Here is a 60,948-nt window from a genome sequence, read left to right as displayed (position 1 = left end):
TCTAATATTTCCCTAAAAAATGGATGAAGAGGAAACCTAAGTCCTAATTCGAAAGAAGGAAAATATACTGCTATACAGTGTGGGGGAGGAAACCTAACGGTGTCATAATTCCCCGGGGTAATAATGTTGATATCATCTTTCAAACCCCATTTTTGAGAGATGGCTTCCCGATGCTTGTCTAAGTCTCTTTTGGTTTGTAAATCTATGAAGTAGTTAAGGGGCCCGCCGCTTGGGATGTAAAATGGAGGAGGAACCGGCGCTGCGCTCTCCCTTCCTGAGGACTCAAATGATCCTTCGATGTTTTCCATATCTACATACAATAACCCTTCCAAGTCAGGATTTATTCGCAGCAAGTAATTGGGGAAGAAAGCAACGCTCACTTCCCAAGGAGCAGTTTTCATTATCTCCGGAGGGTATATAGGGGATACAGATAACTCATCCCCGGCCTTTATTGATTCATAATGAGGGGTGATTTTCACCGAACTACTATCGTCCGAATCATTCATTAGCAACCCCTCTTTATTAAAACGTCTACATGCTACCAAAGGAATTTCCGTCGGGTTAGCAGAGTTAATGTCCAAGTTAGCTATTGTCTCATGAGTAGCCGCGACATCCATATTAACGATAGTCATAAAATACTAGGCGAAACTTGTAAAGGATAATGGCTAATTTCATAAAACAAATTCAAAACTTTAAACATTCAAGAACATGAAGAACATATTGAAGAACAGTTTGAAGAACAATTTGAAGAAATTCAAGAATTTGAGGAAAGATTTGAATACCTTGAAGAAATTTTGAAGATCTGTCAGAAAATTGATGAAGATTTGTCAGAGGCCTTGAAGATCTTTGAGAATTTTGTCAGAAGTTTGAAGGATGGTTGAAGATTGTCAGAGCGTTTCTCTCTACTCTCTTTCTAGTGATTTGAAGAAATAAGGGAGTTAATGAAGGTTAGGTGAGAGGGAACAGTTCCAACAACCCTATTTATTGCAGCAATAAATGCTCAACATCGAACCTAAACATCCCTTGAACGAAAAGTGGAATCCCAAACTAAAACCGGGAAGTCGACAAGTCGGACCCCCAATGAGGGGGCAAACGTCGAAGATTTGTCTAAGTGTTCTTGTGTACGTCCGTGAAGTCGACTAGTCGGACCCTCAATGAGGGGGAAATATGAAAAATTTTTCTAAGTACCAGCTCTTGATTACAGCCGCAGAGTCGATAAGTCGGACACCCAAGGTGGGAGAAAATGTCAACAGATTCTCTAAGTTATCAAATTCTCCTGAAGCCGTAGGGTCGATAAGTCGGACCCTGAATTACACCCCAAAATAAACAGAAATTATTCCAAGTATGAGGGATGTCCGTATGATCGATAAGTCGGACTCCCAGGTGCCCCCAGTTATGGTGTAAAAATTCTAAGTGTGGGAGAATTCTCCCATTTTTCCGTATAATCGAAGACACGGACCTATGTGATCATTCCGCGTCCTAGAAGAACAAGGGGCATATTAGAACAAGGAAAATGGTTCCAAGTCTTTTTGTCTTTCCGCAACATTGATAAGTCGGACTCCCCTAAGTCCCTCAGTGAAGAATAAAAAAATCTAAGTATAAATCTAAGCCGCGTCCTCAACACACGTGATTTATTGTCCGGCGAGTCAACTCATTCATGCCGCAGTATGGTACCTTCTCAAGATTCCACGGCTTATAACAGGACAACAAGAAGGAAGATAGAACAACAAAACCAGCATCTTGTCCGTGAGGTCTACAAGTCGGACCCGCTTTGATGGTGATCTCGTTCAAAAATATTCCAAGCCCCTAAAGTCCCGCGACTTCAGATTAAAATAATAAAAATTAATTATGGTAATTTCATCTGTGTGGTAGACAAGTCGGACCCCCCTTGGGGGCTCCCTTGTTCCAAAATATTCTAAGTATTGAGGCTTCCGCGGCATTAAACAAGCATAAACCAGGATCCAGCCTCCGCAACTATATATCTGCTGCTAAAAGATATAGATGGATAGGGATATTCCGCGGCATGCTTCAAGCCGCGGCTCGATTGACACTATTCATTTCTCTTTAACTTGGAGCGTCACATACGGTTATTTTAAAAAGGTCATAACTTTTTCGTTACAACTCAGAATTCGGCATGTGAACAGTCGATTCGAAGCTTACGAGCCCAATTTTCGGAATCCATCTAAAGATCTGCCAAATGACGCTTACCGTTTCCGCACAAAGAAAGATATTTCAAGTTGTTGGGGCTCCCTTTTCATATCCTCCTTCACGCGTGGGGCTAAATGTCATGGTATCACTTACCTAATTTATTTATTTATTTAAATTATTAATGTCATATTACCTTAATACCCTTTGACCTTTCGTATTGACCTTGACTTTTAGTCAATGGGCGTTTTCTGAATACTCCAAACTCCTTAGTTGGCCCATAAGCAAGTGACCCACAAAATACCCTAACCTCTCCCAGGTAAGTAACCTCCAGATTGACCCAACTTTCCATCCATCCCACATTGCATGGTTCTCCTTCTTCCAAGGCTGATAACTGCCCATTACCCCCATGATAATCCACCTCTTCTCAGAAATAACTTCCTTCTTCACCACTATAAATGGAGGCCAACATCAGAAAGGAAGGGATCATCTGAAAATAATCCTCTTAGTATCCTTACTCACACTCCATTTCATTAGCCCACCAAAACATAAGCAATATCAACCTCGATATCTTAATTCTTGCATTCAGTTTATAATCGTCTATTCAATCATCTCATATCATCATTCTAACTTGAGCGTCGGAGGGGTTTTCCGGGAGATCACCCCCGAACAAGGCTAATGTGTTGTGTTGCGGGAATTCGGGTCACTTCCTTTCACGAATCGTCGCTCCTGATAACGCTTTCGCTTACGGTATTTCAAGTGTTTTCCACTTCCTCGTTTCATTACAGAAACAGTACTAAACCTTCATAATCTCATCAATTCATCATTTATAGAAACATTATCATTCACCCAAAAAAAAAAAGTTTATCGGACATAAAAAATAAAGGAAAATGATATATACCACCCTTAAGCCCTTAGGACAGTATGTAAGATAGAATCTTGTATTTTATTTATGTAATTTAATATAATTTTTATTTAGAAACATAAAAACTTAATTATACTTATTACTTTAGCATTTATTCTTACTTGAAAAGTAAAAATAATTAAATAAAATATTAATTATGTTAATTTTTATGTACAACCCTAAGGACTGCATATATCGTAACCCAAAAATGAAATATAGCTTAATTGTCACTTGGAGCTTCTATATAGAGAGATAGTAGTGGAGAATAAAACTCCAATTAACACACATCATTAATCACAAACTTGTCATATAATCTGTATGCTGCTAACTCAAAACTTACAAGATGATCAAATATTGTCTTCAGATAGCCAAGACAAAAATTGTACACAACGCATCAAATGTTGTCAAGAACTAGTGAGATAATTTCCATTCACATCATTGAGAATTCTGACCAACCAGGATAATTCATACAACACGAAGCATCACAACGGAGAGGTGAAGCATTTCAAATGTATACAATTCTTTAAAACAGGCCACAGCTGCAGCACAGAAACGCTGGCAGGCCTACTAAAATCAACAAAATAGTATCGTCTGAGGCTACTATGATATAGAACTATATAAGTGCGTCAAGGAGAGGAGAAGGTCCAAAGGCTGTAAATCTGCTATCAGCTACAGTTACCAAATCTCTCAAGCCTTCATTCTTCCGTGAAATCCACGATCTGTGGCCTTTTTCCCTGTCCGCGGCATCTGAGCTGCATGATTCCCAACTACACCAGAGTTGTCCTCTGCACGCTGTGTTGAAGGAAGTGCCCAGCCTCCCCCTCTGCTTGTCTTCCTAGAGCTACCAGGTTCAGAGTTGCCTACAGGACCAAGGACAAAATGAAGTACAACTAAGGAAAGAAGCGACTCAGTAATAACAAAATTTACAGGGTGAAATGGTCATGCAGTTATTACTAAATCCAAAGGTTGTTATTAGGAAGAGAAAAGCAGAGTAACAATGATAAGTTGGAAAAGAAGTCATTATCTATAAGCTATATACATGGAATTGGGTACTTGTCTTCGACATGAGCACGCATTTAAGACTCGTAACTGCCCGAGTCTCGTATATTATAAAGTATTTTTCAATATTTTGGCCCAAATGAAGTGTCCAAGTGTTTGACAAGGGCAATAGAGGTAAAGCAACGCCATAACATAACCCAGAGGACACTGACGCGGTATGTCCGACATTTCCAATAGTATAGATTTCACCACAACAGAAAAAATAAAGATTAAAGTATATAGACTACACCCCAAGTATAGCCCACAAGAACTAACAGTCCACATAGATGACACAGTATATTTCTGCACTATAAAATTTTTAAAGTACTCTAGCTTTGAGGCTTTAAGCATATTCATATTGCCTCCTCCCTAAGCATGCACATATTAGCTTTAAGATTTCTACTACCCTACATGAGAGTTGCAAACTTTTCCTTTCTGAAATGTATCTTAGATGGCATAATTGTGTAACCATTTTGTTATTGCACAAGCTATGAGCACAAAAACTTCACACTTACAGACATAAGATATAAAGGCTCTTACCTTCATCTAACTTCAGTCTCCCGCCAGTAAAATGCCTTCCAGAACTTCCCTCCCAAGCATTTTCAAAGCCAGAAAGCTCGTCTGTAGCCAATACACATCAATGACAAGATCATAAGTCACCATGAAGTACAATGAATAATCTCATCCTTTAATAAAAGTAAAACATACCTTCATTGAGGTTATGCAATATCTGTTTGGTATCCACTTTACCATCAGAATTAAGCTTCCTTGCAAGAGTATGGCCCTACAAAATTTAAATGCGATAGATTCAAATGAACTAATGATTTCCACCCACAATTCATCAAAACCAACAACGGAATACCCAAACAACGAATTATACCTTATTGTGGAGTCCCCTTGAAATCCTGTGGTTTGCTAGACCAGTAGTTCCATCAGCTTCTTTAAATTCCTCAAATACCACCTGAAGAAATCAGCATAAGATAAATACACCGAGAATACAAGGAGTTGCAAACGCATCCATTCACAAGCAACATATAACTCACTCCATCACTCCCTGCCCTTCTCGTCATTGATTTAGTATAATATGCTCCATTAGCACCACCATATGATACACTAGAGCTCTGGAAGGTGTAGCAACTAGACTGAGATGGAGCCTGTACATTGCTCATCTTGTTGTGGAACTCATTTCTGTGTTGGATTTGGTTATTTTTCCCTTCTGCGACTCAAAAAGATAACATCAAGAGATCATTATTACAGCATAATTTAAAAATGCAGATCAGCATCAATCTAACATACCTTCTGCGTCATCATCAGGGATCTCAATATAAGGCTCTTTGGATAGCCTAGAATGCTTCCTTGGATTCTCATTCATCTTCATAGCCCCTCCATCATCTGCATGCTCATCATCTGAATCCAGCTCCTGAATCACGGGTCCCCTTCGTTTATTTGGCTGGGGCTCTTGTTGCTCAATAAAACCAGATGGATGTGCACCAACGAAAGGATTACCGTTACCACCAAATAGGCCAGGCTCAAACATGCTCCCAAATGGGCTTCCCAATGGGTTTCCAAATGGGCGAGTGAAGAAAGGATCATCAAAAGGATCCCTTCCTCCAAATACACTTGAAATCAAACTTTGATGACCCCCCATACCACCAAATCCACCCATACTACCAAATCCACTGAACCCTGCAAAAGGGTCAAAGAAATTACCCTGGCCTCTCCCTCCCTGCATTGTCCTTTTGCTAATGATACCTGGAATGAGAGAACGAAGATCTTCACATGAATTCTCTTTTAGATAATTAAGATACAGCTCATGAAGTTATCCATATTTAGAAAAAAAAAAAAGAATAAAGAGATCAAGGAGCAAAAGAGCCCAAAACATAGGAACTGTTTCATTTTCATAGTACTCTGCAATACATTAGGATAGAAGTATCTACAAACTATTTTATTAAAAGCCAAAATCTTAATATATTTATTTGAGTGTTCACTAGTTACTAGTAGGAAGCAATGATCTAACATTTTAATAGGTATTGGCAAAATAGCTACCATAGATACAATCTACAACAAAAATCAGTGTTTTACTTTTTACCACAACAGTTGAGAAGCCCAACCACATGCAATGACTGCTTCCAACGTAGGATGAATCAATGAGAAATTACACACTCTAATTTAAGAGCTGCACAGTTGTTCCTGCCTAAAAAAGAACATGTCTATTTGAAGTACAAATTTCATGTAAATTAAGAAACGTTTTACACTGAGACATACAATTTTTATAAAAGTTCAATTTCTTTTTCCAATATTTAGATCTCAACATATATGTATCCAAATGAAATTAAAAAAAGATTCTTTTCTTTGTGACAAAAATTCCTATAGAAGTTCTTAGTCCATTTTCTCGGAGATGCAAATTTGCCATATATATTCCTCAAAGAGGATTCGAGAATGTGACAAACACGAATTATTAATGCTAACAAGAATCTTTTGATTGTAATTCTTGAACAACTACTTTATTGAAACAAAAAAGAGAAATTAAGTACTACCACTTCTAATTGATATATTAGATGCCTCACAATTTTATACACTCAAATTCTTAATAACTATATGTACTATGTAGCATTAAAGTATACTAATAACTTGGTAAAAAAGTTCCATAAATTACTCATATCAACTATGAGCTCAAATAAATTTCTTCCATACAACATTTCATTACTCACCTGACGAGGGTGTAGTATGTATAAGATCAAAAGTACCCAACCTTACCCTAATAGTCCCTTTGTCTCAAAAGGTTTATTACAAACCCTTGTGGGACAGAGGGAGTAGTAATCAAGAGTTAGTTTTAAATTGACCTTATATAGCAAACATTATTCGAAACTACGTATATATAAGAAGCGCACATGATTTAATAAGTCTTTTTTTGTACTCCATAATATTCTGAAATCATGCATCTTGGCTTTATTAAGAATGAAAATAAGTTATCTTGCAGTGTTTACACAAACTACCATACCCTTGCTAATTAAAACTACATATGTCCCAAATTAGTAGCAATGTAAGGCTTTACGCAACTTTTTAAAAATGTTAGATATAGAAAGAAAAAACTAAGGATAAGGTAATTAAATGTACTAAAAACAAACATATTGAGTTAAATGTATCGCGTAAATGCATTAAAGTAGCATTAGGTGGATTATATTAGGTTAAATTTTAAGGTTTAATAGGCAAAAGTTATAAATGACCCCAAAAAAAACTAAACAACTAATTCGGAATGAAAAGAGTACTAAAATTTCCAAAAGCTAACCCACATTTATGAACTAGGGTTATGCAGGAGAGGAAATGCAACAAAACTTTATAACATCATTAGTCCTAAATAATAATACCACCAACTAAAAAGACATCTAATACAATTGGCTCATGTCAATTATTCAAAATTCAAATTAGTGGACTCTTCTATTACCACAAGTAGCACTACTATTAGAACACTAGTCAAGCATTTAGAATGACACTCAACTCTAGTAGAATATAGATGAAGGACAAAAGTTTTCGGCAGCCATTTCACTTTGTTATCATTCTAACCAATGTGCAGTAATCCTAATACTTTCCACATCTGTAGTACAACCCTAGCAAAAACTTTGACAACTCCATTGGTAAAACCACAAGATCTAATTATTATTGATCAAGCCATTGAAACAATCTACATGATCTCTCATGATTAGCATATAGTGACCTTTCATCATGTATTTTGAGTGACCTTTCCTCATGTTTCCATTAAATGAAATTTCCAAGTCATGAAATGTTCTAAAAACATTCATCATTTCACCCTATATTACCTGGAAACCTTGACATAGATATCCTACACATGTTCGAGAGTCGTGAAAGGCTAAGAGTTTATGACACTGGGCATTGTACTGAATTTGAACATGAATACGAACACAACTACTACAATGAAACTTGATAGGAACAAAAATAGAAAAAGCTAGTATTGTTACTAATATAAGAATAAAAAAATATACAGAGAGGGTCTCGTGTTCGTATTTGTGTCAATTAGTGTCGACAATGGTACAAGGGCCACATGTGTTATATTTGGGTAACATAATACCATACGATGCAAAACCCGATCATCCCTATTGAGGCCCCACCACTTAGAAAAGGTAAGCATCTATGACAAATTTTATAATTAGGAATAATACATCATCAAATGCAATAAGGAATAGAACAACTATAAGTTTAAATTTAATCTCAATATGAAGGATGGCATTATACATGATTAAAGGGATAAAGGTATTTTGGTAGGTGATCATATGGTTCATATGGTGGCTAACCCCAATTTGGAGTTAAGGCTTGGGTTGGCATTCTTTTCATTGTTGTTCAGGTTTATCGATTGATTTGTTTATTTCTCCTCTACAGTAATTAGAATACTAATTAACACACAATCATTCCATCAAGTAGATTTATGTAAAACAACCAACACCTATCACACATAACAACAAAGTGGGTTTATCTATGAGTTTTGCTCTGCACAATAACAATTGTTAAATTTTGAGGAGTTAGCACTATAATAAAACCGAACCCATTGAAGAGCAAACAAAATAACATCTAATAACCTCCACGAACTAAAAGCAACGAGTATAAGAAGCAAATTAACAATCAAATCAACACCTGGATCTCACAATTCAGACAGCTTTATTCTCAGAAACAAAACGTCAGTTTCTATATATAGAGCTCAAAAAAAAGCGTATTGCTTCACAACAAATCAAAGCAAGCAACAAATTCTTATCGTTCATATACATGCTATGAAAATTGAAGATAAATAATCACGACTAAATTATAAGAGACATTTGTTTCTACAAAGATCGAATCCATGAACCCAGAAAATCACCCATAAATGTTTTAATAAATGATCAGACAAAGAAATTTCTGATTAAAACCGGCTTTAATTACAATCAACACGAACAATAATACCAAATTGAGATGAAATCATGAAATAAAAGCATTATGTTGTAAGATTAAAACAGAAAACGCACCTGGGAATCGAAATATTAAACAAAAGGATTGGGGGAATTGAGAAATTAAAAGGAAAAAAAAACCCTAAGCAGCAGAGAGAAAGATGAACAAAACTATTGGGGAGAAAACTAAAATAAAGGAGAAGATACGTCGTGAAACTTGATTTGTCTGGTTTAAGGTTAATGGCGAAAATGTTTATATAGTTGGGTTCAAAATTTCAAGCTAAAGGCACCCCTTTCTTGAACCGCTCATGTAAACACACAAATGGAAACTTCTAGCACAAATGCTTTTTTGAATTTTTTTAGTTTTATATTTTATTTTTAATATATTTGGGGGAAACATTATTTTGAAAAATTTTCAAATAAAAAATGTAGAAAATAATTATATTTTAATATGTTACGGGAGATTATGAGGAAAAAGTGTAGTAGAGAATTTAATATCGTATTGTGATAATGGTGTTATTCACTCGCAATAACGATGTAGGAGACTTGCATTTACAAAGCAATATTTATTGTTCATTACTATTACTACTAATTACTATTTCTACACTATTCTTTCCTCTTTTCAAGGCATTCGCTATTGCTTTCTATTTATTTTGTTTGATTGGATGGAAAATTTGTTGATAAGTTACTTAAAAATAAAATTAGAAAATCTAACTCGAATAAAAATAAGTGCTTTGTTTTCAAATCAGATTAAACTAGGTTTTTAATAAACATTGTACTGATGTACAAATGTGAAGGCTTTAAGAACTATCCCAATGGAGGAGATTTTTTGTTTAGTGAAATTTTTTGGGTGAAAGTGTATCCCAATGGTGAAAATCTATAAAAGATTCTCTCAAATGTTTCTATAAAGAACTACTTGCGTGGGAAATTTAGGGGGTTCATTACCACCTCGCAAAACTATTAAATTGTATAAATTGCTGATTGGGCACTTTAGCATATGCGTTAGGAGTGTGACATGTGTCCAACCATGCAACCAATTAAAATTCAAATAATATCTTAGGAAATTATTTTTAAACCATAATTTTTGAATTATTAAGACTTAGAAAACATGTACTAAAATTCATAAAAAAATCTCTATAACTCTTTTTCCTATTTTTTGACACAATTCAAAATTCCTCTTTTGTCTCCAATTTCATAAAAATAGTTTCAATAGGTTTATTGTTTACATTATTAGTTTATATTGTTAATTTTAATTTATTAGTGGTATTATTTTGAAAAAAATTAGCTTTGTTAAAATTTACTTGAACCAATGTATCCCAATAACCCCAAATTTTCACAATATTTTAGTGATTTGGATTCTTCCTTAATTTGTATATTTCATCATTTGAATTAAATAAACTAACTATAAATATTTATTAACCACATAAATTATTTCTTAATTAATATTTTTTTGTCATAATAATGTTTTACGAACTATTAATAAAACAATGTGATTGTTAATATGTATATGAAAAAAAAATATGTAAGAAATTAGAAAATAGGGAGGAGAAAGAAAATAAGATGAGATAAAATATAAAGTAGGAGAGAAAGTGGTAAGGAAACCTTTTTTTTTCTTCTCATGAATGGAACAAACTTGAAATAACAAAAATTTCCACTCAAAACAATAATGTGGATGAAAAGATAACTCTAGAGAGAAATTGAAGAGGACATTTTTCTTTTATACACCATTGAGAGTGCTCTAATAACGAACAAAAAACTTAAAGCATTCGAATTGCAAAACCAAGATTAAGGGTTTAAGTTTAAATTGACCAATTATGCTACTCTATTTTTGATTTAGAATTTTAGTTTGCTAATTTTGTTTCAAGCTAAATTTATTTTATTGTGCATTTTGACTAAATATGGTTTGACTTAGATTGCGAAATAAAAAACTTCAAATTTTAATTTGGATTGAATAAATAAAAATCAAATTCACTTTGGTGTGGTTATTTTATAAAAAGAAGTGCAAATCAAACTTGTTATTGTAATGATGTAGGGAAATATCATGAATTGACTTGCCGAGAGAAAATATAAGGTTTTGGCGCTAAATATCTGTAAACATTAAAAAATGACACAAAAACAAAAGAACACTTAGATCTTTTAATTTAAAGAAAACTGTGAAAATATTTCCATTAAAAGAAATGTTATTTATTAACAGTTTTATAAACTATGTACTAGGTGCATAGGTTTAGATAATAATATTCGTAAGTATTTGAAATTTTATTTAGAATATTTTCTAAATTATTACATATTAGGAGTACCTATTTTGAAAGATATTTTCTATTACATTTAAAAAATGAGAATAAAATAAAAGTGATGGGTCCATTTTCAAAAATTGATGTATTCATACCACTAACGGCTCTTTTTCTCTCATTGAGTTCTACACTAGCCTCCCCTTTTTTGGTTCTTTCTTGTCTATTTGCAAGTAGGATCTGGCGTAATCACCACCACCATATGACTTTGCCTCCCTCCTCAATCGTCTGCCGGTACCATCATCACTACCAAGGAGTAGCAAGTAGCAAACCACTTTGAATTCAGCGCCACAGCACCAACTTAATACATCGAATAAAAAACCACAGGAAAACAACCAGCCGATCGACTAGCACCACAACTAGATATAGACTCGCCGCCGACAGCACCACTGCAGTCAGGCGCCAGCTGCTGCCACTACCCAGGTTAATTCCATTTCTCCATTTTTCTTTCTTGTTAACCCTAAAATTGAAGATTTTTATTAGGATATATTTTAGTGAGATCCATCCTCTCTTGATCCTAAGTATTCTAGTGGTTTTGTTTTTTATTTACTTTCTTTTTATTTTGCTTATCAGTGTTTGTTTTTTATTTTGAATTTGATGTATTAAGTGATTAAGTGATACTTGTTTATTTGGTTTACATTAAATTGTTCCTTGTTTGTGTTGATCGTTATATTGTAATTTTTGTTTGTGTTTGAAAGTTAATAGGAGGTAGAATACTCTCTAGAGGGGGGGGTGAATAGAGAGTTTGGACTTTTAAAATTTTCTGGCAGTTTGTCTCAAGAGTTTGAGGAGTCTGTCAAAACTTGTCTGCTGGAACAGTTTTGAGCCAATTCGTAAACTATAACGTATGTGCGGAAAAATAAACTTTAAAGTATAACACACGATATGTTAACGAGGTTCGGTTCTAACCAACCTACTCCCCGCCTATGGGTTCTCTTTCAACCCGTAGGATTTCAACGCCTTTTATTAATCCGACTTTAATACAACCAAGAAGATCTCACTATCTCCTCTCACCACGTTCTTCCCCTTGAAGAACCGTATTACAAGTCCCTTTAATAAAAGCAAAATCCCAAATCTCACAATAGAGATTCACAAGTTGAACACTTTAAAAAGTATTCTTGATTAGGCGTATTAAACTTAATCTAACTCTTTTTGAACTCTTAAGCCTATTACAAATGTAAGAGCTAGATGAACTAAGAATTACAACTCTTTAAACACTTAGAGAAATCTTAAATCAAGATAGAAAGTTGTAAGAAAAGGTGTATCAAGATGTTGTCTTAGTTCTGGACGGAAGCCTCATATATATAGTGTACGCCTCAACACATCTTCAAAAACAAGAAGGCTCCTATCCGTTATTTTCTGTTGACCTGGTCTTTCAGCGCCTGACTTCAAGATCTTGAGGTTATCTTCAAACTGACGTGTACTGACAGCTTAATAATAATTTCGTCATTGTGTTTGTAATTGTCCAATGCTATGCTGCCATGTTAGTACTTAAACAAGATATTGAATAATAAGCATAAACCAGATTTATCAACATTTAAATAACCATTTAAATTAATTCCTATTTTTTAGGATCGCTATTTACTATTTTTAGCATAAATTCAAATTTCATCCAAATAATAGTAAATCTAGATCTTGCTTAAATATAGCCGTGTACAATTAATAATAAAACATGTGTACCTTGTACTATATTTAATCACCAAATAATTTTAATCACATATTTTAAATCTAAGTTTAAATATGAAATATTTAAACGTTAAGCAACAATGTATAACAAAATATTTAAACTTTATTCAAATAAATCCAATGTTAATTTTAATGAACCTTGACCTATTAAAATATTTCAAATATAATTTCAAGGAACATTGACCTATTAAAATATTTCAAATATAATTACGAAACTAACCTGATTAAGAACGTAATTATCTTCAAGACTTTGAAACACATTTCAGAACTTATAAAATCACTTTAAAATAAACTTAAGTTCTTTAAGCACATTCCATCGACTTCTTTCTTAAAAATATAAATCAAATGTGTATCAAATATGATTTTAAACTTACTTAAACAATTAAATGTAATTACTTAATTTATTTGTTTAAACAATATGTGTTTTGAATTATCATCATCCAAGAGAATTAAGTCTTTAATCTTTCCTTATTATTTAAGAGAGTTGAGTCTTCAATCTCCCCCTTGATGAAAGTCAAAACCATATTTACCTAAATCATATTTCTAAGTTATAATGAAATGAAAGCACGAATAATAATAATATATAAAAACATTTTCGAGACTTTATCATTTTTCAGAAACATTCTTCAAGATTTTAAGATCAGTTTCAAAACAGAACTATGTTATATCACATCATTACAATCATTGTTTATGTAAACAAATATCCAATCATAATATATGCAAATATGATAGTCATCAATATCATTTCAAAAACTTTATTATTAAAGACATGATTATCAAGTTATGATTATGAATAATAATCTATAATCATCAATCAAATATCAAGTTATGCAACTAAATTTTCATATCTCCCTTAAACATATACATTATGTCTCCCTTAAGCATGAATGTTAAGCATACAGAACAATTTATCAGAGCAAAACATTTAAACAAAACATTTAACAATTTTTCAGAACATAATATTTCAGAACATGTATAAGCAAGCAATCATGCGCAATCATGCAAAACATTATCAAAATATAAAGCAAGTAGAGCAAGTGAGTATAGCATGCATACATACACAAGTGAGTATAGCATGCATACATACATAATATACATTCTCCCCCTTTTTGACTTTCATCAAAAAGTAAACAAGGAGTTATAAAATGTTGGGATTATCAAAAGAAAGTATTGTTTGCCGAAAAGAAAATATTGTTCATCAAAGCCATAACATGCATAATCAACAAAAATTACTTCCTAGACCTTCTCTTCCTTTTCTTGGAAGGTTTGGATTGTCCAGGGGTAATTGTTTCATCAACAGTTGGATTAATTGTTTGGATTGGAGTGGTCTCAGCAATATTCACATCAATAGTTTGACCCTCACCAGTAACTTCATCATCTCCATTCTTTTCACCTTCTTTATCCTTCTCCTTAGCCTTAGCCTCTTGAGGTTCAGCAGCATCACCATCATTGACCTCTTCTTCCACTACCACATCTTCTACTATCATTCCCTTCATTTCTTTCATAAAAGAGTCTAACATAAAAGTAAGAGTAGACACTTTATCATGTAATGCCAGTAGGGAAGATTTCATTTCACCAACCTCCAAATCTAGAGACTGAAGTCGGGAAAGAGTGGTGTGTTCCTTGATATGAGGTTCAAGACGTGTAAGCCGCTTACCATGAATCTTTTGAAGATCCTCTTTATGAGTTGAAGACAAATTTGAGTACAACTCATATTTGCCATCCACTTTGAAAATACCAAGAGGCAGAAGAATTTCAGTAGATAATGAAATTGGACCAGAACAATCCACTTCCTCTAAATCAGAGAGTAGATTAAAATGATCAAAGATCAATGTTAAAAGATTGGCATAAGGAAGAGAGCAATTGCGAGAATGTGAGCAACAAAATCGCATTGTGGAGAAAATAATAGAAGAAAAATCAACATTTTTCAGAGAAGCAATCTTCCACATCAGTATAAGATGAGCATCAGTAACCAATTCACAAGAAGTGTTGCGAGAGAAAACGGTTCTTACAAGAATGTAGTGTAACAATTTACCATTTAAATTCAAAGCATTATGTGTTAACTGTTTAGTAGAAGAGAAATCAGAATAAGATTCAAGTATGAACATATCCCTAGCATTTTGTAACGCCAAAATATTAGGAGTTTGATCATCAGATTTATGAGAAAATTTGAAAATGTCATTCATTAGGGTTTTTGAAATCACAATCTCTTGACCCTTAACAAAACTTCTTAAAGCATGTTCTCCTTCAATCATAACAAAAGATAAGTTTGAATAGAAAACTTTCACAAGAGTTGGATAGGTAGTAGAACCAGGACTTAATAACATACCAGGAGTAGATTGAATAAAAACAGAGATTATTTCAAAGTCTTCAAACAGAAAGAAATTATAATCAAGTATATCAACAAAGGAAAGTAATCTTTGTCGAAAAATATCAACCCATCTCCCATAAGCAGTATGATTTTCGAACCATTGTTTAGGAACATCAAAAGTGTGTAATGGTGAAACAACAGGGGTTATAGGTTCAGCCATTTGTGATTTAGATGATTCTCCTTTTTCGGATTTTGAAGAGGATCTACTCATCCTTCTTTTAGGTGCCATTGAAGTAGAGTATGAAAAGCTTGAAAGGGAAAGTGAAAGAGACGGTTTTGAGAGAAAATCAGAAAAAGATTTTGTGAGTAAATGAATGAGTAAAGCGTTTTACTCTCTTTTAAGGAGTATAGTACATGCATTTGTACTTTCATTAAATTGATTGATTTGACAACACAAGAGAATGCAAAGGGTGTGTGTGTGTGTGAAGCTTGACCGGTTTGTGCATCATGGTGAACAAGCATTTAATTTTGGTTTTCAACCGTGAATCAGTGGAAATACAATTATGAGATTAATTGAATTTATTAACCAAAATAATGAACACAATTTTAACGCATTGATGATGTTCACAACTAATCGAAACAAACAATTTTGTTTTAAAATAATTAAATATCCTTTATTAATTAAAGGTATTCAATTATAAATCCCATATTTATAAAACAAATAATAATAATTTTTTAAGAAATTGAAATCAAATTTTCAATTCTCAAAAATATGCATAAACACATATATGATCACAACAATACGTAATGCTCCCCCTTAATGCATACTTGGTATTTAAGTAATTATCGTTTCAATCCTTTTACTCATATGCCATTATTCTTTGATAATACTCCCCCTTAATTCATGCAACGTCATTTAGCATGCCAAGTTCCATACGTATATAAGCAAAACGATCAGCACTTAAAGGTTTTGTAAATATATCCGCTAATTGATTTTCAGTAGATATAAAAGATAAAGAAATATTACCTTTTTCAACATGATCCCTTATAAAATGGTGACGTACCTCAATGTGTTTTGTACGAGAATGTTGCACAGGATTCTTTGTAATACAAATTGCACTTGTATTATCACATCTTATTGGTATGCCTTTGAAATCAATTCCAAGGTCTCTAAGTTGTTGAGCAATCCATAAAATTTGAGAGCAACATGCACCGGCAGCTATGTATTCAGCTTCAGCTGTAGATAAAGCAACTGAATTTTGCTTTTTAGAATACCAAGAGATCAATGAATTTCCCAAGAACTGACACGATCCTGAGGTGCTTTTTCTATCAACTTTATATCCAGCATAATCAGCATCTTGCCACAGGTGCGAAAGTTTCATCATAATCTATTCCTTCTTCTTGATTATAGCCTTGAGCTACCAGTCTTGCTTTATTCCTTACAATATCTCCATCCTCATTGAGTTTATTTCGAAAGACCCATCTTGTTCCAATAATAGTACGATCTGGAGGTCTTTCAACTAGATCCCAAACTTTGTTCCTTTCGAATTCATTTAATTCATTTTGCATTGCAATGATCCACTCTGGTTCTTGTAATGCTTCTTTAACATCTTTAGGTTCTATGAGAGAAACAAAAGCAGAAAATGCACATAGATTCTTAAGAGAGGATCGAGTTTGCGTACCTTTGTTTGGATCACTTATAATGTTCTCTGGAGGATGTTGATATGACTTTCTAGTTCTTCTTCGTAGTATGGATGGTGTGTTTTCATTTAATGAACTTGTACTTACTTCATTTGAAGTATTTCTAATTGGTGTACCCAAAACAGTATGTTCAGGAACTATCTCAAGATCTTGAGGTTGGGTCTCAAGATCAGACTGTGAGTCTTCAATGTTAACAACCTGTTTTCCTTCATCCTCAATACTTTGTATGGTATCCTGCATGTTAATCTTTTTAACTGCATTAGCATTTTTAATATCCAGTTCATCATCACTTAAATCATCAAAATGTTTATTAAGGTTTAACTCTTTAAAACCTTCACTTAAAGTTGCATTTTCGGATTCATCAAAAACAACATGTATACTTTCTTCAACTAAACCTGTACGTTTGTTTAGCACTCGATAAGCTTTACTATTAAGTGAGTATCCAAGAAATGTACCTTCATCACTTCTAGCATCAAATTTACCTAAATTGTCTTTACCATTATTATGAATAAAACATTTGCAACCAAATGGTTTAAAGTATGCTATATTCGGTTTTCTTCCTTTGAATAACTCATAGGGAGTTTTCTTAAGTATGGGTCTTATAAGGCATCTATTTAAAACATAATTAGCTGTGTTAACAGCTTCAGCCCAATAGTGTTTAGCTAATCCATTTTCAATAAGCATTGTTCTTGCCATCTCTTCTAAAGTTCGATTTTTCCTTTCAACTACACCGTTTTGTTGAGGTGTCCTAGGAGCTGAAAAGTTATGGGTTATACCATATTTTTCACAAAAGGAGTCAAAGCCTAATTGATCAAACTCTCTTCCATGGTCACTTCTAACCGAGACTATTGGAAGGTTCAGTTGAGTTTGCATCTCTTTACAACGTCTTGAAAACAGTTTCAAGGCTTCACTTTTATCCTTTAGAAAATCAACCCACGTAAATCTAGAATAATCATCAACTATAACTAGGATATAAGATTTACCTCTTATGCTCCGTACACGCATTGGTCCACATAAATCAATATGTAATAGTTCACATGGTCTTGATGTACTTACCATTTTCTTCGGTTTAAATGAACTTCTTACTTGTTTACCTTTAATGCATGCGTCACAAATAGAACATTGTTTATAGTCAAGAGCTGGAAGTCCCTTAACTAAATCTTTACTTACCAACTTCAGCATGGTGTGAGTATTGATATGGCCAAGACGTCTATGCCAAAGTTTTGGATTATCTGTAATAGCTTTCAAACACTTGAAATTTTGCACTGCAATTTCGTTAGTATGTAAAGCATAAACATTATCATTTCTAAGAGCAGTAATGAGAGTATCTCCAGTATTGGGATTTTTAACAACACATTTTTCTTTGTCAAAAATTACTTCATTACCTTTATCACATAGTTGAGACACACTTAGCAAATTAAATTTTAGACCTTCAACTAAATAAACATTGTCAATAGTTTTAGATGGATTCTTACCAATTTTACCAACGCCTAAAATTTTGCATTTACCTTTATCTCCTAAGGTGATTGAGCCATTGCATTTTTCTTTAATTTCAGAAAATAAAGATATTTTACCACTCATATGCCTCGAGCATCCACTATCCAGAATCCATTTTTGTTTATCCTACAAAACAAAAGAAAATAACCTTTCTCAACCTTACTTGGCTATCCAAGTGACAAATTTGGAACCATATTCGGGATAGACCATGTTGGGTGGTCTTGTTCCTTTAGGAACCCATATTTGCTTTATCTGTTCACGTAATTCAAAAGGAAAGGAATTCTTGATAATATAATCGTCTTTACGTCTGTAAGGACATGCAAATCTTATATGTCCTTTTTTGCAACAAAATGTGCAAGTAGGAGTACGTTTATGTTTATTTGCACCTTTTACAAATGTGGTTTTACTCTTATAGTTATGTGTAACATGATTATAACCAATACCACGTTTATCACTAGTTGATTTTTGTTGTGTAAGCATTTTAGTAAGTTTAGATTCAGACTCATTAAGCTTGTTTAATGCTTGTAGATTTTTCTCAGATTCCAGTTTCAAGGTTTTGATCCTGGCTTCAAGATCATTGTTCTCATTTTTAAGATCAATAAGCTGTTTAGTCTGACTGAGATTCTGTTCTTTCAAGACCTTGACAGTCTTTTCAAGATTTGATTTTTCAGCCTTTAGCGAATTATTTTTATTTATAATTTCTTCACAACCTTCAGCATAATGACGTATTCGATCTTCCAAAATGTTTTTCTCATCTTTTAAAATTTTCTCAATTTGAAACATATTTAGGAGTGTTATAACCAATTCATCTTTTGTGCATGTGTTAAGATATTCACGTACCTCTTTGTGATTTTGATCTAAATCATTATTGTCATCATTATCAGCCATAAGACATATATGAGCTTGTCCATCTTCATTTTCAGATTCGGATGATACTTCGGAATCACTCCAAGTTGCAACCATCGCTTGTTTGTTCTTGTTCTTTTTGTAGGATTGCCTTTTCTTCTTAGGACAGTCCTTTACGATATGTTCTGTAGAACCACATTCAAAACAAGCAAGTTTGTTAGTCTTAAAATTTGAATTAGAATTAGAAGACTTACCTTTATTTCTGGATTTAAATTTCTTAAATCGTTTTCGCATCTTCATAATTCCTTCAAGACCTTTTGTAATTAACGCAAATGGATCTTCCTCATCATCGCTATCTTCACTATCACTTGAGGATTCATGATGTTTCTTTGCCTTTAATGCAAGATTTTTCATGGAAGGTATTACATCATTATCTCCATCATCATGTAGGGTAAGTTCATGTGTTGTGAGTTTTCCAAGGAGATCGTCAAGCGATAGAACTCTCAAGTCTTGAGCTTCTTCTATGGCTGTTACTTTTGGTCCCCATTTAGATCTTGGAAGACACCTTAAGACCTTCTGGACTTTTTCTGCATTAGTAAAAGTTTTTCCAAGAGAATTCAAACTATTAGTAATCAAAGTAAAACGAGTAAACATTTCATTTATATTCTCATCCTTTTTCATTTTGAACATTTCATATTGATGCATGAGGATGTTGATCTTTGTTTCCTTTACTTGACTTGTTCCTTCGTATGTCACAACCAACTTGTCCCATATTTCTTTAGCACTTGTACATGAAGAAACTCGATTGAACTCAGTACCATTCAAAGCACAACATAATTGATTCATTGCTCTATAGTTTTTGGAAACCCATTCCAAATCTGTTTGTGAATATTCGGACTCGGACTTTATTACATCATTTCCTTGAGCGTCCTTTTTCATGGGAATCTTAGGTCCTTTAGTTATGATCTCCCAAAGCTCCATATCTTGATCAATCACAAACATTTTCATCAAAGTTTTCCAATGTGAGAAATTTGTACCGCAAAACAAAGGAGGTCTTGAACACGAACGACCTTGAGCAAACAACCCTTCTCCTATTGGATCCATCACAAGATATTAATCTTTTTGTGTGAAACTTAGCTCTGATACCAAATGAAAGTTAATAAGAGGTAGAATACTCTCTAGGGGGGGGGTGAATAGAGAGTTTGGACTTTTAAAATTTTCTGGCAGTTTGTCTCAAGAGTTTGAGGAGTCTGTCAAAACTTGTCTGCTGGAACAGTTTTGAGCCAATTCGTAAACTATAACGTATGTGCGGAAAAATAAACTTTAAAGTATAACACACGATATGTTAACGAGGTTCGGTTCTAACCAACCTACTCCCCGCCTATGGGTTCTCTTTCAACCCGTAGGATTTCAACGCCTTTTATTAATCCGACTTTAATACAACCAAGAAGATCTCACTATCTCCTCTCACCACGTTCTTCCCCTTGAAGAACCGTATTACAAGTCCCTTTAATAAAAGCAAAATCCCAAATCTCACAATAGAGATTCACAAGTTGAACACTTTAAAAAGTATTCTTGATTAGGCGTATTAAACTTAATCTAACTCTTTTTGAACTCTTAAGCCTATTACAAATGTAAGAGCTAGATGAACTAAGAATTACAACTCTTTAAACACTTAGAGAAATCTTAAATCAAGATAGAAAGTTGTAAGAAAAGGTGTATCAAGATGTTGTCTTAGTTCTGGACGGAAGCCTCATATATATAGTGTACGCCTCAACACATCTTCAAAAACAAGAAGGCTCCTATCCGTTATTTTCTGTTGACCTGGTCTTTCAGCGCCTGACTTCAAGATCTTGAGGTTATCTTCAAACTGACGTGTACTGACAGCTTAATAATAATTTCGTCATTGTGTTTGTAATTGTCCAATGCTATGCTGCCATGTTAGTACTTAAACAAGATATTGAATAATAAGCATAAACCAGATTTATCAACATTTAAATAACCATTTAAATTAATTCCTATTTTTTAGGATCGCTATTTACTATTTTTAGCATAAATTCAAATTTCATCCAAATAATAGTAAATCTAGATCTTGCTTAAATATAGCCGTGTACAATTAATAATAAAACATGTGTACCTTGTACTATATTTAATCACCAAATAATTTTAATCACATATTTTAAATCTAAGTTTAAATATGAAATATTTAAACGTTAAGCAACAATGTATAACAAAATATTTAAACTTTATTCAAATAAATCCAATGTTAATTTTAATGAACCTTGACCTATTAAAATATTTCAAATATAATTTCAAGGAACATTGACCTATTAAAATATTTCAAATATAATTACGAAACTAACCTGATTAAGAACGTAATTATCTTCAAGACTTTGAAACACATTTCAGAACTTATAAAATCACTTTAAAATAAACTTAAGTTCTTTAAGCACATTCCATCGACTTCTTTCTTAAAAATATAAATCAAATGTGTATCAAATATGATTTTAAACTTACTTAAACAATTAAATGTAATTACTTAATTTATTTGTTTAAACAATATGTGTTTTGAATTATCATCATCCAAGAGAATTAAGTCTTTAATCTTTCCTTATTATTTAAGAGAGTTGAGTCTTCAGTGTTCATCGTCAAAGTAATTTTTTTCCTGATGAAGTTTCAATCTAAGCGGATTGTATTTATTTCTACCTGTACCTTTATTTATTATTAGTTATCTTTTAAATGTATGTCTCTATTCTAATCTTTGTGGGGTCTTGGCTTGTTTATGTTTAAGTTAATCGCGTCACTGTCCTTTAACGTCTGGTCTGTTCCACAGATAGTCGAGTATAGAGTTAAGGCAGACTAATGGTAACCTAAGGTTAGGTCCGGGGGGGGGGGGGGGGGGGGGTTGAAGGGGGCAACGTAAGCAGGATGTTGAACTAAGAGTGGGGACTTGGAACATAGGCACGCTACAAGCCAAGTCATTGGAGTTGGCGATTAAACTTTCTAAATACAAGATTCAAGTGGCTTGCGTTCAGGAAACTAGGTGGAAAGAGCAAAAAACAAGCGTTTTAAACGGTTATAGGTTATGGTATGCAGGTTTGGATGGAAAGCGAAGTGGAGTAATTTTTGTAGCTAATGATATCCTAAAGCAAGTGGTAGAATTTAGAAGGTGCAATGATAGGATTATGCTAGTTAGAATAGTAGTGGGAGAAGAGGTCATATCGATCATTAGTGCGTATGGAACGCAAGTTGGCCTAGATGAAGAATTCAAACGTGATTTTTAGGATAATCTTGGTGACCTTATAGATACCATCCCTGCCAATGAAAAAGTTTTAATAAGTAGAGACTTCAATGGACACATAGGTAAGGAGGCAGTTAACTATAACTCAGTTCATGGTGGGTTTGGTTATGGTGTAAGGAACGAGAGTGGAGAGATCTTGCTTGAGTTTGCGTTAGCAAAGGAGTTGGATATAGAAATTCGATCTTTAGAAAGACGGATGAGCACTTTATTACCAACAAGAGTGGTAGGCATGCAACCCAAATTGACTACTATTTAGTTCGGAAGGTTGATCGGAGCTCTTGTTTGGACTGTAAGGTCGTGCTGGGTACAGAGATGCCCACCCAACATAAGTTATTAGTACCAGTGTTTTATATGAGGAGAAAGATTGTCGAGAAGAACATAAAGGTCAGGCAGACAATCACGTGGGGGTAAACTTAAAGAGTATATGGTTGCAACCTTGTCAAATAAGATTAAGACGTCGGGCTACCCAAGTATATCAGACGATGCAAATCAAATGTCGGCGACGATGGCGGAAACCATTCGAAAAGTGGCAAAGGAGACATTACGAGTGTCGACAGGGAAATCAAAGGTGTACAAAGAGTCGTGCTGATGGAACGAAGAAGTGCAAAACAAGATAAAGGACAAAAACAGGAGATTCAAGGAGCTTATGGCTTGCACGGAGGAGGAGGATAGGACACATAAGAAGGAGAGGTATAAAAAAGCAAAGCGGGCGGCTAAGAAGGCAGTAGCAAAGGCAAAAGATCGCTCGTTTGAAGCCTTTTATCAAACGCTTGATACCAAAGAGCGGGAGAAGTATATTTTTAAGTTGGCAAAATCAAGATCTAGGAAAAAGAAGGACCTAATGACAGTGAATTTCATTAAGGATGAAGGTGGAAGAGTACTCCTAAAACAATAGGACATCAAGATGAGATGACATCAATATTTTTCCCAACTGCTCAATGAGACTAGGGGTCGAAAGGAGGAAATTCGACAAACTTCAGACATCCAAAGAACACATGATTATGGGTAGATTATTGATATTATGTGTGGAGGGTTTTAGGAGAGTGAATTCATTGGCTTACTAACCTCTTTAATGTCATCTTGAAGTCTAGTAAGATGCCAGAAGAATGGAAGACTAGCACACTTATCCCACTGTTTAAAAAACAAGGGTGATGCACAAGCATGGGGGAACTATAAAGGGATCAAAATTCTAAACCATACTATGAAACTGTGGTAAAGAGTGATTGAGAAAAGAATTAGACGAGAGATGGTAATTAGAGATAACCAATTCGAATTCATGCCGGGAAGATCAACCACCAAGGCAATACATCTTTTGAGGAGACTGATGGAAAAGTATAGGGAGCGAAAGAAGGATTTGCATCTGGTGTTCATAGACCTGGAGAAAGCATACGATAGCATACCACGAAGCATCGTTTGGGATATCATCGTTTGGGATAGCATCAAGAATAGAGGTATTTCACGAAGGTACCTTGAGGTAATACAGGACATGTATGATAGAATGGCGACTAACATACATACACCGGTGGGTATGACAGAGTTTTTCCCAATTCAAGTAGGACTACATCAGGGATCAACACTAAGTTCTTCCATTTTTATGGTTATTATGGAAGAAATCTCTAAATCCATCTGGAAAACCGTACCATGGTGCATGCTTTTCGCCGACGTTATAGTTTTGGTTGCAGAAACCAAGGAGGAGGCTAATAGTAAATTATAAGAGTGGAGGGAAACCTTGGAGGGTATGGGGTTGTGCAAGTCGTACGAACACAGAATACTTGCGATGAAATTTCAATGGGATAGAATCGATAGGGGAGCTAGAGGTGACCATAGGGGGAGAAGTTGTTGTATGTACGTCCAAGTTCAAATATTTGGGATCGGTGATTCAGAGTAATGGGGAGATTGATGGAGACATTATTAATCGTATACAAGCGGGTTGGCTTAAGTGGCGAGCAACAACGGAGGTGCTTTGTGATAAAAAGTTCTCGAGGAGATTAAAAGGTAAATTTTACTGCGTTTCAATTAGACCGGCGTTGTTATATAGGACTGAATGTTGGCCTGCAAATAAGGTTTTCGAATAGAGGATGGAAGTAACAGAAATGTGTATGCTTAGGTGGATGTGTGGTAATACTATGATGGATAGGATAAGAAATCAGGAGTTCAGGGAGAAGTTAAGGGTTGCACCTCTCTCCGCAAAGATGTAGGAGAACAGGTTGAGATGGTTTGGGAATGTGTAGAGAAGGACACATGACGCCCCAGTAAGAAGGATCAAATGCATCATAGTGGAGGGCAAGAGAAGTCGAGGAAGATCTAGGAGAACGTGGGAGGAACAGATTAAAAAGTGATATGCATGAATTTCACCTTTTCAAGAACCTGACCAGGGATAGGGGCAATTGGCGATGCCTTATCCACGTCTTAGATTACTAAACCCGTCCCTTTCACCCATCGTTTGCTATTGTTCATTGCCTATAATTGTCACTATTTACCTCCTTTGTTACTTTTATCTTTATTGTTAGTTATTTGTACGTATTCTATTTATTATATTTGTAAGTTGCAGGTTTCTCTTTGTTTGAAGACCTTTTTCGAGCCGATGGCTCTTTGACCGCACTCTCCTCTATGGGTATGAGCTGTCGTCGTTCTTCCCTCTCCAGACCCTGATCATAGTTTTTTATGAGCGAGATACACTGGGTATAATGATGATGATGATCATGATGGTCCATTTTCAAAAATATAAATGATGCAAAATGAGTGTGAAATATGCTAAATGAACATATATTTTTTTTCATCGTTCATTTTATTTTACATCATTTTTTATTTTTGAAAATAAATCGAGCACCTTTACCAAATATCTATTTAATTAAAAGGAGTGATGAATATACCTAAATCCCAAATTGATTATTATATTTAGTGTAAAACTAATATAGAATCCCGTGGCACGATATTATTAGTATTTTAGATTTAAAAGTATTATGATTTTAAAAAATATTATCATTATCAAATTGAAGTTTTCATGTTAAAAATGTTATAATAATAATAATAATAATAATAATAATGATAAAAATAATAATAATAATAATATTATTATTATTATTATTATTATTATTATTATTATTATTATTATTTCTTAAAATAGAATTCTATTATTCTCATTTGATGATAGATTTTTTTTTCATTTCAAATATACTACCCCTGCTTTTGAATTATTTTTAAAGAGAAATTGAGGGTTTTGACTTTTCTAGTAGAAATATAATAAACACAGATTCTTGTGAGAGACGGTCTCTTTAAGAGAACCTTCTCTAATTTGATAAGCCCATTATTATTTTTTAGTTTATTTAAATTTTAATAGGTTGGGCCTGAGAGACATCTTTCACAAAGAAGATCTCTCAAGAGACTAGTTGCATAATAAATTATGCCATATAATAGAATAAAATCAATTTTACTTTATCTAATTTAATAAATATAGGAATTAACCATTTTGATCATTCCATGTGGTCAATCTTTGTAAAGAATCCTTTAAGTTAATAGTATGATATTTAACTTAATAAATATAGTAGTTAAGGTCAATGAGAGATTTTCAACGCACCTATCACAGCTAGTTGGACATTGAAAAAAATATGTGTTTTGAAGGATATCCTTAAGCAATGGGTTGTGCAAGATTCATACTCTATTAAAGAAACTTACATGGCATCTATTAGCTCTAACTTGAAGACTAGATGGAAACATCTTGTTTGGAACAAAATTTCAGTTCCTAATCATCGTTTTGTGTGCTGGTTAGCTGCGAAAAAGAGATTGCGTACTAAAGACAAACTCTTAAGCTTAGGTGTAGTAAAGGATGACTTGTGCCCCTTGTGTGATTTGCATTCTAAAACAACTAAGCATGTGTCTTTTGAGTGTTCGTTTAGTGTGCGATGTATTGCAGCAGTGCGCTGTTGGGTAGGGATTAGTTTCTGCGTTATTGATAAAATGGACTTTAGGAAGTCTAGGAAGAATCAATTGAAACGAAGCTTGTTGTGTGCTATTTATGCTGCTACGATTTACCATATCTGGATGAATAGAAACGTTGCTATTTGGAAAGGTTATGTGAGAAGCCCGCAACAGGTACTGTGCACCATTAGGCTGACTGTTCGGGATTGTTTTGAAGCACTGTATCCTAACTACACTAACAGTAAGATTAGAGTTTGGTTGTAATCTTCTGGTTGATAATACTGATCTGATCAGGAACGTTGCCTTGATGAGTTTGCACAAGCTACTATATCCATCAGGAATGCTGCTTAGTGTGTTTTTGAGCGTCTGATGCTGCTATTGATATCTACAAATGTTTTACTTGTGTCTCGCTTATTTTTGTAATACTTTGTATAGTTTGATACTAGTTGGATGGTTGGCTAGCTATTTGGTTTCTCATTTACTCTTTTGCAAATAAAGAGTGGGCTGAAGACACCCTTTCTAGAAGGTGGACCTCGTTTCCATACTGATGCAAATTAAGTAAGTGCGAAATTCTTGTCTGGACTGTATTTTAGATTTTTTAGGATGAACGGAAAAATTTTATTTACCAAAAAAAATATAGTAGTCAAACAATTTGATTATTTTATGGCAAATCTCTGTAAGGATGCCAAATGGAATTTTCAAATCCTTCTAATTAATTGTATAATGGTTAACCATTTTGATTATTCCATAAGACAAATTTTTGTAAAGAAATCTTTAAAGTTAGTTGTATAATATTTAGTTCAACAAATGTAGCAATTAAACAATTTGATTATTCAATTGGCAAATTTTTATAAAGATAAATGGTAAATTTTGTTGTGTCAAGCTCCAAATCTCACCTTAATGGAGGTGAGCTCGATCACCTCATAGCATACTCATTGGCTTGCACATTTGAGAATGATAGTGTGTGTGCAAAGGGGTATGGGAGCATATGCTTTGGTCACTCAATGAAGTGATAGGTGAGGTTGATTTAGAGTGTCTTAATGTAGAGAAGACACGAAGGATAGGATGTCTTGAAGGCTGCTCGAGTGGTCGAGCGTTAGTGGATCGATTGAGCCAAGTAGCAGCTCAAGACAGTAGCTTCTGAAGAATGCTCGACCAGTTGAGCGAGGGCTGCTCGGGTCGAGCGGCCAGCAGTGCCTTTGTTTGTCAGCTTTCTGTTTTGGCTTGTTTGGGCTTTAAGCCCTTTTGTCCTAGGTTTTTCTAATATGTTTTATGATTATATAAGGAATCTTAGAGCATCATTAGGGTTATGAGAGTGATGCTAATACACCGGAAGCAATGAGGGTTTATTTCAAGAGAGCTCTTCATTGTTGTGCTATGTTTTTCTTTGCATTTGTTTTTGTGCTCGTTCTTCACTATTGTTATAGTCCATTCACAGCAAATTTGATTATACCACATAAATTTTTATTTTATTTTATTTTTTTATTTTTTTATGCTTCTAGAGTTCTAGTTAATTGTATGATTTTATGATTAATTCTAAACTATCATCAAAATCAAAATGGGAAATTTTGAGCTACACAGTCGTCGACTCGTGGTGGAGTCCGAAATCCTGTACTTCCCTCAACGGCATAAACCCTAATTTGTTGTTTCTGTCTCATCGTCCGTGTTCCTAGAACATCAACAATGGCGTCCAGACGATTTCTCACCACATTAGCCCGCCAAACTTCTTTCTTCTTTTCAAATTATCATCCTCACTCTTTTCACCCTTTCAAATTCATACTTTCTAACCATCTTCACCGCCTGCCTTACATCTTCTCTTCTCAATTTCATTATCATTCATTCATTTTCCGCAAGTTTTCTTCCCGCACTCAAAACCCTAAATCTCCGAAATTTATTGAAATGGAAGACAATGATCACTCCGAAGACGACAATGAAGATGAAGAAGAGGAGGAAGATTATTCAAGTCAAGAGGAAGGTAGATGTATCTCAAATGAACCATCTAAGCTTGCTGAAAGATCGTATTTTGTCGAAAATAAAATTAAAGAAGCTGCTGATATTGGTTATAAGGTTATTGGCCCTCTTCAACCTAGTGATCGGGTCTTTAAGAACTATGAACCGGTTTTTGCTGTTGTTCAGGTTTGATCAAGTGTGTTAATTTTCGTGTTAAGGTTGATTTTAGGGTTTAATTGGGATTTAATTTGATTTGATTTGATATTTTGGGGTGTAGGTTGGGTCACATCAGTTTAAGGTGAGTAATGGAGATTACATATATGTGGAGAAACTCAACTATTGCGAAGTTAACGATAAGGTAATTTTAGTGCTACAGTTCATTTTTTTATTTTTCAATTATATTTTAAAGCATTGGATGTAATCTAGTACTATATGTTAGCGAAATTTTGTATTGTGCTATCCTCTGATTTTTCAAATGAAGTAAGGTTGTTGATTGAAATCTGTGACCTTTTATGATCCTGAATTTTCCATAATAAATGGTTAGCTTGAGAGTATGCTAATTGAGCTAAGAGTTAAGAGTTGAATGGCCATTGGCCTCGAAGCAATTTAAATCAAATGTGTTAGTGTACTTCTCAATATGACCGGCTGAATTGTCATTCCACATTTGACTGGGTTAGGAATCAGTTTTATAACTCAGCAATTGAAGTTGTGTGTCGGCCTTGTTTTATAGTGCATTGCTTCATTTAAAATGCAATAGTTTGTTCATTCTTTGTCATCATTTAGCTACAAAGGTAGACGACCTTGATGGGTTTGCGGGATGATGAGGGTGGTGGTTAGAAAATAAGGGAAGTGGATTTGGGGCTCGTTCATCTCCGACAGCCATGATGGGTTTGCGGGATGGTGAGAAATAAGGGTAGGTTCTTGGATTTTGGTGGTACAAATTTTAGGATATTTGAGGGTGGTGGTGAGGTTTGAATGGGTTTGGGATGTTTGGGTTTGGTGAGGTGGCTTGTCTTGGTTTCGAAGGGTTGATAGAGCGAGGGGTTAAAAATGGGTTTTATCATGGCTTGTAACTCCTCATCTCTTTCTTCATTAAACATGACATCCTATCTTCTTATATTTATGCCCAGAATTACCAGCTTTTCGAAAATGATCATCACATCATTCACATAGACCTTTCCTCCATTTTTCGTACACTTCTTAGAAAGTGATTTAAATGATTGGATGATTTTGTAATTTAGAGCTCTTTGAGCTTCTTTAATGGAGGCATGGTAGTTTCTTGTTTCTCAAGAAAAACATCCATTGAATCCATTTGTGAGTGTCCGTAAGGTCACTGGAAAGAATTTCTCTGAACCTAGTTGTAATAGATTGAGCCCTTTCTTATAAGATTTGGAAGAAAGAGCAATAACTTTTTGAGAAAGGGAAGATAGTGGATAGCACAGTTCGAGTCCATCAATACTCCTTGAATTCTTGTTTCTTTTCATAACCAAACATTACACCCTGAATATCTATATATATACACAAGGATAACTACTCTTAAAATAAACTCTAATAGAATTTCCTATAAAATAGAGCTGTATAACTGAATCAGTTAATCTGTGTTTGCCTACTGTTTTGCCATACGCCCATACCCATACCCATACCCATGCCCATACCCAGCCCTTTTATCTTTTTATCCGCCTTTTATACATGATATGCTGGACTCTCCTCATTTTAGTTGTGACAAAATCCGAGTAAGATATAAAGACATAAACAAACTATAACTACATGAACAAAAATAGTGAGATATCGAGACATTGACTAACTATAGTTTATAAATAATTTATTTTACAAAAGTTAACTTATGCATTCAGCGCAGGTGGGAAAGTAGTTACTTCCACGGGGATAAGAAATGGGTGGGTAGTGGGTACCAGCTTGTCCAAAATATTCCTACAGCTTGCAAGTTTGGATGCATCTTGTGGCATCTACATTAGAGTCCACATCTCAACCCTTGTCTTGTTTAGACTACATCGCGGACGAAGATGAGGACATAAGGACTCGAAGTACTCAGACATCCACCAATGGTCTACATCCAGGTGTGCTAGCCCGTCGATATATTCGCCTAAGTAATAGCTCCCCAAGAAATATCCCATAGATCCCACGCCAAATTAGAACGAGGCCTCATGTCCGTACATATCTCCACTATAGCCATATAATAGAATGTGATATGTTGACGTTACTTTCCGCGCAACTCACTAATATGCTCCACGAATAGGCCACTAAGAGCCTCAACCCATGGCCTCAAGCCATGCCTCTTCATTAGGATTAGTTCAGTCCCATTTTTTGTTGTATGTCGTGCAACATGATAGTCTTCTCCCTAATGCATGTGAAAGGTGTTGCCATGCTGATCTTCGTTTCCCGATGCCTATGTTCATGTTATCTAGAAAATTCATGTTTACACCCTCCTTTTTTACATACTTTTTTTTTAATTTTTTTAACTTGTGTTCTCCCAAAAATTTTACATACAAGAAGGCAAAGCAAAAACAAAGGAAGATTTTATACCAATTTTTGTACATACTTTTTTAATCTTCTCAATTTTATTTATGCTTTCATCAAGTTGCTTGTCACAGATTTCATCCCGTAGTGTTTAATTTGTTTTAATGATTTTGTTCTGTTGTTCCTGGATTTGTTTCCTTGCAGCTGATATTAAATAAGGTCATGATGGCGGGTTCAGCATTTCAAACCATGATTGGGAGGCCTATATTGCCAGATGTGGTGGTTCATGCTGTTGTGGAGGAGCATGTAAGACACCTTGGAACTTTTCTTTGCATTTAATAATGGTATATGGTTCAATACTGAATTTCGTGCTTTAATTGAGCTGAGAGATAGAGACTGCACTTCTACTGATCCCCTATGTTGGGAGAAGAAAGAGAAGATACTGTTTAACACAAATTTTTAGCTTCACACAATTTCAGTTGATTATAAAATCATCAATCGTTAAGATTCTTTTATAGATTTTTCATGTTTCTGTGATATAATTCTGGACTGCAGGCTTTTGATCTTTCTGAAAGATGTGGATATACATTTTGATGGATAAAGTGACTATAGGCTTTTTTTTTTTACATTACAAAATCATTATCTTATATGCCCTTAACCAAGTAGCCAAAACTTTACTTTTCCGAAAGTTAATATTCATGTCAAAAAGAACATAAGGTAAAGTCTTGCAATAGCTCAATTTTCTGTTTGGCACATGGGTCCAATTTTTGTTGTGTGACTGAAAGGTTTCAATAAGCAACCTCTTTGAGAAATGCAGGTGTTACTTCGTTATGGCGTGATCCTTCTCTAGATCCTCACTTATGGGGATTCTTTGTGCACTAGGCGGTCCTTTATAAACATTGTGTGTATAAAGAATTAGGAGGTGCTCTTCATTTCCAGTGAATGTTTATGCCATGTAAAGGGGGGTTTTGGCAAATAGCTTTTTCCTTGGTTTTTTGTCGGAGCTCTTGATTTTTGGTTAGTCAAACAACTAAAAAGTGTTTTGTAAACGATTTTTAAGTCACAACCAAAAAGCTATTCGGAGTAACTTTTATCATTGGCTTTGGCTTTTTACACACTTTTTCTATAATAAACGACAAACAACCTATAGTTATATCTTACCAAATATTTCCATAACAACTGGTTTAAACTACTAGCTTAAACAACTTGCATATTAGCCAATATTTTCAACTGTTCAAACCAGCCAACAACCATTTGCCAAACAGACACAAAGCTAGAACTTGGTTGAGTTTTTGCTATTGTGATGTTTTTGACGTAATGTAATGTTGGGTCTTGGTTTCATTTTTAGGCTTTAGATGCCAAAGTGATCATATTTAAAAAGAAGAGGAGAAAGAACTACCGGAGGACCAAAGGTCACCGACAGGTAATGTCGATTTGAACTTTGTGGCATTACTTCGCAGCTCACGTGTCAACAGTTGAACTGCCAGTTGATATATAATTGGACTTGTAGGAGCTCACTCGGTTGAGAATAACTGACATCCAAGGTGTTGAAAAGCCAGAAACACCACCTGTTGGAAAGATGTCAAAACAATCATCTAAGAAAGTACAAAAGGTAGCAGTGGCTGCATAGTCAAGGTATCATGTGATCAATGTGGCAATTAGTCCGTATTTACCAGTTCAAAGCTTAACTCTTGCAAACCAACACAGCGTATCACCAATTACATGTCATATTTTACTCATTTTATGCAAGGTAAAAGTATTATCAGCAAAAGAATCTGGTTCTTGACCCCACAGATTATATTGATTTTTGTAGGTATATAAGTTGCTCAATTCATAAACCATTAAAGAGACCTGTCAAATTTATCCTTGGAATGAAAGGAGCTAGAATTTTGCAGAAATTAGTTGGATTGCATAGTATTCTTTAATGAAATTATCTGTTTGCCCATACCCAGTTTGTTCATAGATCAGTTTTCCCCCTTGTAAGAATTACAGAAGGGATGTTTTGGCCAATGCATATGTTTTTCATTCCATTCTTCTGCTTGGTCATTACTAATGTTTCTATACCACTCGATGATGAACCATCTACAAATGCTTGCTTTGACATCAGCTATGCCTACTCGAGTACGGTGCCTTGCTTGCCTAATCAAGCACAGTGCCTTGCTCGCTTGAGCAATGCTCCTTTGACCTATCCTTGCTTTGACACTTAATTCAATGATTCTTCCATGATTCGAGGCTCATCTTAAACAAAACGTCATGTGACATAGCAATATAGCATGATGATGGGGTATATTGAGATATGAGATACAATACAAGAATACAGTATATGATAATACTCCCTTCTATTCACTCTGATAGTTTTATTTGACTTTTGACATTGTTAATCAATCACTCTTAACATGTATTTTATTCTTAATTTATAAGTTATAACAGAGTCACATGAAAATATTTGATTCATATCAATGCAGAGATTATTATTAACTTTTTATAATTTTTTAATTATGTACAATTAAAGATTAATGATAAAATTAATGCATTGACAAATGTGTCAAGTAAAAGGGGAGTATTAGGGTGAATAGGAGAGAGATAATATTATAAAGAAACCAACGCCAAAAAAGGAGATATTGTGAAAGATATTTTTATATCTTTTAATTTTTAAGGATTATTTTATCAAAATTAAGCGTCTAAGTTTTGAAATACTGTTATTAATTTATTTTATATACAAAAATTTTGGAAAACTGACATAATAATATACAAATACGGTGAAAATAGATGAACAGGACGATATTGATATATTTGTATCAATTTACCAAGAGTAAGTCTAAAAATCCAATATCAATTTATTTCTTAGTATTTTTCAAGTCTAAATCACTAACGAACATTTGATAATTCATAGAAGTTCTTCATAAGTCTCTGGGATTGATGCGCATAAATTTTTTGTGTAGTAAGTCCACAAAAAACCTAGTGATTTACAAATTGGCAATTGCCTACAATTGAGAAATTCTTTGACGAAAGTTTAACAAAATCAGATAGTTAGCATAGCCTGAACCCATGCCTTATGTGTCAGTCTAGCTAAAGGTAATGTAGGAGATAGTGTTAGTGTTGGCAGATTGGATGTAAATTTTAAAATTATAATATTTTTAAATAATTTTGTATCTTTAAATTTTGTATCTGTAAATTTAAAAATAAAATTTATGAATTTTAGTAACAAACTTTGATTATGATTTCTCATCCATCTATGTTAAAAATATATTCATGTTGAATTTTGATAGATTTGTTTCAATATATATTTTCTAAATATCAACCTTTTAGAATTTTTAGAAACTCACAATTAAAATTATTTGATTTTAAACTTGCATTGGGATCTTCGCGAAAACTAAATAAAAAGAACAAATAAAAACAGAGAATGTGATTTAATATTAAAGCCCTTAATTTTTAAAAATTTTATACGGTCAAACAAATTAAATATGCTAAAATCTCTAGTGCAGCCGTGTAGGTGTAAGTGTGTAAGTGTTCCCTTCCCTTCCCATCCATCATTTTCTCATTTATTGAATTCACATGTTTCTTTCACACATACTCTTACTCACCTTCTCAGTCTCTCTCTAATATCTGACATTTCACCTTGCTGGTATTGCTGATAGAATTTAATATGAGATAGTTGAGCCATTTCTCAATAAGTTAAATTGATGATGATCTACTCATTAATGTTCATCACCTATTCCCCCCCCCCTTTTTTATAAACTCATTTATTTCTTGATTGTGATTCCTATTTATTTCTTTTAAGTTTTTGGAGTATCATTTACTGCCTTGTGGCATCTATATAGTCCATCCGTTTTAAAGAAATAGCCCCTAATACAAGTAAAAATGTATATGAGGTGATATTTAAGAAATATTAATAAATGTGGTAAAAATGTTTATTTTATAGAAAAATAGGATAAATGTATAAATAAGAAGAAAAAATAATTTAAAAGTGTGGATGAAAATAAATGAAAAAGTGAAAGTCATGGTCAAAAATAAAATAAAATAAAATTTAATCAGATAGACTAAAAAGACAAAATATGGCTAATTCTTTGGGACAGAAGAACTATAATTCTTTGTCTGGCAAATGTAAATATTCTGTTACGAGATTTTTTTAAATTTTGAATTTCACCATCATCATCCATTCAATATTCCGTTTGTAAATAAGGTTTGGGTGAGGGAAGAATGCAAACACTCAATATCCGTCCTCCCTTCAACAAAAGAAACTAGAGGAATGCGATTAATTTTATCTCAAAAGGGAAAAAGCCTCGCATTAAAATTTGAACTTAGATACTTCAATTTGGCTGTATGCTCAATATGAGATTATTTTACAAGGATTAGAAGTAATTTGGAAAGTATGTTGTGATTTTGTAGCTTATATTGGGGAGTACATAACAAGACAAATGAACAAAGAGACAATGTCATTGAGAAGGGATATACCCTTTGGATTTGATGCCTCTACTATTAGGAAATTATGTCTTATATTCATATACGAATACTACCAAATACCAATGTGAAGGTCTTAGGCAAAACAACTACTTCGATAACAATTTAAGTAGTTTTATAAGTAGAAACATCCAAAATCATGTAAAACTTGTATTTTCCCAAATAATAACACTAAATGACAATTGATTTGATACAAGAAACCAAATGATAAATGGAAAATTAGAAACTTTAATTTACTATTTCAGAATTTTAAAGCAAATTAATCCAAGTTAAGATAGATTGATTATAAGTAGGTAATATAACCATAACATAACTTTAATCATAAATCAAAATTTTTATATCAAAAGTAGGAAATAATTTAACAATAATAGTAAAAAATAAGATAGATTTTTCTATCTTGATATAGATGAGAAATGAGAAACCCTAATTCAATGTTTGAATCTTGTTTTCATATCATTTTGGTACTCGTTTAAGTTTATATATCGGTGTGTTTTACATTGTGTGGTCGTATTGTTTAGGCTACATTGTGTGGTTGTATTGTTTAGGCTTATTGTAGACGTAGATGTTGAAAGATAACCCACATGTGGTCCTATATTGAAAAATTAAAATTATGTTACTAACATATATACTTGATGGGCTACTCCTTCTAATATCAATTGGTTTTAGGATGAAACTTTATCGCTATATAAGATATGTGTATACTCAACTTTTCTCTTATGCTGATTTTGTGGTGTATAATTCAATATGCTAGCCTGCAGAACCTACTTTTTCCTACACAAATATTGAACATGTGGACAATCTGGTGGTGTACTAATAAGCAGGGGCAGAACTACTTGGATGCCTGGGGTGGCCCAGGCAACCCCCTTAAAAAAAATTTCTCTTGTAAAGGATTGAACTCGCAACCACTGAAACAGATGAAATTTACTTGTAAACACGCGGACAATTAAATATAAATATTAGTATTAAATGCATTATTCCTTCAACTTCAATGCACGCAACTAAATTTAATACAGTACATGAGTTTGCCTTGATCCTTTACAAACAATAATATTATACATCCTACGATTCAAAGAAATTATCCCATTTGGTTTTTTTACATTATTTTTTATCATTTAATTTGTATTTTATTTTTAATTTAAATGTCAAAATGTAGTCAAATTAGATCTTCTTTATTCATATCAATATCAATTTTATTAATATCAGCTTTTTGTAATTTTGATTATACTCGATGAGAGAATATATATAACATTGAATTAATGAATTGGATAAAGTACAAAAATCAAATGAAACAATTAGTATGAATTGAAGGAAGTATTAAATAAAAACATATTTAATTAGTTATAATATTAAGTTTATTTCAGTAAAAAATTAAACAGATGTAAAAATCTGTTTATTTTTCCTAATGTATTTGTATAAAGCAAGCTTTTTGTTAAGAAATAAATTATACTTTGTTAAACCAAGAGGACATTCAAGGTTTTTTCTAATATGTTTGTTTAATTTTAAATAATGATCATATTGTTTTTAAAGGAAATAATCAGTACCTATATGATTATCAAATATTAAATTTTTTTTTGATACAAAAAGACCTTCAATAAATATATTATTAGATATTCTATCTCATACTTTATTGATATAATGCAAAAAATAAAATTAGAATTTTATCATACTTTAAAATACATATTAAAAAATATTTTGCAACTCTATTCCTAAATTTCTTGGTCTCCTCTGCTAGGAAGTAGTAAGTACCTTTACAAGATAGAGTACTTTTCGTTTAAAGGTCCTTACAATGGTTACTTATGGTACTTAACTTCCTGTCACGAAGCACGATACAACATAATTATACATGTCAATTGCCAAAATTATTGTTGTACAAATTGAATTTTTAAATCATTAATCCTTTTTATTAATATGTTTTGCAGTAAACCACCTGAGAAATTCGGATGAATAAATCATGTACGGATATTACAACTTGTTGGTTTATTTATATTTAACTAGCGGAATTCATAGGATTACTACCTTTTATCGTTAATTTGTTTGATAAATAATTATTGGGATCTTTTAGTTAAAATAATTAATTTAGATGACTAACTGAAAATATTAGTTGATAAGCAATAGTTATTTTTTAACTCCACTCAGAAAAATAGTGGGTTAAAAAATTAAATAAAAAAGTCATTTACTAAATGCATCATATATCAATTAATAGTCCAAGATAACGAAGCCTAGTCATTCTGTTAGGTGCGTTTGTCCTATTGTTAAATTGACATGCATATTAAGAAGCTAAATGGAGTATTACTCCATAATAGTCCACACCTAATAAAATAGTGGTACATTTAGAAATAAAAAATAAAATATAAAGAATAAGAGTCATAGAGACATGTCTTTAAAAAACTGAATAAATTTATCAAGATGGATTAGAATAGAAAATTAAGCAAATTCATCGAGTATTTCCGTTACTCCCATATTATAAATGAGTATTAATTTATTAAAGTACATAATCCCTACATTTCATTCAATTATAATTTACTAAGAGGGTTACTTTCTTTTTTAAAAACCTTTCGAACAAATTAAAATAAATAAAACTAAATGAAACGGAATCATAATTATGAACCAACTCAACTAAAAGTTTAAACTGATGGTCGAGACCCCAAAATATATTATATACTCTAATACGCCCCCTTACACGAGAGCACATTGGGCTAGAAGTGTGGATGTAGCATAGGCCCTACTCATACCTAGCGCTAAATATTTCACTTTAAATGAGGGATGATTGAGATTCAAATCCGTGACCTCTTGTCACGTTGACTCCTGATACCATATCAAAGAACCAATTCAACCAAAAAGCTTAATCTGATACGCAATGTTGAAATATCTCTTCGTTACTTTTTTTAAAGCTTATATTTGTAATGTGTTTTCACTTGCCATAAATGGAAAGATTCGCCATATTTATAGGGAATTAGTTTAATTTTTATTTGTTGTTGATATTTTATTATTATTATTGTAAATCCTCTTAGTCTCTTTTAATTTGAACAATGTTTTTACCCTTACTAGTAAATGTTAAAATTAAATTTATTGACCGATCTAATGTAAATTTACAATCTTAAAGTAATCACATATAATATTAACATAACAAATTATAACTGTAAGGTGGAGTGTTGAAGTGATTATTTATAACTATAAAGAGATTATTTACAACCTTAGGGGTTGCTTGGATTGAGAGCAAATATTTACGGGATAAATAAAAGTCAAACTAGAAAAACAAAGTTAATTAGATAGATGATTAAAAGAATTTGATTGTTAGAGAGGTGGAAGAATTAATTAGAAGGTAATAAAAAATGAAGATTATAGCAATTAATTCCCTTATTTTGGGGTACAAATTTACCCTAAGTTAGAATGGGGAATTCTTTACCTCCAAATAAGGAAAATCAACCTCTTTTTTATTCATCTTTTTCAATTTACTCTCATTCTACCTCTATCATCTTTGCTCATTTGCTTCTTTAGTTACCTTTGTTACATTAGTTTAACTTTTTTTTCTTCTTAAATATTTACTCTCAATCTAAGCAACCCCTTAAAGTGATTAATTAGAGAGATAAATTAATAGACTAGTCTCACAGTGAAACGATATCATAAACATTTGCTGTTAAAACTAAGATTTTGATATTAACAATATGATGATGTATGAACTAATTTATATCTTTTGGTAGTCCAAGTATTTATATAATTACATGTACTACATATTATTAGAGTAAGATTGTCATTAATGTATGATGAAAATTCATCCCTATATAAATATCAAACAAATAAAATGCCATAATTTTTTTGTATTGTATTATTCAATTTAATATTAATAGAATATTAAACAGATTTGTAGCTACTAGTCTACTAATCATATATTCAAAGGCTTTGAGTGTTTAACTTTATGTTATTATTCTCTTTCGTTACAATAAATTAAAATTACAATATTTTTTTAATAATACCTAATTCATTAATAAACAATCATACGACATTTACAGACAAAAATTAGGAAATACATAATAACTTTAACAAAAAATAATTCAAAATTAATAAAATTACGATCGTTGTATATGAGATCTGACAATTCTGAATATCCTTTTCCACATCGTTGTTTGATACAGCCTCCTACGAGAGGGTCTTTCGATCTATTGTAGTTTTGAGACAGAATTGAATTTGATGTAGTAGATAGTAATAGCAATTTTGGTGTCTGCTACATTGCACATTAATCTCTACCAACAAATCAACTAGAGACCAAAATTCATAACCCCAAACTCTCACGAGGAGAGAGATTAAAACCCAATATATGGGTAGAATCAATCCAATGAATGGGTAGAACAACTCTCTTGTAAGGAGAGAATAAAAATTTATTCTAATCATATTAAAAAAGCTTAAAACAGAGAAATTAGAGACTTATTATCAACTAAAAGATTGATAATAGCCCCAAACCAATTATGGAGATTAGAGTTTTTTTTGTAGAAAAAATAATTAAAATTGCAATATTTTATTTATTTACAAGTGAATGTAATAATTTTGATTCAAATTTCAAACAAGAGTATAATAAATAATTGTGCAAGTACGCTTTCATGCATTAAGTATTAAATGAATATGTTTCCATCGTTTACACTTGTACACAACACAACTAATTGTGTAACGTATTCAGTTATAAACTCCTAATAGTTATGGCTTTCTCCGTTTCACAATGTCTATTATATTTGACTTTTTTTTATATATCTTTTAAGTATAATTTAAATTTTAATATCTATAAACACATTTTATAAAAAAATAATAAAAATAATATATTAAAATTCTATAGATTGAGATGAGTCTAATAAAATTTTACATTAATATATTTTAACTTCTTTATATGTATGAAAAATCATATTTAAAATTGCTTAGTCTATATGTGAAACATTCCAAATATAGGTAACAATATCCATCCAACATTTTGAAATACTTGCTACATCACGATCGATTATTGACGCTATTTAAACTTATTTTATATATTGTGGCTAAGGTATAAGAAAAAATATATTATAGTGGAATTTTGTTTGAATCATCTAATCGCATATTTTTATAATATTAATTTTTTATATTTTTTAGATGTGTATAATTCAATATATAAATGATTAAAAATACAAATTAGATTATATAAAAAATCAAATATAAAAGTATAATGGAAGGGTGGAAATAATATAGAAATATGTAGGGTATCTATTAATAGATGAGTTGAAATGCGGTCGTAACATGTAAACATACTTTCACAAGGTTAAGTTCGATGGTGAAGAGATCATCTTGTTCCCACAATGTACCAATAAATTTAGTAACGTATTATGTATAGAACTCTCTTCAACCATGAATATAAGGTGTATTTTCACACACAATATCGCATACGGTATATTCAAATTTATTGTATAAATTTATTATATGGAGCAAATTGACGTGTAAGTTTTTTTTTTTGACAAAATACAGTAACAAATCCAAAGGACAGGAGGGAGTAACACGATATCAACGACTAATTTTATTCTCTTTGATTTTACTAAGGTTTTGGTTGATTGTTAATGGGAGAACATTATAGAATTACGTAGATGAAACACATATGTGGATTAAATAGAAAGATTTGTCATATTTTATGGGAGCTATATATCAAAAGAGAATGTGAGTTTAATTCTATAAACATTCCTAGCAATGAACAACGCAATCTCAAAGCAAAGAGTATTTGAGTTTTATTTACTTTTTTATTGTTTAGTAAATTATTTTCGCAAATATATTGGTAGATTTTGAACCCCAACTAATTATATCACAAGAAAGTATGTCACCAACTGAATAATGCTTAAATGTATTAATAAATTATAAGGAATTTGTTAATATATGGACTCATATTTTTTGGGAGCCCTAGGCGATCGAATATCCTAAATGGGTTTGAAACACCAAAAGAGAGGCATAAATTAATAGAAAAATCTAGAAAATTATAATAAATAAAGGTAGTAGCTTTTAAACACAAGCATCCACATACTATGGAATCAAAAGTATTACTCTAGCCTATGGTTCTCAAAATTGCTACATTTTCTATTATTATCTTTTTATTTTGCTTCATTTTGTTTTAGTTGTGGTCTTGTTTATTTTTAAATTTATTTATAAGATGAAATTATTTGTTTAAACTAATAGTTAAAGTTTAATATTTTTTCCTATTCGGCCTAATTGTCTTATTTATTTTTGAGCACTATTCACTTATCACTTTTAATTTATATTTTACTCTTAATCTATAAGTTAAAACATAGTTATGTGAAATCTTGTTTGATTCATCTCAATACAAGAATTATTAATATCAACTTTTTATAATTTTTAATTAAAAATAAGTTGAGATAAAAAGATTAAAATATTACATCGACAAATATAAAAAATTAAATGGGACAATTAGATTGAATAGGAGGGAGTAATATCTATAAATGCTATGTTATGAAATCTAAAGTATATTATAGAGTAGATTTTGGATGATAGCCTAATAAGTTTCCTTTCTTTTCACTACGGACCATTTTAAGCAACAAAATGATGACTTACCACTGCTTTCCTTTATTTTAAACAACAATCTCCACTATCGTCATAAGCTTCCTTTATCAATCTTTCACTTGATCGATCATATTCTACTTTCCTATATATCATCACAATCTTAAGGACTTGTTTACATATTTGTTATTATTCTCAAATAAAAAATATCACTTCTATATTTCTATTCTATACTTCTATTATTGAAGTATTTTACACCGATAAATTTGACCCAAATTCGTTACTCATTTCTTTTATTATTTGCTCATAAAAATGGATTTAATATGCCTCTAAATTACATATGTAATAAGTCACTTTTATTTTACTATACGTATTAAATTTCAGTATATAAAACAAGTAAAAAGACAAGAATATTGCAAAATAAAAAGATCCTATTAAACTGAGTTTAAGTAGAAACAACACATAAGTCGTGTTGATCGAGTAATGAGTCATACTTTGGGCCTACATGAGTTATATGGATTTAAGTTACATTTAGGCTTAATAGACTAATGTTCATTCAATTAATGATGTCAATTGATAGCATTCCATGCTTACCTATAAAATTATATACCTGAAACTGCTAATATATATGTTAGTTAAGTTGATTAAAGATTTGTTATGTGAATGCATTGACCTGAGGTCAAACCTTCTTAAGCACATTTTCTTAAATCTTATCAATATCATTTGATTTTATTTTAGATTCGGCCCCATGTTAAGATAACAGGATAATCAAGTAAGAATAGAATCTACGACCTTATATAAGAAAATTAATAATTGCTCCAGCTGAGACAAGACTCAATTTTCTTACCTCTAACACTACTAGATATCATATAGTCAATTTTCCGTTCTCCAAATAACGTAAGTTGGAAAAATTGTATTGCATGTTATGTTGCATGTATGTATATATGGTGGCCGAATAGCATCATTACTTTATTTTTGTGAAAAGAGTTAGGGTTGTGTTAAGAAGCTAACACATTAAAGTTTCACATTGAGCACATATTATCATAATTAAGAGAGGAAAAAGATGAATTGTATTTGAGTACCTTTTGGAAAAAAGAAAAATAGTAAGTGTGTGAGTTTTAAAGTTGATTGATTTTTGAATTTAATTAATAGAATAAGATGTTAAACATTTAAAAAATTGAAAAGAATGTTGATTATTGATGAAAATAAATTGTGTAAGAAGTGAACTACACAAACTTTTTTCATGTCCTTCCTAACGTATATCTCATGGGGTTTTTATTTTCAATTTTTTTTTTTCATTAACAACAATATTATAAAAGCATTAATTCCAAAATATTAAAATCAACTCAATCTAGTGTTCCTAAAATTACGTTGAGTACTTGAATGTATAGTGTATGTTGAACTCTAATCAATGAGCTCTAATATTTATTCAAAAAGATTGGAATCCACTTTAATTTAGTGTTAACTTGTAACTTCACTTTCTTTTAAGTGTAATTATTGAAGAATCCAAACAATAAACACAGGTTATGAAGAGACAAATAATTAAGCAGGGCTACAGAGGGAGAACAGGCCATATCTAAGCCTCTCAGACTCTCAGCAGTTGCAAATTGCAATAGCTAATAATGAACTGTGGCGTCTGAGTGCCACAAGCTCAAACCAACCCAACATTAAACCATAAATCACTCGTCTAGTACACCCACCTTTTATTTTAGCACCATCATTACATACTGACATTTTCTTTTACTGCCCTTTCCTCTCTTAGAAAACGATTTTAGAATCACCTACACTGCTGCTGCTGCTGCTACTACTACTACTGATATTTGTTTTTTCACGCGATCTAATGAACTAATTTAATTCTTAACGAAGTATTTATAATTACGTATAATATAAAATTATAAAAATTCGATAATAATAATCTTTCCATCAAAACGAATCTAACAAGATCCCACTTGACTATGTTTTAACATATAGAATACGAATTAATAACAAATTAAGGGAAATAAGTGAATAGTGCTTGTTTTTCCAATGTTGCGACTATATTGGAACAGAGAAAATATATTAAACCACAAGTTATTGTCTAAAATTAAACGTATTTACAAGATATTTTTCAAATGGATCCGATAATTTGATATCAATAGATCTTTTAATTGAATCTGATTGTGATCAAATTGTAAAAAATTTAAAATTATGTAAAAATTAATGTTAACACTAGACCCGGAATTTGAATCGACTCAAAACACTTAACCTAAAATTGACTAGGAGGGTGTTTGACAAATTAACTTATTGAGCAATTTTAGTTTGTTTTGATATTAATAGAGGATTGAGTGGTCAAACCAGCTAATGCTAATATTTGGTGAACTAGCTGGTTGAAACAACTTATTGATATGAATCTTGAACAAGCTGCACATCTCAAAATCAAAATTGACTCTAACTAGACCTGATTCGAAATTAACATGTATATCAAATCAATTAGATAGTCAAAATACTTGCACATCTCAAAATCAAAATTAACATGAGAGTAAATTGTCAAAATAAATCAACTTTAATCGACTGAAAATAAATTCAAATATTATTTATTTTTAAATAAATCGACCTATTTACCACTCTATAATTGTTAAAAATAAACTCATTACCTTTATTATTTATTACTAATTGTTTGACTTAGTAAGATTTTTTGTTAAACTATGTGAGTTTATTATTAACAAATAACAAATATACTTAATAACTGTATTAATTTAAAAATAAATATTTAATAAATTTAATTTTTTTTTCTATTTTTTTTTATTTATCCCCAAAACTGGTCCGACCTACAAATTTAAAAGAGGACAGAGAAGCGTATCCATTAAATTACAAAAACTACTGCTTGAGTTCTTCCACCATTTATTATTCACTCTTCTTCTCTAACAACTACACATACAAACAAACAAATTATTCTTCCATCTTTTCTTCATCATCTTCATCAATGGCGCCTCCTTCTTTTTCATCTATCAGCCCTTCTCATCCTTCTCGTTCCCACCTCTTCACTCCTGTAATTTTCTTATTTATAATCAACATTTTCTGTAATTTTCATTTAATTTGAAAATTCCAAGTTTTCTGATTTCTGGGTTTTTCTTTTTCTGCAGATTCAGGAAGGGAATGAAAGTGAAGAAACTGATGAACGACACCGTTTCGGATCAGCAACAACACCAAGCACGGTTGCAACTTCATCTACTTGTACTGATACCATAATCCATCACTATCCTACTCCACTTCACGAACCGGGTAAAAAACCGGCTAATAAATCCCGTAAACTGCCACAAAATAACTCCGACCGAACCGTTTCTTGCAACAATTGTCGTCCCACAACTCGTGAAAGAACCTCTGTTATGGTTGTCCCGGTTGATAACCACGTCAGCAAGAATAACCACCATTCTATTTCCTCCACGTCACTCAGCCCTAACGGTATTTTTAAATCTCTCATTGCCGGAATTTCTCGCCGGAGTCCTAAATCTTCTCCTTCTCCGGCGCCGGCATCTTCTTCTGCGAAGGATAGAGAGGAGCACTGTAGGATTGCTGTTGCGGAACTTTCTCATAAACTTGTTCAAGCGACTAGAATAAGAGATGAAGCTATTCTAGAAGCTTCTAAACTTAAATATTCCATGGCTGAACTTGAGAAGAAGCTTAACCGTCTTGAAGTCTATTGTCATAATCTCAAATCTGGGCTAGAAATTTGTAACCAGGCCCAATCTCAAAGCCCAGTTAATACAAAATTCTCTAACCCAGGTTCTTCATGGAGTATCTCAAATCATCATACCCACAACAATCATGACGTGATCATCAAGAATTTTTTGGTTTCCGTGTCTGAAGCTCGATCTTCAATCAGATTCTTGAGTAAATCTCTTGCTTCTCAGTTGAAATTAATGGGTGTAAAAGTATTTGAGAGACTATCAACTGTTTTAAAATCATATGATTTTAAACTTTCATCATCATCTTGTAATAATAATAATCAGTACAAGAGTCTACAAATTTATCTAGAAGCGTTGTTGAGTAGTGCTTTCTACGAAGATTTTGAATGCTCTGGGTTCATGAAGAATTCAATGGATAGGATCCTAAACCCGATTGATAGATGCGAAGCGAATTATTCAGCATACAATGCATTGAAAGATTTGGCATGGGAGGAAGTTTTGAATAAAGGAACGAAGCATTTCAGTGAAGAATTCAGCAGATTTTGCGATAGAAAAATGAGTGAAATTGTAGGAATTTTGGGATGGAACAGAGCATGGCCAGAGCAACTGTTACAAGCGTTTTTTGGGGCTTCAAAGAGTATATGGTTAGTTCATCTTCTGTCGAATTCAGTTCATCCGAAAATGACGATATTCCGGGTCGAAAAGGGGGCTCGATTCGACCCGGTTTACATGGATGATATGGGTGGAGATAAGGCTAAGAAATTGATCCCTACAATGGTGAGGATAATGGTGGCACCAGGGTTCTATGTTAATGATAGTGTCGTCAAGTGCAAGGTGATTAGCAGGTATTTTAATACTAATTACAATGATTTAAGTGTTAATGGTGTGTGATTATTATAAATGTCTTAGAGTGCTAAATAAAACTAATAATATTAATTTAAGCATAATTTGTTGATAACTTTTCAACTTCATATCTTTATATCAACACTATTTGTTTATTATGCTTCTATAGATTTACATTTAACATTAGAAATATTGTATTATTATTTTTAGTTTGTGTTAATTTTTAATCTATAAGTCAAAAAATATAGTAAGTGAAATATTGTTTGATTAGTCTTAATAGAAATATTATAATTTTTTATTATATATCATTAGAAATATCAAAGACTGAATTAGTAGATTAGAATGAGTGAAAAGCAAAAAAACGTAATATTTTAGATATTAATCATTATTATCAAGTTTATGTATGGTTCAAAATTAATATTATATCCTAATTGACCATGAAAGGTAATAAAGTTTGGTTTTGTTGGTATGTTGAAATACATACTACTACAATATTTAATCTTGGGGTAGTTAAGAATGGGGGAGAGTATATTCTAATTGACCATGAAAGGTAAGGAGTCAAATAGGATAGATGAAGAATGTGTTCAATTGTTTGGTGTTTAGTGTTTTGGTGTTTAGTGGGAGTCAAAGTAAGAATTTGGTGTCATTTTGTTGTTTTTGTTTTCTTTACTTGGTGAAGAAGTGGAATTGATGGGTCCTTTTCATCAATTCACCATTTTCTATGGTGAAGATGACTCTTCATTTTTTGAGTTTTGAGTTCTGTTTTTTTTTTTTCCCCATTTTGTTACTCATTGAAGTAGAAAATATAAACTTATGGTCTCACTATACTTTATGGTGTGGAATAATGTGAGTAATAATGATTTAAGTAAAATAGTTCTAGGTAAGGTGATACATTCAAAAGTTTTATCCCCATATATAGAATTTTCTTTTTCTTTTATAGAACAAAATAATGTGAAATTGGCGACGTACTAATGGTGACGGCAACAAGGTCGTCTTTAATGGCGATAAAAAAGCGACGATTTGGTGATAAATAGAAAGGGGTGACGACATAATGTCGGTGTTTTGAGTTTTGACATATGGTAGTCAAATTATTTAATGTTAGTATTATTTGATAAATTAGTTGTCCATCAAGATAATCATTTGTCAAAACTCAAATAATAGAATATATAGAAATAAATACTAATATTAAATAGTTTAACTATTAAAATATCGCTTGAATTAATTAAAGTTATCTAATAAGTTATTTTGTAATCAATTCCTCATCATTAAAATCGTTTGATAATCAAAAGAGAGCTTGTAGATGAGTGGAATTGAATAACGATATATCAAAAACACTATGAAAAAAGAAAAGGCCATTACTTGCAAATGATTAATTGCCATTTCACTTTTAGGGTCTTTTTGTTGGTGAAATTATAAAAGTACAATACATGTATTCCAATATCTTCAATAAAAACTTACTCCTTTGTCTTATCAAAATACGTGTATTTACATTTGGTACTCATAAGAAATTATCTATAATATAGTAGTATATTCAAAAATAAAAAAGCAAATGTAGAGAGTAAAAGTAATCAACTCATATCCAAAAATATGATTGAACAAATTCATAATGAAGTATTAAAAAAAAAGCCTAATTATGTGGGAAAGAGGAGTAATGCACTTAATACTTAATACTTAATAGAAGGAGATATTAGTAACACAAATTTTTATAAGAGACGGTCTCTTTGAGAGATTGTCCTTGATTTGGGGAGTCCTTTACTATTTTTAGTTTGATTAATTTTTAATGGGTTAGGCCAGAGAGACGTCTTTAAAAAAGACGATCTCTTAGGAGACCGACTGAATTGGTAAAACAAGCAAGAAAATGAAGTTTAAAAAGGCTATCCCACATTATTCTACAATGCACTCTTGTAATTGAAATTTATTTCTAATAAGGGCCACTTCTCTACATCTCTATCATAGTATTATTCCTCCCTTCACAAATAACAAGGGAGCTCTATTTAGTGTCTAAAGCTACGTACGTATTCTGACTATTCTTGATGGCTCATGGAGGGTTGATAGTCCCTATCCACATTGTTTAATGGTACCATCTCATTAATGAGAATTTGAAAATATCTATTTATTTATTCATTCTGTTCTGTAGTGATTTTTTTAGGTAGGAAGCTCGTTGTTTCAGTATTTGTTATAAGAATAAGATTTTAGCAAATGAAAAAAAATTATATAAAAAATGGAATTTATGAAGAAGTGGAAGAAATGAAAATATAATTTAAATGTGCAAATGAGATATAAAGAAAGGGTATGGTCGATCATGAAAAAAAATGTAACAAAATTTTAAGGATGAATTAAAAAGAAAATGTAGAAAAACTCATGGGATGGAGAAAGTTGATGAGAATGAATTGATAGAAAGAATTTATTTATATGAATTTTATGAGAATTTATATTTTTTTGGAAATACAATTATCATCTCTATTAATGTATGCATTGGATGTACTCACAAAATTTTCCACATTTTAGTAAGAAAATAAATTTAATCCGTCATGAATGATGTGAATATTATTTATAAAAAAGGCAAAAGAGGATGGAAGTAATAATGTTGAATCTTTAGGGTATGTTTGGATTGGGTGTAAATATTTAATGAGGTGAAAAAAGGTTAAAGTAAGAAAATGAAGTTGATAAATGAGAAATTAGTGAAATTTGATTGTTATAGATGTGAAAAAATGGTTACAAAGTAATAAGAAATGATGGGAGCTTTCAATTTTAAGGGGGTAAATATTTATCCTAGGGGTGGGTGGAAGAATATATTACCTCCATAATAGGGGAAATTATCTTTTTTTTCTTTCATTATTTTTATTTCATGCTTATTTTACCTTCTTTACAATTATCTTAACTATTTCAAATGCATCTTTATTTACTTGTATTTTATTAGTTTGACTTTATTTTCCTCCTTAAATATTTACATCCAATTCAATCCAAACATAGTGCAAGTATTTAGGTATGGAGAGTTAAATTTTACAGATACATAGTGTTAGTATTTAGATATGGAGAGTTAAATTTTACGGATACAAATAAGAGGAATTTATCTATGCATATTATGTGTAAAATAATTAAGGTCAATGAAATTAAAAGTACGACTTATCTACTTCAAAAATCTAGGAAGCACTTGTTCTATAACATTTTCGGTCGTTTTGATTAATGGGAATGGAATGGTTGGAGTTGATGTTCATCCTAATAGCTCGATCAGGGCCGGATTTAGGGGCTCCTACGCTTGCACGTAAAGACACTGAAATTTTTAAATTTAAAAAAAAAATTTATAGGAGTACGTAACAAGGAATGAACACGAGACCCTGCAGATTATGTATATGGCAATTGCCAAGCGACCAACTGAGCTACCTCAATTATTTAGTTTACTGCTGTACGTGCTTATATTAACACCATAAATAAATGCTTGATATATTGAAGATTATAAATAATATTCTTTCTTCAACTTCCTGGAAACCCATGATAAATCACTTTACTAATTTGTTGTTGACAATCTTTTTTTATTTTATTTTTTGAATAGAATTTGTTGTTGGCAATATAGTTTTATTACTACTGTATTTTTTAAATCTCATAATTAAATTCCACATGTATCCTAATTAATTATTATAATTAAATTCATAATTCATTGGTTAAATTACTTCATTTATTATTCTATGAATGAACTTTTCTTATTTTAATAGCCGATGGGACAAATACAAATTAATTAAATAATCCATTTTAAGTTTTGAGTTATTTTGTTTGCCGAGAATTAATTTATTATTATCATCATCATAACCAATATATTTCGTTCGTTAAAATTATGATCAGTATCCTAAAGCCTTATTTAATTGTTTAATTTGTATCTTATTAATTACTATGCAGTTTAAGATATGAAAACTCGTCACTATATATTATAGAATATCATTTTCTAGAATTAATTTATACATCAAAATGAATTTTCTTTTATAGTTTTTATTGGATAATTTGTGTATCAATTGTAACAATATATACTTCTGTGATATCTTTCTCTAATACCCAACTTCTAGACAATTATCAATATTATATACACATGTGTATATTTAGATGTTTGCACGAATTTCAAATACGACATTTTGGATCAGCTTAATTTGAACATCCTTAACTTTATGCCATCTTAACCTAGCGGTTGCCTTTAGAGATGATCATAAATATGGAATTCATTGGATCAATCCTAAATCTAGTCTTAGTTTAAGGGTCAAAGTCTTATTTTTTGTTTGGCATAAATAAGTTGAGTTGGTTTGAATTAAAAAAATAATCTGAGTCTATATGACGCAAATCGATTTAAACCTAACTGAAATAGATCTAAACCCAACTCACGATCATATTTAGATTCATTTTACTCATTTTTTATATCTATTTGGAATTATTTTCAGACATGATCTAACCCATTTTAAACCAAATCAAACCTAAATGTAAAAATATTAGAGAAAAAAAATATCAAGATTCATTCAGAATCAAATTTAAACTCTAGTTTCATTAGATATGACGAATTTAGATATGATTAAAAAAATTCACATTTCTAGTTTAAATCTAATTGAACCCAATCTAAAATAGACAAGTCACGACCATTTTTTAATGGGTTAGACTCAATTTACAGCAAGATAGCTAGCGTTAAAAATTTCAGCCTAGTAATTTTGCATATTTTCATACAATACTGTCTCATTGTAAAACATAAATAAAGTTAAACAGTCTACTTTAGATATTAATATTCATTTTAATTGTTTAAAATAATCACTTTTAAATCAGTCCCACAATGACATGATCTAATACAAGCATCGCTCACCCAATTTTGTCATTAGCAAGAAAACCAAGAAAAGCAATTAAAATTGGTCAAACAGCAGTATGATATTGCATCCCTCAATACAAAAAACATAGTTGGACCATGTGTGTTTATATCCAAGATCTCCTGATGTGAGTTGTGTGCGGCAAAATCATGTCTAATACAGTTTGATGGGGCATCTTCAAAGCAACTTCCTAACTGTATAATCACATTCCACTTTATATTTAAGGCAGTTTTTTTTACATGCCCATGACAATATTCAAATTCGAGTATCTAATCATAGCATATGTGATATGAAGATTGAAGATAAATTATAACATGTGAGAATGTAAAGAATTAGTGCTATGTGCCTAATTTGAGGTTACTATTAATAGTAATACTCTACATAATATATCACTTTTAGTAGTAATTTCTAAAGCAAAGAGACTGATGGAGTACTCTAACTCAGACGTGTAACTTAATGATTAATGATGGGTAAGTACTAAGTATCGTTTAGTTAGTATTATTATCCTTGTTCATTTATTTATGATCATCTTGTGCGTGTACAAATATTTTTGTATTCAGTTTAGAAAATGAATATTTAATCCGATGTTAAAAATCGGATAATTCAGATTGAGTATCCGGTATTAAATCGGATAACGAATCAGAAAATCGGATCAATACTTTAAAAAAATTGAATATTTGTTATCCAACTTTAATTAATTAATTAATTAATTTTTTTTTAAAAAAATTAGAGGATGCTAAAACTCAAAGCCCTAAACTAAATTGAAAACAAATCGTGGGCTATGTCTGCTGCTAAATCTGCTGCTAAATCTACTACTATGAATGTTTTTGAAAGTCTACTGATATGTTTGCTCTCTATCAATTGTTTAGGGTGTTCATAGAAATATGTCGTATCAATTGTTTATGAATGAAAAGTTTGCAATTAACTATATAATTTATCAATGTTTATATATAAATTATTGTAAGAGACGGTTTCTTCGAGAGATGCATTAGATATATGGGCTAAATAGTCCAATTAAAACAAATTAAAGAGAAAATAAGAGTATAGGCTTCTTGTTTTGAGGTCGTCTCTTTGAGAAATGTTCTCTCACAAAAGTAGCTGATGTTTATATAAACTGATATTATTCTTTCACTAGTAACTCAATTATTTAACAGTCCGTCTTATATGAGACCATTTTACCATGAGACGAGACCATACAAGTAAGCCCATTTCTCTAAGTGATTACTTTGAAATTGTAAGTGACCATTTTAAAGTTATAAGTGATAACTTTAAGACTATAAAAAGTCATCACTTTAAAAATAATGTACATTGGGCCAATTTAATTGAAATGGTCTTACTATGAGACCATCACATATGAAAATTTGTGATTATTTAAATATATGTTAGTCGTAAAATGACAATAAGACTGAGTCGTACAATCAGGGGCGGAGCAAAAATTGACAAATTCTATAAAGGCCTTGTGCAATTTTAAAAATTATAATATTTTTCTAACAATTTTGTATCCTTAAACACCTAACATATACTAAGTAATTTAATATTAAGACTTCTAATTTTTAGAAATCCCATACGATCAAACATGTTGAACATGCTTAAAACCTAGTTTGCGTACGATGAATCTAAGTAGTACATATCTGAATTCTAGATAAAACGAATGTATTATGATTGGAATATGATCATATTTTTTACTATTAAAAAAAGCGAATTTCCATTTTGAAACCCTAGTTGTTACGGTAAACAAAGAACTCAAAAATTCCATCAAATTGCAATTATAGCAGTAGAATATAAATGGCTAGGTATTCTACAGGGTACAACACCAGGCCCAATCCCAATGGTAGTCCAACAGGGAAAATTTGAAATAAATAAGATAAATTATCAATAAAATGAATAAAATAAAATATATTTCAACTTATTTTCAAAAGTAAGCATGCACTTTTAAAACCTGTGATTGGAGCTGTTAGCAGTTATTGAAAAAAACCAACTAGCTGTTCCAAGTTACTAACTGCGAACATTTTTGACTTTTTAACAGCTACTTTACTTTTTTTTTGACCTCTGCGAATTTGTGGAGCATGCTGTTCGCAGTTACTGCGAACAGGTCAAAAAAAGTCAAAGCTGTTCCCAATTACTAACTGGGAACAAACTAGTTTGTTTTTTTTTGACCTGTTCGCAACAACCCCAAATCACAAGTTTAGAAATTACACGCTTACTTTTAGAAATAAGTTGAAACTTATCTTATTTCGTTCATTTTGTTATTAATTTGTTTTAATCATTTCAAATTTTCATCCAACAGAAGGGAAGCTAAGGTTAATATATGGCCCAGAAAAAGTTATTCAAAAAGCCCATAATATTGATTGTTTACACAGACCCTAATAAAATAAAATTCACTAATTCTTACTTGAGACGATTTCATAGTGAGATTATTTTTATTGGGCTGATCCAATACCCATTTTTTGTTTTAAGTGATTATTTATAGTTTTAAAGTATTCACCTACAATTTTAAAATAATAATTTTTATACTCTTAAAGGAATTACTTATAACCTTTAAATAATCACTTATGATTCTAAAGTAATCAATTAAAGTAATTGGCTAATTATATAGACCCATCTCATGCTGAGAAGGTATCATACAAGACAAGCTGCATAAAATAACAATACTAAACTTTAGATTACCCACCCATGAAGATAGCAATCAAAAAACCATAAAGATGAGTCAAAATTTGCTTGCTAATAGTCACCAATTATCATCGGACGCAAAGTGAAAATTTTGAGTTACAGGGTTAGATTGTCCATAAATTAGTAGATTATTTATTATCTAAAAAATTTAAAGTTATATAGACTGAGATGAACTTGAATTATAGTAAAAATTATTTTTTTAACAAATAGAGTTGAAGCTTTTCTTTAATTATCCCTTTTGAAAAAAAAAACTAAGTGTTTTTGGCTCCATTTATTTGTATACTAAGTTTCCAAAAAAAACATAATTAAAATTAAGACAACAAAAATATAAAAACTATAAAAAGGATAAAAGTGAACTATAAAAGATAAAAAGTAGTGACATTACAACATAAATTTATTTAATAAATTAAAAAATAATAGTATAAATTAAAATTTGGCCCTTTAACCTTATATTATAAATATATTACCCCAACCATTAAGCTAAAGTAATTTTTATTGTATTTACGGACTCTCAATTATATATTATATTATATTAGTATAAACTCAAGTGTTGCTCCAAAGATAACTTAAGTTCACTTCTATGAGAACTTAAATTCAAAATTGAGCTATAATCGATTATTCGCAATACATTACTAGCAAACTTTACAAACTCATAATGTTTATTTTTAATCTATTGTTGAAACAAGCTCATAATTTAATTTAACATTGACTCTATATGAGTTTAATTATAAAATTAGGAATTCGTACAATGCACAAAGTTGTAATATATATATATATATATATATATATATATATATATATATATATATATATATATATATATATATATATATATATATATATATATATATATATATATATATATATATATATATATATATATATATATATATATATATATATATATATATATATATATATATATATATGTCATGGTATCACTTACCTAATTTACTTATTTATTTAAATTATTAATGTCATATTACCCTAATACCCTTTAACCTTCGACTTTTAGTCAATGGGCTTTTCCTGAATTCTCCAAACTCCTTAGTTGGCCCATGAGCAAGTGATCCTCAAAATACCCTAAACTTCCCCCAGCAACGTAACCTCCCTGATTGACCCAACTTCCCATTCATCCCTCATTGCATGGTTCTCCTTCTTTTGATGTTGGTAACTGCCCACTACCCCCATGATAATCAACCTCTTCTCAGAAATAACTTCCTTCTTCACCACTATAAATAGGGGCTACCATCAGAAAGGAAAGGATTATCTGAGAATAACCCTTTTAATATCCTTACTCATACTCCATTTCATTAGCCTACCAAAACACAAGCAATATCAACCTCGATATCTTAATTCTTGCATTCAGTTTATAATCGTCTATTCAATAATCTCACATCACCGTTCTAACTTGAGCGTCGGAGGGGTTTTCCGGGAGATCACCCCCCGGACAAGGCTAATGCGTTCTGTTGCAGGAATTCAAGTCGCTTCCTTCCACGAATCGCCGCTCCTGATAACGCTTCCACCTACAGTATTTCAAGTGTTTTCCACTTCCTCGTTTCATCATCGAAACAGTTTGGCGCCGCCTGTGGGAAGTTGAATAAAAAGTCATGGCTCCCAAGAGAAATCCAACTCAAACCGCTACCGTGCACAGCACAGATACAGACACTTCCGCAAGTCACGCTAATAATCAAGCCGTGACTCGTCGTGATCTGGACATGCTAGCACGAAACCTCACTTCCGCTTTTTCCGAACAACTCCGCGCTGTCATGAGTAACAATAATTCCCCTCAACAGCAAGTATTGGAAGAGATGGAGGACCAAATAAAAAATCTGCGAGAACGAATCGAACACCACCAGGAGATACCAAAATCCCATGAATCTCAAGATGGGAACTTGAGGATGTCACACTCCAGTAAGCGTAATAAGAAAAGGCGAGAGAGATCGAGGACCCACACAAGTCTCAACAAGACTGACCCGCGAGATGACGAATCTAAAACCGCCTCTCGAGACGCCCGTACCTACCTAGAAAGCAAGAAGCAAAGTGCGTCCGAAAGCGTTCAATCGCTGGTGGATAAGAGGAGGGAAGAAAGAAAGAAGGCACAACTCGCGGGATCTAGCCGTCCCATCAGTCCCGTCACTATGTCGCGGAATGAGGCCGGCAAGAGTAGCCTTCCCGAAGATCTCATACCAATAACCTCCCCGCTGGCTCCGGAGATACTGAACACTCCCAACCCCGGGAAAATAAAGATCCCAAACATGGCGGCCTTCGACGGAACATCCTGCCCGGAGGAACACTTGATGGCCTACAAGAACCTGATGCTGCTGTACACTACTAACCCATCATTGTGGTGCAAATTCTTCCCAACTACTCTTACTAGAGTAGCTTTGACGTGGTACACCTCTCTTCTAGGGGGAAGTATCCACAACTTTGCCCAACTAGAAGGAAAATTCCTGGGTCACTTTGTAGCATCCAGAAGGCAGGAAAAATCAAACTTTCACTTGCTTAGCATAATGCAATTGGAAGGGGAATCCATATCATCATATTTGAAAAAGTTCCACGAGGCGGTATTGGAAGTAACTGATTTAGAAGAGTCAGTCGCATTAAATGCCCTGATCAATGGAATGAAGGCTCAAAGGCTGAAGTTCCAGTTGATCGAGAGTCAAGTGAAGACGTACGCGGAGGCCATGAAGCAATGTCAAAGCTATGTCACGGCCTCTGAGATATGTCAGGCACATGACCCTAAGAAACGAAGGTCAGAAAAGAAGGATTCAATATCCAATCATTCCTCGAGGAACCGAGAGGAACATTCATCAAGGAGGGATGAAAACTACATGCCGCGTCGTCCAGAACCTCCGTCAGATATGGGGCCTCCACGATCCAGACACGTATATGTCGTTGAAGGGGAGTCCAGGACGCGGAATTTACTAGATGGAGGTAACGATTCGCTGTTCAACCGGAACAGGAAGGACATATTCTTCGCCATCCGGGATCAGTTGCCAACTCCACCTCTTACTACCACCCCCTTTGATCGACGCAACTACAATCTGTGGTGTGATTACCACAAAGAACACGACCACACTTTGGCCCAGTGCCGCGAACTCAAACGTAACCTAGATCAACTGGCCGATGAGCTACTGGCCGATGAGGAAAAACTGTCCATGTTTATCAACCGAAAGGACTATGACGCTAGAGGAGAAGCGGAAAGGAGGCCGTGGAATCAAAGACGCAGATCCCCTAAGAGGGATAAGGCCAGGCGTGAAAGTTCCAACACACAAGGAACTATCAATATGATTTTTGGAGGATACACTGAACAGTATCCTACCATCCGCGCCGCAAGAAATAACGTCCACACTCTGCTAAAAGGGCCTCCAAAAGCCTCATCAAGCGGACCGACCATGATGTTCGATGCCACTACCTCCCAAACGCTGCAACAACCACATACTGAACCTCTGGTGGTTACCTTTAAAATTGGGCAAATGAAAGTCAAAAGGGTACTGGTAGATACCGGGAGCACGGCTGATCTTATAACAATGGAATGCCTGAGAAAAATGAAGTTCGAAAGAAAAGCACTTACAAACCCTCGATAAACCCTTGATCGGGTTTGTGGGAAGTCAGGTCATTCCACTAGGAACGATCATTCTCTCCGTGCGGGTAGGGGAAAGAAATGGAAGCAGAACCGTACCTATACGATTCACGGTGGTGGATCTCACATTCCCCTACAACGCCATCATGGGGCTTCCACTCATCAACAAGATCAAAGCCGCAATCTTTCCTAACCAACTCTTGCTACAATTTGAGCGGGATGATGGACAAGTGGGTATCCTCAAAGATAGATCGTTTGGTAGATTCCACAACAGGCCACGCTCTACTGCGTTTAATGGATGCTAACGCTGGCTACCATCAAATTTCCTTGGCCACAGAAGACCAGCCACATAAGACATTCATTACAAATGATGGAGTATACTGCTACAAAGTCATGCCCTTTGGGCTAAAGAATGCTGGAGCAACTTATCAAAGAATAGTCAATAAGGTCTTCCAATCTCAGATAGGCCGAAACTTGGAGGTATACGTGGACGACATGATTACGAAAAGCAAGCAAGCATCCGAACATGCCATGGACCTCCGCGAAACATTCACAACCCTCCGGCGACACCAAATGCGACTTAATCCAGACAAATGTGTGTTTGAGGTCACTGGAGGAAAGTGTCTCGGCTTTCTGGTGGACGAGCGAGGCATTGAAGCAAATCCTGATAAGATTCGGGCCATTCAAGATATGAAGTCCCCCACCTCCGTGAAAGAAGTACAAAAGCTAACAGGATGTGTGGCTGCTTTAGGGAGATTTCTATCCAAGTTCGCGGACAAATGCTCACCCTTCTTCAAAACAATCAGACAAAACAAGTTCGAATGGACAAAAGAAGTTGAGGAATCCTTTCGCCAGTTGAAAGAGCACCTGTCCTCTTTGCCAAAACTAGTTTCACCCATCAACGGGGAAAAGCTAGTTCTATACGTATCTATCTCAGAATACTCGTTGTCGGGAGTACTAGTCGCGAAAGAGAAAAGAAGCAACTCCCAATATACTATGTGAGCCACGCATTCTGAGGCTCAGAGTGAAACTATAGCGAAGTGGAGGAGGTCTTATTTGCAATCGTAATGGTGAGCAGGAAATTGAAACCGTACTTCCAATCCCACCAGATCATTGTCCGGACTAGCCAACCCTTGAATAAGATTCTGGAAGGGAAGAACAAATCAAGCTGCATCACTGATTGGGCTAATCAATTTGCAGATTTCGGCATTGAATATGAGTCGCGAACAACAATCAAAGCCCAAGCTCTGGCTGACTTCATTGCCGAAAGCACTATCCCCCATCATCCTGAACCTAATCAAGAATGGTGGTTGTATGTAGATGGATCCTCAACACAATCAGCAAGCGGAGCTGGGCTTCTGATTGTATCTTCCGCCGGGGTTCGTATGGAAAGAGCGGTCAGATTCGAGTTCACGGCCTCCAACAATGAGGCAGAATACGAAGCATTACTCATGGGGCTCAAAATCTGCTATGAGGCAGGGGCTAAAGTATTATCCACCTTCTCCGACTCCTAACTAATAGTCGAACAAGTGAACGGGGAGTTCGAAGCCAAGGATGATTGTAACACCCCGAGATTTTAATAATGAAATTATTTAATATTTTAACAACTTTTAAAGATTTTACAATTTTATTAAATTATTTCTGAATTAGTTTTAATAAATTTCTTTCATATACGGACTTAAATGTTAACATATATATATATATATTAAAAATATAGTTACGACTTCTCAAATAAAGAGATTCGAATAAAAATGATTATTTTATTAAAATGTGTGAACCCACGAAGGTGAGTCTCTTAGTTGGGTCTCGTAAGATAATGAATCGAGATAAAAATAAATAAAATAAGCCTAATAATAATGATAATAATAATAATAATAATAATAATAATAATAAAGAGAAAAAGGAAAAAGAAGTATAAATACCCATGAAACCCTAAACTCTCACAAGACCAAGCCGCCTTCTCTTCTCCTTCTCTTCTCACTTTTCCATTTTCCCTTCCCTCACTCACTGACAGCCACAGTGAGCCTCCCCACGAGCAGCCGCGCACCTCCCGCCATACCGTTCCCTACGCACAGCAGCCAGCAGCCCCAGCCGCCTTCTTCTTCTCTTCCTCCACCACGCGCACAGCCGCACGTCAGGGACCAAACGCACCACCAGCAACAGCCGAGCTGGGCCCGTTTTCCAGCAGTAACTAGGCTTTGGCGCCACCTCCACGAGGTTCATTCTCCTCTTCCCCAATTGATTAGTTCTTGTTCTAATTAAAATTACCATGTTTATGAGTTTGGGTTGAGTGTTTACTAACTTTTATTGAATCTTGTTATGGGTGAGAATTGGATTGATGATTTTGTATTATTTCATTCTTTTATTATTGAATCTTGCTATGAGTAAGAGTTGGATTTATGAATTGAATATATATTTATGAATTAAGGTTTAAAGTAAGAATGTAGATGAAAGTTGTACTACTTTTGTGTTAAAGGATGTTTTATAACTTTAGTAAGTTGGTATGAGATTTGAATATGTGATTATATTGTGAATGGTGATTGTAGTGACTATGGAAGTGATCTTAGTTGTTAAATTGGGATAAATAGCTGCTAGTTGTTATGGTTTGATTGTTGTGAATTACAAGTATTCTTATTAAGTTGTTATTGAAGTCATAATGCATAGTTTTAGTAAGGCCATGAGAATGATGTCAACTTATTGTAAAAGGTTGTTAAGTTGCTTGTAGTGATGCTCGATTGTAGGCTCTCTAACTTTGGAGGATGTAGCGAAGAATGTTGCGATCTGACCACTTTAAGAATTGTCCTCATGTCATAATAGAGTTATATGTAACCCTGTGAGACTTAAGTGTGAATCGTCATAACTCAAAGTTAGTTGATGTAATGAAGCAGCCGACATAACCCTTTTATTCTTGCCGATGGAAAAACTTGTGTTATTGTTGAATTAACGATTATGCTTGGTGTTGAATGAGATGCGTACGTGCTAAAAGTAATTGAAAACTTGTCGTGAATGGATGATGGTAGTTACTTGGTTTCTAGCTGGTATAACAGAGTAGTTAAGAGAACTTATAAGTTCTATTCCTAACTTGTATAGATTCCCAGTTTATAAGAGGAAAGTAGACCCTTAGTTGGGTGATTTTTGTAACTTGTGGTCGTGCAGTTACGCTTACAGGTACGTACACGCAGTAATTAACCCTTATATGCAGTTTTCTTTAAGACATTATTGTTTATTGTGATAATATACATTGCATTGAAACTATGAGATACTATTGAGTACACTTTACATGAAGAGCTATCGACTATGAAATCCTTGCGCTTAGAATAGTTTAGAGAATGAGAGTTAATAGAGGGCGAGAACTACCCCTTATTTATTTAAGAATTA

At 32.8% G+C, this 60,948-nt stretch overlaps 4 protein-coding genes across 4 annotated transcripts; 3 read left to right on the top strand and 1 right to left on the bottom strand.

The window, feature by feature from the left end:
* Window positions 1-3,448: 3,448 nt before the first annotated feature.
* Window positions 3,449-9,338, bottom strand: LOC130804400 (uncharacterized). The gene is made up of 7 exons (XM_057668819.1): window positions 9,100-9,338; window positions 5,384-5,839; window positions 5,131-5,303; window positions 4,968-5,048; window positions 4,796-4,871; window positions 4,628-4,708; window positions 3,449-3,909 (listed from the first exon to the last, which is right to left on the bottom strand). Exons 2-7 carry the CDS (start codon window positions 5,817-5,819, stop codon window positions 3,737-3,739), a joined length of 1,020 nt encoding a protein of 339 aa, XP_057524802.1. The 5' UTR covers window positions 5,820-5,839; window positions 9,100-9,338; the 3' UTR covers window positions 3,449-3,736.
* Window positions 9,339-28,112: 18,774 nt separating this feature from the next.
* LOC130804398 (50S ribosomal protein L21, mitochondrial-like) lies at window positions 28,113-33,004 on the top strand. The gene is made up of 5 exons (XM_057668818.1): window positions 28,113-28,705; window positions 28,797-28,877; window positions 31,199-31,300; window positions 32,343-32,417; window positions 32,505-33,004. The coding sequence occupies exons 1-5, from the start codon at window positions 28,253-28,255 to the stop codon at window positions 32,622-32,624; spliced, it is 831 nt and encodes a 276-aa protein (XP_057524801.1). The 5' UTR covers window positions 28,113-28,252; the 3' UTR covers window positions 32,625-33,004.
* Window positions 33,005-44,800: 11,796 nt separating this feature from the next.
* LOC130804397 (IRK-interacting protein-like) lies at window positions 44,801-46,728 on the top strand. The gene is made up of 2 exons (XM_057668817.1): window positions 44,801-44,999; window positions 45,094-46,728. The coding sequence occupies exons 1-2, from the start codon at window positions 44,934-44,936 to the stop codon at window positions 46,525-46,527; spliced, it is 1,500 nt and encodes a 499-aa protein (XP_057524800.1). The 5' UTR covers window positions 44,801-44,933; the 3' UTR covers window positions 46,528-46,728.
* Window positions 46,729-55,702: 8,974 nt separating this feature from the next.
* Window positions 55,703-57,574, top strand: LOC130804449 (uncharacterized). The gene is made up of 2 exons (XM_057668882.1): window positions 55,703-56,560; window positions 56,717-57,574. Exons 1-2 carry the CDS (start codon window positions 55,703-55,705, stop codon window positions 57,572-57,574), a joined length of 1,716 nt encoding a protein of 571 aa, XP_057524865.1.
* Window positions 57,575-60,948: the final 3,374 nt, after the last annotated feature.

This window comes from Amaranthus tricolor, chromosome 17, assembly GCF_026212465.1.
Source record: "Amaranthus tricolor cultivar Red isolate AtriRed21 chromosome 17, ASM2621246v1, whole genome shotgun sequence".
Taxonomy (NCBI): Eukaryota; Viridiplantae; Streptophyta; class Magnoliopsida; order Caryophyllales; family Amaranthaceae; genus Amaranthus; species Amaranthus tricolor.
This window is presented reverse-complemented; position numbering and strand designations above follow the sequence as displayed.

Excerpts from the sequence above, each read along its gene's own strand:
- LOC130804398 (XM_057668818.1), top strand. The coding sequence starts at position 28,253 with ATGGCGTCCAGACGATTTCTCACCACATTAGCCCGCCAAACTTCTTTC. Across the intron at positions 28,706-28,796 it reads CGGTTTTTGCTGTTGTTCAG|GTTGGGTCACATCAGTTTAA; the intron begins GTTTGATCAAGT and ends TTTGGGGTGTAG. Across the intron at positions 28,878-31,198 it reads ATTGCGAAGTTAACGATAAG|CTGATATTAAATAAGGTCAT; the intron begins GTAATTTTAGTG and ends GTTTCCTTGCAG.
- LOC130804397 (XM_057668817.1), top strand. The coding sequence starts at position 44,934 with ATGGCGCCTCCTTCTTTTTCATCTATCAGCCCTTCTCATCCTTCTCGT. Across the intron at positions 45,000-45,093 it reads GTTCCCACCTCTTCACTCCT|ATTCAGGAAGGGAATGAAAG; the intron begins GTAATTTTCTTA and ends CTTTTTCTGCAG.
- LOC130804449 (XM_057668882.1), top strand. The coding sequence starts at position 55,703 with ATGCTAGCACGAAACCTCACTTCCGCTTTTTCCGAACAACTCCGCGCT. Across the intron at positions 56,561-56,716 it reads TCCACGAGGCGGTATTGGAA|GCACATGACCCTAAGAAACG; the intron begins GTAACTGATTTA and ends GAGATATGTCAG.
- LOC130804400 (XM_057668819.1), bottom strand. The coding sequence starts at position 5,819 with ATGCAGGGAGGGAGAGGCCAGGGTAATTTCTTTGACCCTTTTGCAGGG. Across the intron at positions 5,304-5,383 it reads CCCTGATGATGACGCAGAAG|AAGGGAAAAATAACCAAATC; the intron begins GTATGTTAGATT and ends TTTGAGTCGCAG. Across the intron at positions 5,049-5,130 it reads GAAGGGCAGGGAGTGATGGA|GTGGTATTTGAGGAATTTAA; the intron begins GTGAGTTATATG and ends TGATTTCTTCAG.